Below are 72,089 nucleotides of genomic sequence, written 5' to 3' on the forward strand. Positions count from 1 at the left end.
GCATATTTATTTTCTATGTAAGGACTTTATCACACTAGCACATTCTAAACTTGGTTAATTTTTATTGTTTTCTTCTCCTAGAATACAACCTCAATAAGCACTCATAGACTGACTTGGTTTAAGTGCCAAGCTTAAGCTGAATCACCAGTTCAGGAGGCCCACAACAAATAACATCTATTACTTAAATAAATAGAGCTTCAATGTGGAAATAAGTTTTATATCTTTCAGGTCATTAGCATTCTTCCTCTGGGTCACTGGAGATCCAGTCTTAGTATGTCTAAGGGACACATGAACTCTGTAAAAGTTAGCATTCTAATTTGTGCTTGCATTGACTATTTTAAGAGTCAATATTTGAGACAGCCAGATGACCATTCTCATTCCCTACCTGACAGCTTGTGATAACTACAACCATACTTTTATGATCCCTTGTTGATAGAGTTACACTGTAGGACCTGGAGGTTATAACAGTTAGTGTAATCCAACTTCAGCTTCTTTAAAAGGCAAACAGAAAGTTGAGCCAAGGATCTTAAGACACCTCACAAAACTGGAACTTAGAAAATACCCAGACTTCTCGGAGCACTCAGCCATAGATCTAGAAGAGGATGAAGGCCCCACATGACCACATTGGGTTCTCTCTGTTCGCTGTCTATGCTTTAACTCTACATTTGCAAGCTATCTTTTTAGTGGACCAGCTTTCTTTGAACTCAAGTGGCACAGTGTCAACTTATGGTCAATTTTAGCTCTGAGGTTTACAATGTTTTGGCTCTAGAATCTTAAAATGATAATTTCGGAGTCATTAGCATTCTGATTGGTTCTACTGATCTAGGGCTCATCTCTGGTTGGTTCGTCTGAAGTCATAGGGGTAGGATCATGTTTCATAATCCTCACTTCCATTGGAAATAGGAAGACAAGAGAAGATCCTGGTGGCTTGAAAAGACACAGCTCAGTGTATTACACAGGCTTGCACAAATACTCCCATGGATCAGGTGAGTCACCAGAGGGATGTCAAGAGGTTAAGACTTCAGGAACACAGCTACTTCGTGCCTTGTCTGTTCCCACATCTTCCCCAGTGCTTATTAAACTTTACAAGGTAGTTCCTCTGCTCTATACAACCAGCCTATCAATCACCTATCACAGCAGATCCCTGAAGGAGACATCTATATCATCTGCTCAAAGGCCAAGGGAGCATGGCAGAAGTGGGAGAAGAAAGTAGGAAGTAGGACACCTACTGGTTATCCTTGCTGGTCATACAGTTGCCCGTGATCCTCACTAACCTTCCTTCTCATTGACAGAGTTTCGGGCTCTCCATCTTCTGGTGGAATAAATATGATAATTTCTTTCAGGTGAGGACACGGATTCAGACTTGCTAGTTAAAGGGCTTGAGCCCACACAGCGAGGTAGTGTTAAGCCCTGATTTAGAAGTCAGCTACTTGATTATAAACTCAGAACATTTGGCATTGAATTTAAATCTCATTATGTTTGAAATTCTGTGATATTAATACCTTGTAGTTGAGTAGTTCTATAGAGGTGGCACTTCAACCCCCAGGAGCTGTTGGAAGTAAACATGAAAATTCAGGTATCTTCTTGGTTAAGAGAATGGCCTGAGGCCACTCATTGAGAATGCTGGGAAAGTCCCTTCAGTGAAGATAATGGGAAACAAAAATAATGCGCATGATACTTCCATTCCTTTACAAATAAAGAGGAAGGTACAGGCTGAGGGACCAGTAAAGCTGTGCCTCCACCTATCCACCTCTCTGGAGGAGAGAGCTACAATTTTACACTGCTAAATAATACACCACCACAGAGGCCCCACAGTGCTCTTTCTGTAGTTTAGTGGAGAAATGTTGGTGACCAGCACAAGAAATCAGTTTACAGACCACATTTTCAGAAATCTACTATTGTGTGGGCAGCTCTCCCACAAATAAAATAGATAAACAAATCTAATAGCAATAATGAACAAACATAACCAAAAGATCTCCAAGATTAAAGGTTCCCTCCCCCACGCTCAAGAACAAAAACAAAACTGAGACCTAACCTGCCCCGTACTGCAGTGGAGTTGCAATAGAGGTGATTTATACAGTGAGGGGAATTGACTTTGTATATTGCATTCTTGTTTATTGCCCCACCTCCATCCCAAATTCATAGACTAATACATTAACTTTACTAGCTTTGATCCATTAAAATCACGTTCTTTCAAAACGTAGCAGTATTGGGCAGACCTAAAATTTATAATCCAGGAAGTAGAGATTTACAGTGTAGAATTTTAACTTAAACAAGACTGTAGGAGTCCAATTTATTTTGTTACAGAGATTATATTATGTGGACATTTTTAGAACTCTGTACATGTGTTAATGAGGCTGTTTTCACTCTAAATGCCCTATCTGGCAGAGATGCTAGAGTCTTTCAAAGCCTCAATTGAGACACTTTGCCGGTTGTTAATTTCTGTATTGTACTTGTAAGATGGAAGTAACATTAAAGCAAGCCATTAATTTGCTAACTCATTAACCTGAGTGTGGTCCATCAATAAGAACAAGAGTCATCTGTTAGGATCGGAGCTATCCCAAAGCAACTAGTCCTGAAGAGGAACTCCCTCTAAGCTGTCAGAAGGACCATCAAAGTCCTTCAGAGAAAGAGTGGCAAGCATGTGAGCAGGAAAAAGGAAATTCTCCAAGGCCAAGGATTCTGTGCTGTTCCTGAATCACCTAGAGAGATGGCCAGGGGCCAAGGACATGACCAAGGTTCAGCATTTGAGTCAGAGCTGCGGGGCTGGATGTTTTCAAATCTGAGTTTGGAGCCAGCTCCCAAGGTCTGATTGAAACCTTACCAAGCAGCCTTCTTCCTAATTATAAATTTGGCTTCCTTGAACGGTTTTACCCAATGGGGAGTTACTGCGCTGGCCAGATCATTTTTGGAGTCTTGGCAGATACATTTCTTTTATAAATAATTGGTTTGTAGGCTGCTTCATGCTATGAATAGGTTTTAATTTATACATCTCTGTTGGATCCATCTTCCTTCTCCAGCCCCTTAACATAGATAATTGTCACATAAGCTTTCTCAAAAGACAACTATCTTGTCACTGATGATGACCTCATAGCTTCCAGTTAGAATTGGATGGTTCCTTTAACTCACATTTTATAAATATTCATATATAAATGTGTGTGTATATATATATGTGTGTGTGTGTGTGTATATATATATATATATATGACATATCTCACAATTAACCAGGCTAGCTTGGAATTCATGATACTCATGCTACTACCTCCCAAGTGGTAGGATGATACCTGTGGCCCACTATGCCTATTTTACATTGTTCTTTTCATATATATATATATATATATATATATCTTTTATTGGATTTTTATTGACATTTCAAATGATATTTCCTTTCCCAGTTTCCCGTCCATAAGCCCCCTATCCAATTCCCCTTCCCTGTTCTTCTATGAGGGTCTTTTGGTACCCCAACCACCTACCCTTCACGCCCTGACATTCCCCTGCACTAGGACATTAAGCCTTGGCACGTCCAAGGGTTTCTCCTCCCATTGGTACCCAACAAGGTCATCCTCTGCAACATATGCAACTGGCGCCATGGGTCTGTCCATGTGTACTCTTTGGGTACTGATTTAGTCCCTGGGAGTTCTGGTTGGTTGGTATTGTTGTTCATATGAGGTTGCAAGCCCCTTTAGCTTCTTCAAACCTTTCTCTAACTCCTCCATCGGGGACTGCTTTCTAAGCTCAGTGGTTTGCTGCTAGCATTCACCTCGGAATTTGTCACACTCTGGCTGAGCCTCTCAGGGGACAGCTATACACAGCTCTTATCAGCCTGCACTTCTTGGCTTAATCAATATTGTCTAGGTTTGGTGGCTGTATATATATGTATGTATGTATTAATGTATGTATGTATGTACGTATGTATGTATGTATGTATGTATGTATGTATGTATGTATGTATATGTATATGTATATATGCTGGATCCCCAGGTGGAACAGGCTCTAAATGGCAATTCCTTCAGTCTCTGCTTCAAACTTTGTCTCCACATCTCCTCCTATGAATATATTGATTGTCCCTTTTAAGAAGGACTAGAGCATCTGCACATTGGTCATCCTTCTTCTTGAGCTTCATATGGCCTGTGGATTGTATCTTGGATAACTCAAGCTTATTTTATTGGGCTAATATCCACTTACCAGTGAGTGCATAACATCTGCAGTTTTTGTGATGGGGTTAATTCATTCAGGATGACATTTTCTAGTTCCACCCATTTGCCTATGAATTTCATGAGGTCATTGTTCTTGACAGCTGAGTAGTACTCCATTGTATAGATGTAAAACATTTTCTATATCCATTCCTCTGTTGAAGGACATCTGGGTTCTTTCCACCTTATGGCTATTATAAATAAGGTTGCTATGAACATAGTGGAGCAGGTGTCCTTGTTATATGTTGGAGCATCATTTGGGTTTATACCCAGGAGGTACCTCAGGTAGTAGTATATCCAATTCTCTGAGGAACCTCCACACTGACTTCCAGAGTGGTTGTACCAGCTTGCAATTCCACAACAATGGAGGAGTGTTCCTCTTTCTCCACATCCTTGCCAGCATCTGGTATCACCTGAGTTTTTGATCTTAACTATTCTGACTGGTGTTAGGTGGAATCTCAGGGTTATTTTGATTTGCATTTCCCTAATGACTAAGGATATTGAACATTTCTTTAGGTACTTCTCAGCCATTCAGTAGTCCTCAGCTGAAAATACTTTATTTAGCTCTGTACCCCATAGGGTTATTTGACTCTCTGGAGTCTAACTTCTTTTTTTTTTTAATTAGATATTTCTTTACTTACATTTGAAATGTTATTCCCTTTCCCAGTTTCTGGGTTCATAAATCCCCTATCCCTCCCACTCCTCTTCTTCTATAAGATTGTTCCACTCCCCATTCATCCCCCCTTAACACCTCCAACAATCCCCTACACTGGGGGTCCAACCTTGGCAGAACCAAAGGCTTCTCCTTCCATTGGTTTCCAGCAAGGCCATCCTCTATTACATATGCAGTTAGAGCCATGGGTCAGTCCATGTATAGTCTTTGGGTAGAGGTTTAGTCCCTGGAGGCTCTGGTTGGTTGGCATTGTTGTTCATATGGGGTCTCAAGCCCTTTCAGCTCTTTCAATCCTTTCTCTAATTTCCCCCAAGGGCATCCTGTTCTCAGTTCAGTAGTTTGCCACTGGCATTTACCTTTGTATTTGACATGCTCTGGATGTGTCTCTCAGAAGAGATCTATATCTGGTTCCTGTCAGCATGCACTTCTGAGCTTCATAAATCTTAACTAGTATTGGTGGTTTTATTTATATAGCTCACATGTGGGGCAGGCTCTGAATGGCCATTCCTTCAGTATCTGCTCTAAACTTTGCCTCCCTGTCCCCTCCTATGGATAATTTTGTTCCCCCTTTTAAGAAGGAGTGAAGTATCCACATTTTGGTCATCCTTCTTCTTGAGCTTCATGTGGTCCATGGTTTGCATCTTGCGTAATTTGAGCTTTTGGACCAATATCGACTGATCAGTGAGTGCATACCATGTGTGTTTTTCTGTGATTGGGACACCTCACTCAGGATATTTTCTAGTTCATTCTACTTGCCTATGAATTTCATGAAGTCATTGTTTTTGATTGCTGAGTAGTACTCCATTGTATAGATGTAAAACATTTTCTATATCCATTCCTCTGTTGAAGGGCATCTGGGATCTTTCCAGCTTCTGCCTATTATAAATAAGGCTGCTATGAACATAGTGGAGCATGTGTCTTTGTTGTATGTTGAAGCATTTTTTCAGTATACACCCAGGAGAGGTATAGCTGGGTCCTCAGGTAGTGCAATGTCCAATTTTCTGAGGCAACCTCCAGACTGATTTCCAGAGGGGTTGTACCAGTTTGCAATCCCACCAACAATGGAGGAGTGTTCCTTTTTCTCCACATCCTCACCAGTATCTACTGTGGCCTGAGTTTTTGATCTTAGCCATTCTGACTGGTATGAGTTGGTATCTCAGGGTTGTTTTGATTTGCACTTCCCTGATGACTAAGGATGTTGAACATTTTTTAGGTGCTTCTCAGCCATTCAATATCCCTCAGCTGAGAATTCTTTATCTCTGTACCCCATTTTTAATAAGGTTTTTTGGCTCTCTGAAGTCTTGAGTTCTTTGTATATTTTGGATATTAGCCCTCTCTCGGATGTAGGATTGGTAACAATATTTTACCAATCTGTTGGTTGCATTTTGTCCTAATAACAGTGTCTTTTGCCTTACAGAAGCTTTGCAGTTTTATGAGGTCCTATTTGTCAATTCTTGATCTTAGAGCATAAGCCCATGGTGTTTTGTTCAGGAAATTTTTCCCATTGTCAATGTGTTTGAGACTCTTCCCCCACTTTTTTCTTCTATTAGTTTGAGTGTATCTTGTTTGATGTGGAGGTCCCTGCTCCATATGGTCTTAAGCTTTGTACGGAGTGATAAGAATGGATCGATTTGCATTCTCCTACATGCTGACCTCCAGTTGAACCAGCACAATTTGTTGAAAATGCTATGCTTTTTCCACTGCATGGTTTTAGCTTCTTTGTCAAAGATCAAGTGCCCATACATGAATGGGATTATTTCTGGGTCTTCAATTCTATTCCATTGATCATCTGCCTGTCTCTGTACCAATACCATACAGTTTTTATGACTATTGCTCTATAATACTGCTTGAGGTCAAAGATGATGATTCCCCCAGAAGTTCTTTTACTGTTGAGTATAGTTTTCACTATCCTGGGTCATGTGTTATTCCAAATGATTGCAAATAGCTCTTTGTATCTCTGTGAAGAATTCAGTTGGAATTTTCATGGGGATTGCATTGCATCTGTAGATTGCTTTTGGTAAAATGTGGCCATTTTTACTATATTAATCCTGTCAATGCATGAGCATGGGAGATCTTTCATCTTCTGAGATCTTCTTCAATTTCTTCCTTCAGAGACTTGAAATTCTTGTCATACAATGAGGTACATTATGCTATTTGTGACTATTGTGAAAGGTGTCATTTTTCTAATCTCTTTCTTGACTTGTTTATCATTTGAGTAGAGGAAGGCCACTGATTTGTTTGAGTTAATTTTATACACGGCCACTTTACTTAAGTTGTTTATCAGGCTTAGTAGTTCTCTGGTGGAACTTTTGGGGTCACTTAAGTATACTATCCTATCATCCACAAATAGTGATATTTTGACTTCTTCCTTTCCAATTTGTATCCCTTTGACCTCCTTTTGTTGTCTGATTGCTCTGGCTAGAACTTCAAGAACTATATTGAATAAGTAGGGAGAAAGGAGTGGGCAGCCTTGTCTAGTCTCTGATTTTAGTGGGACTACTTCAAGTTTCTCTCCATTTAGTTTGATGTTGTCTACTGGTTTGCTGTACATTGCTTTTAGTACATTCAGGTATGGGCCTTGAATTTCTGATCTTTCTAGGACTTTTATCATGAAGGGGTGTTTAATTTTGTCAAATGCTTTCTCAGCATCTAATGAAATGATCATGTGGTTTTTATCTTTGAGTTTGTTTATATAGTGGATTGCATTGATGGATTTTTGTGTATTAAACCATCCCTGCATCCCTGGGATGAAGCCTACTTGATTATGTTGGATGATCATTTTGATGTGTTCTTGGATCGGTTTGCAAGAATTTCATTGAGTATTTTTGCATCAATCTTCATAAGGGAAATTGGTCTGAAGTTTTCTTTCTTTGTTGGGCCTTTGTGTGGTTTAGGTATGAGCATAATGCAGTTTCATAGAAGGAATTTGGTAGTGCTCTGTCTGTTTCTATTTTGTGGAATAGTTTGGACAGTAATGGTATGAGATCTTCTAGGAAGGTCTGACAGAATTCTGCACTAAACCCATCTGATTCTGGGCTCTTTTTGGTTGGGAGACTTTTAATAACTGCTTCTATTTCTTTAGGAGTTATGGGGTTGTTTAGATGGTTTACCTGTTCCTAATTTAACTTTGGTACCTGATATTTGTCTAGAAAACTATCCATTTCCTCCAGATTTTAAGTTTGGTTGAATATAGGCTTTTGTAGTAGGATCTGATGATTTTTTTGAACTTCCTCAGATTCTCTTGTTATGTTTCCCTTTTCATTTCTGATTTTGTTAACGTGGACATACTCACTGTGCCCTCTGGTTAGTCTGGCTAAGGGTTTATCTATATTGTTGATTTTTTCACAGAACCAGCTCCTGGTTTTGTTGATTCTTTGTATAGTCCTTTTTGTTTCTACTTGGTTAATTTCAGTTCAGTGTTTGATTATTTCCTGACTTCTACTCCTCTTGGTTGTATTTGCTTCTTTTTGTTCTAGAGCTTTTAGCTATGCTGTCAAGCTGCTGATGTATGCTCTCTCCTGTTTCTTTATGCAGGTACTCAGAGCTTTGAGTTTTCCTCTTAGCACAGCATTCATTCTGTCCCACAAATTTGTGTATGTTTTTCCTTCATTTTCATGAAATGCTAAGAAGTCTTTAATTTCTTTCTTTATTTCTTCCTTGACCAAGTTATCATTGAGAAGAGCATTGTTCAACTTCCATGTATATGTGGGCTTTCTGTCATTGTTGTTACTTAAGACCAGCCATTGTCCATGGTGATCTGATAGGAAGCATGGGATTATTTCTGTCTCACTGTATCTGTTGAAGCCTGTTTTGTGACTGATTATATGGTTAGTTTTGGAGAAGGTACCATGAGGTGCCGGGATAAGGTATATCCTTTTGTTTTAGGATGGAATGTTCTATAAATGTCTGTTAAATCCACTTGGTTCATACTCCTGTTAGTTTCTCTATGTCTCTTGGTGAGAACAGGGTGTTGAAATCTCCTACTATTATTGTGTGAGATGCACTGTGTGATTTGAGCTTTAGTAAGGTTTCTTTATGAATGTAGGTTCCCTCACATTGGAACATAGATATTTAGGATTGAGAGTTCATCTTGGTGAATTTTTCCTTTGATGAGTATAAAGTGTCCTTCCTTATCTTTTTTGATAATTTTTGGTTGAATGTTGACTTTATTCAATATTAGAATGGCTACTCCAGCTTGTTTCTTCAGACCATTTGCTTGGAAAGTTGTTTTCCAGCCTTTTATTCTGAGGTTGTGTCTGTCTTTGTCACTGAGGTGTGTTTCCTCCATGCAGCAAAATGCTGGGTCCTCTTTATGTATCCAGTCTGTTAGTCTATGTCTTTTATTGAGGAATTGAGTCCATTGATGTTTAGAGATATTAAGGAATAGTGATTGTTGCTTCCTGTTATTTTCATATTTGGAGGTGGAATTATGTTTGTGTGTCTCTCCTCTTTTGGTTTTGTTGCAATGAGATTACTTTCTTGCTTTTTCTTGGTGTAGATTCCCTCCTTGTGTTGGGCTTTTCAATCTATTATCCTTTGTAGGGCTGGATTTGTAGAAAGATATTTTATGCTTTTGTCATAGAATATCTTGGTTTCTCCATCTATGTTAATTGAGGGTTTTGCTGCATATAGTAGCTTGGCCTGTCATTTGTGTTTTTTTTAGGGTCTGTATGACATCTGCCCAGGATCTTCTGGCTTTCATAGTCTCTGGTCAGAAGTCTGTTGTAATTTTGATAGGTCTGCCTTTATAGTTACTTGATCTTTTTCCCTTACTGCTTTTAATATTCTTTCTGTGTTTTGTGCATTTGGTGTTTTGACTATTATGTGATGGGAAGAACTTCTTTTCTGGTCCGGTCTATTTGGAGTTCTGTAGGCTTCTTGTATGTTTATGGGAATGTCTTTCTTTAGGTTAGGGAAGTTTTCTTCTATAATTTTGTCGAAGATATTTATTGGCCCTTAAATTTGGGAGTCTTCCTTCTCTTCCATACCTCTTATCCTTAGGTTTGACCTTCTCATTTTGTTGTGGGTTTCCTACATGTTTTACGTTAGGAGCTTTTTGCATTTTACATTTTCTTTGATGATTGTGTCAGTGTTTTCTATGGTATCTTCTGCCCCTGAGATTCTTTCTTCTATCTCTTGTATTCTGTTGGTGATGCTGTATCTATGACTCCTGATCTCTTTCATAGGTTTTCTTTCTCCAGGGTTGTCTCCCTTTGTGCTTTCTTTATTGTTTCTATTTCCATTTTTAAGTCCTGGATGGTTTTGTTCAATTTCTTCACCTGTTTGGTTGTGTCTTCCTATAATTCTTTAAGGGATTTTTATGTTTCTTCTTTAAGGGCTTCTACTTGTTTACCTGTTTTGTCCTGTATTTCTTTAAGGGAGTTATTTATGTCCTTCTTAAAGTCCTCTATCATCATCATGTGATTTGATTTTAAATCCAAACCTTGCTTTGCCAGTGTGCTTGGATATCCAGTATTTGCTTTAGTGGGACAACTTGGCTCTGATTATTCCAGATAGTCTTGATTTCTCTTTCTTATGTTTCTGGAATTGCCTCTCACCATCAGGTTATCTCTGGTGCTACCATGTCTTGCTGTCTCCGACAGTGGCTTGACCCTCCTGTAAGCCTGTGTGTCAGCACTCCTGTAGACCTGTTTTCTTACAGCAGGATCTGGGTGCAGAGAGCTGTGGGACCAGTTCAGCTCCAGGCACAAGTAGAAAGCAGAAGGGTCCTGTCCCAGACTGCTCCTTTGTTTGTGTGTCCTAAAGCCTCCAGGCAGGTCGCTCAGAGCAGAAGACTTGGTCTGCTCTCAGGTTGTGTCAGAGTTCTTAACAGTGACTTTTAGGGTCCATTTTTACAACAGGGAAGCTGCTGTTACTAGCCCTTACAGGTGGGACACAGTGCCTTACTTGGGCCAAAGGCTGATGATCTCTGGCCTTTAACTCTCTCTTACTGTTCTAGGGATCAGAAGCTGGTGGATGGCTTCTCGCAATTTAATTGTTTCTGTTCTGGGTTCAAAAGTTAATGGCTACTGGAAATTTAACTCTCTTGCTATTCTGAGCCCAAAAGCACTTTTGGAAATTTCACAGAGAAAGAAAATGAAAACAAAAGAAAAGAGAAAGGAAAAGAAAGAAAGTCAGGCATACACAGACAGACAAATACACACAAATACATACATGCTCTAGTTGGACATGACCACCTGTTTTATCAGTTTCACAAGAGTACATCCATATTTGTATACATATACATATACCTACATATGTATGCATATATCCACATATATGGATGAAGTAGAGGCCCAACAGCCATACTTTGTTTTGTCTCTCAACCTGTTTAAACCTTATTAAACAAATATTCTTTATAAAATTACCTTACAGAAAAATATTATACAAGTGGAATGTTGATAGTAAGTTCAAAGCAATCTTTTATTCTATAAGCTCATTATAAGTTCAAAAGAACAGTTTCACATTGCCTTGCTTTATCATAGTGCTCACCTGTGGCCTCACCTAGAATGAATGTTTTTCCTTGATCATTATTTTGTTCTAAACCCATTTTTCTTCTTAGTGCAATTTATGAAAGCTCATTGTACTCTTTATTAAGCAGCCTTTACTTACTATTCTATGAGAAGTGAGCACATTATTCTTGATTCTAACTTCATTAAATCTATCTGGGAAAACAACTAAAACCATCTCCTTAAATTGCTTCCTCAAATTGTTTGAATCAGATCAGGAACTCTATAAAGTCATTACTTCATCTAAAAAGCATTAAATGATAAAAGATCATCTTCATGTTGATTTGCAGGAAGTTTGTCCAATCATGTGGGCTATCACCCAGGAAGTAATCACACCAGGCTAGAAACAGTGAGAGTCTCCTGGTGTCCACTCACACCAAGCCAAGTAAATGAGGATTATGGCAATGATATACACGAGAAAGCACATCAGTAGCAATCCTGGGACAAAGTCGCTGGGCCATGCCTCAGCACACTGTATCCACTGCAGCTGAGCAAGATGGTGGGCTGCCCCAGAGAGCTCATTTGCCCACTGCAACCCTTCTTGCATGGCTTCCACCAGGAAGCACATACTGTGTTTCAACTTCATTTACTCTTCATCATTTTGTAGGGAGCAATTTTGGGAAATGAAAAGTCTCCAAAGTCATTTATTTAAATGCTATGCTCACTCATAACCTCTTGTAGTCAGGTACTAGATAGCCAATTTATATTTCTTTCCTCAAATTCTCAAACTGCTTAAAGAAATTCTTATTTTTGGTATCACAATCCTGGCAAAGGCAAGTACCTCAGAGTGTCAGCCATGGTAATGTTCAGAGCCAGATAACAGTGGCTTCCTCATAATTTTGCTTATTTGAAGCTTAATTTTTTAAAAGATAGGCAGTTATCATTTTATGTAACTTAGGCTATCCTCTTGCTTCAGCTTCCTGAATGCTGTGATTACAATCTTGCACCATTATGTCTGATAATATTGTTTTGTTTGCTTTTCCAATTATTTGATTTAGTTTTGGCACCATTTACACTCATATATATATATATATATATATATATATATATATATATATATATATTAGTTCCATACTGGAACCAGCAAAAATTCTGCTGAACAAGCAAGCTTAGTATTTCTGATCAAGAACAATGAACACATATTTAGGCTGTCCTTTGCAATTTAGACAAAGGAATAGTTCAAAAGAAGGAAGAGACTATTATAACAGTATTTATACTATTAAAAACAAATCCTTTACACCACCAATAGCTCTCAAAACACAGCTAACTGAGTCTTGGCATTTTTCCTAGGCTATTATACAGCTATAAATTAATTATGAAAGTTATATAGCAACTTATAAATAAGAAAGATTATTTACTAAATATTCTTTTTAAAGTAGAAAATAGAGAAATCTTGTATGATTGTTATCCCAACTTGTGGGAAATCAACTTATAACCTTGAAGACATATTAACTATTCAGAATTGTGCAGAAACACTGTACTGCGGATGCTTGTGTTCCTCAGTAGCTTGTTTTTGCAAGTATGTGTTAATGGTGCACAAAGGCCAGTTTCATTTTGCAGTTTCTACCCAGGCATAAAGGAAATATGTCTGTGTCTCTCCCTCCTAGTCCATACCATACTTGCTCTCTCCTCTCTCACTAGTCATTTTCTTCTGTAGTAGTGCCCCCATTATGTTCAGGTCTGTTTTTTAAAAATAGATATCTTTTTGGTGAACATTTAGCATATATCAGTTAACATAATGACCTCTTGTTCATGTTATGATATATAATTATTGTGCTTTGCAATAAAAGCTTTCAAGTAAAAATTATAAGACAGTAAGAACACCACATTTTTCAGGTTAATTTTTTTTACATTATTTGGCTGTGACTATATTCTAAGACAAGTACCCATTTCCTACTACCTTCAAAATCATTACCACAGTATTCTACATATTAAGATTTGGTAAATTTGTGGTAAATCCATTCTTAATGCCTTCTTTTGGCTAAAGCATAGCACTGATTGTTGTGTAGGAGATTGAAGCCAGGATTCTAGCATCTCACCATCCTCTGCACTGACCAGGAGTTACAAAAAGACCATTAACTTCTGTGAGTGTCCTTGAGTGTCACGTGACCTCCTCAGACTAAGATATCTTAAAACCTTTTTAACACTGTATTAACATAGTGTATTATTAATAGTGTATTAATATTTGAACATAATTTTTAAATTTAGATTTATTTTCTAAATTCTACACATTATCTGAGAACATATTGGAAATTATAAAACTAATCTTGATTTTTCTAATTATGGGAAGATTTTCTCCAAATGCCAGGTTAAGGTTTATTTTTGACAATTTTTGTCTTATACCTGGTGCTGTGAAGGGATTTCATTTTTTTGGCATTCTACCATAGAATTTCTCACATTTAAACAGTTGCAGTTGCACTGTAGATCTAATCTCATGACTGTCAATATAGAGGGTACACCAAAATCTCCTTGAGGGCTTGCAGGGAAACAAGATGGCAGGCCCCTCCCAGAGATTCTCACTCTAGAAGTCAAGGATTGGGCCCGACATTCTGTACTCTAATCAGTTTCTGTTCATGGCAGTTGCCTCTTGGCTAGGGAATGCACTTTGAGAGTCACTGCTCCAGAGAAATGTGGATCGCAATGTAATAAGGGATATAAAAGAATGGAGGTGTGCTATATTTGCAACAGAACTAGAATTGTGAAGTGTTAGGAACCATTAGAATGACCCTAAGAGAATGGCCAATGTGGCAGGAGTCAGCCCAGAGAGAATTACAGAGCAGACAAGAAGAGAATCTGTAGAGTCTCGCTGTGCAGTGGACAAGGGTGGTCTCTCTTGAGCCATAAAATCTGCATGTGAAAACAGCTCTGAAACTTAGAGGAAATGAGAAAGCCACAATTATGACTTAAATTGAATATATTAGACAATTTTATTTTACTTACTAAGTAAGTTTTGAAAGAGAAGAATGCCCTTCAGCTATGATCCTTAAGTGGCCCTGCACTTGTTGAGTTAATTGGAGCAAGACAGTGAAGGCAGACTCCGTTAAGAATCTTCCTGAGGTCAGGAAAGATGGTGTCCCCAGTGAATTTCTGACAAACATTCATTTTTTTCCCCAACAAGAAATCATGATCTCAAGGTTATAAGTCAAAGTCTTTGTCTGCATAAACCTCTTGGCCTTTCATAAAGAGCAAGAATTTAAAATTTCATGCCATCAAGATGCAAAAACAATTATAGATTTATGTGACCTTTGTGATAACTAGAATTTAAATATTTACTGAGCTTCTCTTTTACCTATCAAAACAAAGACTAATTGTGAATGCATTGTGTTGCCTTTGAAAACCTCAAATGTCTTCCAAAGACTCCTATTATTAAAGTTGATAGCTCCCTGACTTAATTAAATAAGAAGCAACTTAAATTAATTATTTGGGGCTTATAATATTTAACTCTATATTGACTACAGGTGACTGACTGTGGGCCTATCTTCATTTCTCCTCTCTCTTTTATCCCCTTACTAGCTTTCTCATCCCTTCTGTCTGCCTCTTTTGTGTTGGAAATTGAACCCACAACCATATACATGCTTAAGGAAGCCCTCTGTTACTGGGCCCCATCTTTAGCCTGGAAACATGTTTCCTTACTTCTCCCAATACTTCAGATCTCTCTGGGAGATGATCATGATAGCATGCTCTTAATGGATTGTTATGGGGATCACCTTAGAGCATACACAGAATGGCAGAACCACATTGAACAGATGGCTATCACCACCACACCCAGAAGGATTTTATGGTTGGAGTGAGAGAAAATACAAATTATAAAGGTAAAAATACTCAACACTATTCTGAATATGTTTTGTGGTATATTAACTTTTCCAGAAGAGACCTGAGAACAAGTCCTTTCAGCATAGACAGGGCACCAGCCACAGACCTAAGCAGTGATTCTGTCTAAGTCTAGTTTTGTGAGCCAGTAGCCTTATCAGAGTTGCTTCTAGAATGTAGTCAAACGATTACTGAACAAGAGCTTATTTAACCCCAACTATCTGTATCCTCCAAAACCCCTACTACAGCATGGATGGCAACCACAACACTGCATAGGCAGAGTTCCTGCGTCAGTAAAGGTTTTGTCCTCTATGTCTTCTAGGCCCTGGCGAGACCATGGATAGCCATGGTAGTAGTATATGGCTGGGGTGCAAAGTAAGTGGCTGGACTCTTAAGGGAAGGTATTATTGCCTTCCCTTCCATCCTTTTGTCAGCAATATGAATAGTCCTAAGCTTGCTGAGTCTTCTTGTGGGTAACTACAGTGGATCTGATTGAGACAGAAATTGTCTTATGCTTAGAGGACAGTGTTTCACCATTCACAGTACTGTTAACCTATAACAGGACCAGGAAGAACATCCTGGTGTTAGTTCTTTCCCTGGAAAAGGAAGGGCTTAGCTAATTGGCCAAGCTTGGCTAATTGGACATGCTCAGTGGGGACTTCCCTCTGAATAGCACCATCATGTCTACTTTTACACAATTCAGTGCTACTTATGTGATTAATAGTTATGAGGACAACACATTTTGCTTTCCATGGAAGAGATCACCTAGTGAATTATATTTTTTTAAAAATAACAAAATAAGTAAATATTAAAATGAAAAATAAAAAAGATAAAAAATTGTCATATGTGAAAATATTCTTATTTTAAAACTGAAATTTGTTCATTATTATTTTGGACAAGAATTTAAATTCCTATTAATGTCTAATTATTGGTTTTAATTACCAACAGCAAACACTAATCTGACTTTAGCTTTATTCTAAGACCTTCGCCTGCTGTTCTTTTTTATAAAATGATTTTAAATTCTTGAGGGTTTTGATTTTGAGAAATACATGCTCCATTCCTTGGGCAAATTATCTATAATGACCAGTTTGGTAGAAGTTATATATCATTGTTGTACTATATTTATTCACAGAATTAATTCACAAAAACTCACAGCTATTTCATAATTAAAAGTCACTTATATATGTGGCACTTTGTTAAATTATGAAAAGTTCTTTTGACGTGGAGCTTGAAATTGGATGAGTAGGGAGAATGACACTTTTAGGAGTTAAAATACTCAAGGGTAGATTCTTACCTGGAACCTTCAGAGGAGAACGTAGGAATTATAACCCATCAGGATCCTTATCTAACCTTCTTTTCTAGTGGAAAAGTGTGCAAGAACAAACCTGCATTGTTTTAAGCCATAGGCCTCTGGTGACTTGTTACAGCAGTTACAGGAACCAGTCCTCTGAGGTGAGGCTTTGTGGAGTTACAAGAGGTGATCTAAAACAGTAGCTTTTTTTTTCAATAGGAATAAAAGTCTTCCTGGAAGACAAGCTTGGAGACACCCAGAGGTCCAAGAAACCCTAGCAATGTCTCTCAGATTCCATTGTCTATGCTAAGAATGTCTGTATAAAGATGTTTCCCAGGGTTCATAACTCCCCCCTTGTACATTATCTTCCATCCCCAGGTCCCCTGCTGGATCCTCACCACATCCCAACAGTCACTGTTCTGTTTGACTATGGTTCTCAGTCCCTTTTGCCTTACCCATGGCAGAAGCTCTCATTGCAGTGTTTCTGCAGTGGCATGACATTCAAAGTTCTGTGTCATTCCTTCCACCCAGGAATATCATAGGTTAAGTCCCCTGTTTTCCCCCTCCCCATCTCCATCGGGAATAAACAGAGTGGTATCTGAAAACCTCCATTTTACCTTTCTTGATTCCCAGGATAACTTTCTAGGTTCGGAGTTTGTTTAGGTTACTTAGAAAAGTAGGTTTTACATTTTTAGGCCTTGGGACATTTTTACAGATTGTGAAGTATTATTTCTAGATTTCGTTTCAAGAGATTTTATTTCAAGTCCAGCCCCTTTCTTCCTGGAGGCAGGCTCAAGCTACAGTAGCACTTCATCCTTGGCCTCCCTCTACTCTGTACCTCTTGTCCCTTCACAGGGGAACTGGATGCTAGTGGGTGTGTGGGAGGCTGCTGGTTTCTGTTATAAGTGGCTGATCTTGCCTGTGAACATTTGCTTCCCAGTTGACCTCTTTCACGCCCATGGTGTCTTCTCCTGAGAAGGGACCCCTGTTGAAGTAGGACGCCTGCTTACCAAAAGGGTGATTTCGTTTTATGTGATGAACACGGAATCTCCCCTAAGTTATACAGAGATGCACTTGCTCTGGGAAGCATAGCTATGTACTAAGGAGTTGGGACTGAAATTCCTGGACCTGGGAAAGTGGGTGTGAAGGCCACCATCCTTGGCACCTAGGCAGTTCTACATCAGTCCTTTGTGAACATTGAAGACTGACAGAAAGAAGCACACACAGGCAAGGTCAGATAGCCCATGTCCATGGGATGACACCAGGTTTTCTTTTGCCTTCTAGGAAGCTCTACCATGGAACCTGCTACAGGACATGTAGTACTTTTTCTGCAATGACTGTTCAGCTGTATGCCCTGCTGTGAAAAAAACAGTATTGCTGGACTGAAGATAGGCCGGAAGAGCTTTGAAGGACAGTTGAAGCCTGCCTGAGTGCTTGGTTCCATCTGTGACGATCAATATGCCCCCCCTCCATATCCCACCTCTCACCCCCAGGGCAATCAGAGGGAGAACCCACAAGTCATGTCAGTAGAGTGAAAGAAGCCAGGATCACCAGAGGAACTGAAAGAATGAATGCAACTTCAGCAAACATGATTGGGGGTTCAGGCTTGTTGCTCACCTGGGAAGAGGTCAGAACTTGTTCAGAGGACTCATCAAAAATGACGTAAAGGGAGGGGAAGGCTTAGAGTGAGTTCCTGTCTGTTTTGATATTGCTGTCTCTTTGGTTACCTTGGCCACTGTCATTCCCAGCAGCCTGGACAATGCTCTCTGTTCCTACTTTTACTTATCTAACAGGGAAGAGGCTCTGTTCTGTCTGTCTGTCTGTCCTTTCGACTTCTAGCATCCAGCCTATTGCAGATCTGATGCCCATTAAATATTTAGGGAGCAGGAGGATGAATGAGGCTTGGAACTGTTCACTACCAGAAGTCTCAGCTGCAAGGGAGGGAGGGCAGGGCAGAATAAGGTACAGAGAAAAGGGAGGAGCTTACAGTATTTCTCCTGGGAGACATCCCAGCATGGAAGTTTCCTTTGCACAAAGAACATGAAGGCGATTGCCAAGGTTCCTTATTGCTGTAATCAGTAACTTATGTAACAGGCCTCTCGCCCATCTGTGCTGATTTTTGCGGTTGTACACATTGAGGGTTATGCATAGGTCCAGGGAGTGTCTTCTACAGATCACAGGATAGAAGGTATCATGGAGGGGGCTAAAGGATCTAAGAAAAACATGTTCTATTTCTTAATTTAGGCTGCATATTCTTTCTTAGAGACCAACTTTAGCTTAGATCCCTCCCTCAGGATCAGCCAGAAAGGATCAAACTATAGACTTTTGAGGTGATGTTGTCCATTTGATTCTATCTGTATCCTGCCTTTCAACAAGTCACTAGAATTGCTCTCTTCTACTAGTCCTAGTTTGAGTCCATTCAATGTTTTTTCCTCACCACACAGAGATAGTTTGTCTTCTGTTTGGAGAATCTTGAAATGCAAGGATATAAATTTAAAAAAAAAAGTCAACGAAGTTTTAAAATTGCAGGTTAAAATATAGTTATGTGGAGTTCAGACATTGGCTTAAAGAGTGCAGAGTTGGAATTCCAGTTGTACAAACCTAAGCAAGTGGATCAAAACGCCAAGTCCCTTATCTGGTTATTCCATCAAAAAGATTTGTAAGCCACCTTTCCTCTTCTGGGAATTGGGTAGTTCAGGCCTCCACTTTCAAAGAACTTACATCTGAATAGAAACTCAACCTGGTCAGTGAGTGGCCATGAGTTAGAACACCATGAAGGACATCTACATGGACAATGGGAACAGATGCCCTTCTATGGCAAGGGGGGATGAGGCTTGAAGAAGGAAAAGGATGGAAATAGTCAAGAGAATAGGTGGAGACATTCAAGATGGAGTGAGGAATATGTGTCCTGGTCCTGGGGTGGGGGGCATTAAGACTGACTGAATACAAAGACCGACAGAGCAGGTTGGACATGAAGGCCACGATGGTAGGGAGCTGATAATGCTGAGAACTAAGAGTATAACAGCAATATACATACTCACGTCAAAGCACTGAAAGGTTTTAAGAAGTTCATATCAAATCAAGTCAAAGCAGTTTTCTTGTTTTCGAGTGATGGGAAGGGCTGATATAAAGAAGCTATACTAGACTGGAGAAATGTGTGGATAAGAAAAGGCTCAAGTCCTGTGACTTTCCCTTTGTCTCAAAGAGCAGACAGGTCATCTCTCTTCATGACTTGTTTACTCCCTGCCTCTGCTCTGTTCTCAGCCCCACAGCTTAGCCTGCCAGAGTTTTCTCTCTCCTCCTCCGGATGTCCTCACTGCTCTGCTGGGACTTGTATCTCCTGGCAAGTCCATGAATTATTAAAAATAATTTGTTTTCCAAGAGATCGTTTTTCATCTCTACAGACTGTTGTAGGGTACAAGAAACCAGGCAGCTTACTAAGTCCCTGGGTCTACATCAAGCAGCCTAAAACTTATCTCTCTCTGCCTTTGAGAAAGCAGACTAGGTTGAAGCTTGACTACCTGGCTAGAGACTCAGGAGCCAAAGCCTGCACTTGGGACTGGTGGTCAGCAGTCACTTTGATTCCTCTGGCAGCTACTATGAAAACTTTACACTGTACCCTTGCCCCAGTAGGCTGATGTGTCATTCCCAGGGATCTTGGTTATCTATGTATGCACTCAAGGTAGAACCACTGCAAGTGCTGAGGAGAGACTGTTTTTACTGTTAGGTGCAAGGGGACCATTGCCTTAATAATCAGCCTTATTTCTCCCACAAATATCTGCATCCATTCTTCTTGCTGTGAGTTTTCTGCCTACTGATGGGGAGAACAGATCAAATAATAAAGAAGAGACTAGGTACCTGTAGAGACCAGCACAATCCTGGAGAATTGCTTTATCTGTTGGTCTTGGATCCTTGACTACTTTCTAAGTGGGATGTTGGCAGGACAATCAAAGAACTATTGATTCTGCTGGGTTCATTATTCCTCCTAATTGAGCATCTTAAATTAAAATATAATTACATCATTTCCTTCTATTCCATTTCTCTACTCCAACTTCTCCACGATCCTCCATTAACTTCTTGGCTTCCTCTTAATTAATTATTATTATTATACACACACACACACACATTTATAAATATACAACTTGCTGAGTCTGTTCAGTATTTTTACATGTACATGATTTTAGAGCTCACCACATGGTATTAAATTGCCTATTAGGGAACTCCTGCCTGGGGAAAGATTACTTTTCTCCCCTTCCATGTTACCATATCTATTTGTATTACCAGTGTTCAGGTCTCTTTAGGCAATCATGATGCTAGAGGAAGTTTCCCTGTAATGTCTAAGAGATACAATCTCAGGGAAGATTTTCCCCTTCTTCTGTGATGTTCTCTGAGCCTTCACTGCAGAAGTTGGGTTGTAGATGTATCCACTGGGGCTGGAAACCCCAGGACCAGTTTTTCCTCTAATTTTGACTAGTTGTGGTTTTCTATAATGGTCTCTTGTGAGAAATTTCCTTGCTGAATGTTGGGAGTTATCCTTAGCTGGGGGTATAAAGTTAACTATTTATAATGCAGCTAGGAATTCTTCTGGCTTATTAACATGCCAGTAGCAGAATCTTTGCTCAGATATGTGACTTCACTAGTCCTGGGGGAGTGGACTACGTTTGCAGGGCCAGGCAGGACTCCTTTCCTGTTGAGGATTCCTTAAGGCTAATTAGAGAGCTGTTGGTTACCACCCAGATATGAGCACCACTGTTGTACATTTAGGGCTATCTTGCTGTGCTGGTCAATGTTGTGATTCATAGGTACCATGGCTATGTAGAATTATCGGCTGCTTCCCTGCTTTTGGCAGTTTGCATAGCGCCTGCTAGGGCTGTGAAGGTTCATTCTCAAGGAGGAGGTTTTGGGGTCAAATCCCAGTCAGAGTCTTTTGAGTTCTCCATCTAAAGGACATAGCGTCATCAGAAATAGAGACTTAGCTTCAACTCTGGCAGGCAACCAAAGACAACAGCAATATTATATGTAGCTTATGTCTTTTAGAGGTCTTGTGGACTTCCCTAACCTACAACTCAAAAGGGAGTTTCCCAAGCCTGATAATGGAGTTTTTATTAAGGAGTGTATGGTTTTGGGGGGGGGTGCATTATCAGTCTACATAGCTTAAATCCATTTAAACTATATATGTATATGCATACACATATATGTTATATGTAATATAAGGTAAATAAAATATTAGAATTCCTCATGGCTTGTTCATTAAAGCCCCACTCAGCATATTTTAAAAATAGGTATTCTTTTAAATTTATGTACATGTGTATGTGCCTGCATGCGTTTGTATGTTGTATGTGCATACAGGTGTTTGAGCAGACCAGAGGATGTAATATGCCCTAAAAACTGGAGTTAGAATTGGTTGTAAGCTACCTGATATGGCTTCCAGGAATGAGACCTGGGTCCTCTGAAACAGCAGAAAGTCACCCTAACTGCTGAGCCCTCTCTGTAGCCCCATAATTGAGCATTCATAAGAATTACTAGAAAAAAATTAACCGAGTAACAAGAAATAAAGTGGACTAGAAAAATTTAAAAATGTTTCTGATTGGATGCTTTTCAGTGAGGGAGCAAACGGGTCATTAGAAATGCCCCGCAAGACAGGATAGGCAGATACAAAGCCCTTTTGGTCATGGCCATTGGGTGAACCTTAAAGCCTCTCAAAGCATTGTTTTTACTACTCACCAGGGTCAGTTGTGCCCATGGCAAATATCTAAAGAGTATTCAGTGCAGTGTCACAACCTGGGAAGAAAAAGAAAAGAAGCCATTAGAAAGCCAGGATATAACTAATATTATATCTTCCTGAGAAGTAGGTATTGTGGCCATCCCCATCTCACTGATGAGGAAACAGAGGTAAACCAGCTAACTGTCCCTGGTAGATGGGATTTAGTACCCTCACCACACATCTGGCGGCCCCAGCTGCTCCCAGTAGAAGTCCCTGCTGCTTTTACCAAAATGAAGTCACAGCCCAGTTTGTTTAATAATTAGACACTACCTTGATTACTTCTTTGCCACTGTGTAAAAGGTTCATCATCAAGTTGAGTTAATGTTACTGTCAGGGGTAAAATGCCATGACCAGAACACAGAGCAAAGCATGTCTACCCCCAAGAAGTTCCTTTTCTGCCCCCTTCCTTTCCTTTTGTCCCTTTATAAAGCCTGTCTTTAATCTGGCCCCTGCCACATAGCTCCCATCTGCAAGACTGAACTCTGCCTTTGTTTCCTCTCACAAGATCTTGCAAAAGGCCCCCTGCCAATTGCCCCAAGCTGACTTAGCAATTCTAGCTGCAGCTTTTGTCTGTATCTCACTGGGATTAGACTCTGCAGGGAGTACCTGCCCTGTGTAAGTGGAGTGGATGACGTGATGTGGAGGACTTCGGCTGTTACCTGTGGCCTGGCTGTTTACTGATAATTTGTTTTTTTTTTTTTTTTATTCATCCAGATTTTCTGGATATTGAGTACTGAGGATCTACACACAGGGTGGAGTCTAAGCCACTGCTTTGTCAAAAGCCAATTTAATACTCTAAATAATATATACAGGAAGAAATAATCCATCAAGGTATGCTCTAATTTTATAAATTTGTTTTTCATCACTGAGCTTGAAATTATTATTATTTGCATGATAAGGAGTATGTGTGTCTGTGCACATGTGTACATGTATATAATGTGTGTGATTATGCACGTGTGTGTGTGTGTGTGTGTGTGTGTGTGTGTGTGTGTGCATTGTGCGTATGTGTATGTAGGCCAGTAGACCACTTTAGGTGTCATGCGCAGGAAGGTTATCCACCTTCTATGAAATAGTCTCTTATTGGCCAATGAGACTACGCTGGGTTATCAGAGCTCCAATAATCTGCTTTCACTTCTCCTGGTGCTGGGACTAAAGGCATACCCCACCACACCAAGCTTTTCCACATGAGTTCTGGGGAACTGAATTCAGCTTCTGGTATTTGCAAGGCATGTATTTTACTAACTGAGCTGTCTCCCCAGTTCAAATTTTTATCACTGATTTATTTACAATAACACGCTCCTGTTAGTGAGCAGTTACATGAAGTTTGACAAATTTATGAAGTCCAGTAGTGACCTCCACAGTGACAGGACAGAACAGTCTTATGGTTCCTTTTTCAGGTCTCTCCTGCTGCCTGGCTTTTTGTGTTAAGTTCCTACCTTCCCTCAGCCTCTGGGAACTGCCAGTTTGTTTTTCCTTCCTACTTTTCTAAAATCTTATACAAATGGAATCATGGAATATTTGATTCTGTCTTCTCCAGTATTAACAAGATGTTTGTGGTCTATCCATGCCACTGTATGTACCCATAAGTGATTCTGGTAGGTTGTGAAGCAAATATAAAGTTATATGACTGTTCACAACGTTTTTATCCATTGCCAACTGAAGGGTTGTCCTACTTTGAAACAAAGTCTTACTAAGTAGCTCAGTGTGGGCTCAAACCCTTCCCTCTCCTGCCTTAGACTCTTGAACGCTGGGATGACAGGCCTACGAGTCTATGCCTGGCTCCAATGGAAGGATACCTATATCATTTGTAAACTATGTGTTTATTAAACAGTCATGTAAAGATGACTTTCCATTTCATTTGGATAACCCAAGGGTGAGATTGCTGAGTGTATGTTAAGGTGCCAGCCTGATTCCCACAATGCCTTGCCATTTTACATTTCTGCAAGAGCACGTGAGACTGTCAATCCTCCGACATCCTCATCAACACTTTCTCCTGCCAATTTTGTCCCTAAACTTTTAGATATTTGAGTCATGTGCAGCAAAACATGTTTTTTCAAAAATTGAAATCTATTTACATGCCATAAACTCACCCTTTAAAGCACAGTATTCAGTGGCTTTTACTATATTCACAATACCACAATCTCAATTTGGAACATTTCATCACACTGGAAAGAAATCACAATAACTATCCCTCCCTATTCTTACCATCTGCAGATTCCTAATCTACAGATTCCCAGATCTTAGGCTTTCCTGAAATATTTTTAAATGTGACTGTACATGCTGTTTGGCTGACTGTTCACTGAGCATGTTGTTAACATTTGTTTCATTCATTTTTATGGCTGAATAACACAATAAAATCACATTTTTTATGTTCTATAAAATCGCAGCAAACACTGAGTTAGAAAACATAACATCATTAATTTTAGAGGAAATATGTCCATGTTGTGGCTTGAATATAAGATGCCCCACATAAATTTGTGCATTTAAAACTTGGTCCCTAATCAATGGAGCTATTTTGGAAGGTTTTAGGCAGGGCCTTTAGAAGACAGAGCCTCACTGAAAGAAGTGGGTCACCAGAAGTGGGCCTTGAGGTTTTATAGCCAACCCCACTTCCTGTTCATTTTCTATCTCCCAACCGCAGACTCACTGTCCATGTGACCAGTCTTTTCCTCTAGCCTGCCATACCTTCCCTCCCATAATGAAATGCATCTCACCAAACTGTAAAGTAGCCTCAAAGCCAAAAAAATCCTACCTCTCATCAGAAATGTAGTCACAGCAATAAGAAAAGTAATCAATACTGTAGATGAAAATCTATGCCTCACTAGATAACAATCTTAAATTCTGTAAATAACTCATCCTGGTAGAGTCTGTTTTATTTCTTTCTTTTCCATTTCTTTTCTCTTTTTTTGTTACTTTATTTATTTACATTTCAAATGTTGTCCCCCTTTATGCTTTCCCCTCTTCAACTCCCTAGCCCATCTCCCCTCTCCTTTGCCTCTATGAGGGTGCTCCTCCAACCACCCACATGCTCCTACCATACCACCTTAGCATTCCTCTATACTGGGATATCAAGCCAAATAAGGCCACCCCCTACTACATATGCAACTGGAGCCATAGGTCCCTCCATGGGAGTTCTGGGTGGCCCAGTTAGTCGATGTATTGTTCTTCCTATGGAGTTGCAATCCTTGTTAGCTCCTTCAGTCCTTCCCCTAATTCTTCTATTGTGGTCCCCAGGCTCAGTCCTATGGTTGGCTGTGAGTATCTGCATCTGTATTGGTCAGATGCTGGCAGAGCCACTCAAGGGACAGCCATACCAGGCTCCTGTCAGCAAACATTCATGGCATCAGCAGTAGTGTCTGAATTTGATGTCTGCAGATGGGATGGATCCCCAGGTGGGGCAGTCTCTGGATGACCTTTTTCTCAATCTGTGCTCCATTTTTTTGTCCCTGCATTACCACCTATGTATATTTTGTTCCACCTTCTAGGTGGGACTGAGGCATCCACATTTTGGTCTTCCTTCTTAAGCTTCTGTGAGTTGCATCATGTGTATTCTGAGCTTTTGGGCTAATATCCAATTATCAGTGAGTACATACCATGTGTGTTCTTTTGTCACCTCACTCAGGATGATATTTTCTAGTTCCATCCATTTGTCTGTGAATTTCATGAAGTCATTGTTTTTAATAGCTGAGTAGTACTTCACTGTCTGTTTTGTTTCTTATACAAAAGAGAAAGTGATACTCAGGGATATTACATGACTTGACTGTGATAACATTGCTAACAGATGCCAGAGATGGGGTTCAAGCCATCCATGTTCAGTTGACCTTTACAAGCAAAGTTTCTTGTGCTGTCTTGTGTTGTCCACTGGCCATTTCTGCTGGGATCCAGAAGACAAAGGTCATGCATTACCTTGTCCACTATTATTGGAAGTATGTATGTTGGGGACCCAGATTCTTCACTGCTCTGCACAAGTCCATGAATGACCAAGTAAGTAACATGAATATTGATAAATAAATTGTCAAAAGTAGGCAGGCACATTTGTAAATATGGAATCTTTGAATGATGATATCATCTGTATATCATCCTGCTCTTTTTCATTTTAATGCAAGGTCTCAGGTTGCCATGGAATTCATCATGTAGCTGAGAATGCCCTTGAGCTCCTGATCCTACTGTATCTACCTATCTAGCACTGGAATTATCGGGAGGTACGCTATGCCTGTATCTCACTATGATTTCACTTAATGTGTATGTGAGTGTGCATGTGCATGTGCATGTGCGTGTGTGTGTGTGTGCATGGTACATGTATGCACTAAATTTAGGAATATTTTGGACATTAAATCTATAAATATTTTCTGCACACGTCTGTTTTTCAGGAGCTCAAATGAAATGAAAATTGAAATTTATGATTGCACCATGGTCTGTAAGGCTCTTACATTTTTAACCAGTATTTGATTTACTCTTCAGATTAGAATTTTCTAGACATTTGTCTTTTAAGTTTATTGAGTTTTCCTTCTGTCATTTCTGATTTGGTGATGAGTCCACCACTGTGTTTTACATTTTCAGGAGTTGATATTATAATTTGAATCCCAAACTTTCTACTTAAAAAAAGTTCATTTCTCTGCTGAGAATATCTACCTTTGCATTCAGTCCACAATGCTCGTCTTTACCTCATGGGGGTAGTTGTACTAGCAAAGCAACCCTTCTGTCTTTATCTGGTAATCTCGACATCTGGATCATCACAGTATGCTATCTCATTGCTATCTTCTCCCTTAAGAACTGTCCATATTTTCATTACTCTTTTTATTTTGAGAAATGTTAATTCTGATTCAAAGTCTACCTATGTTCTTTAGGTCTATGTGCACCAACTAGATGGGTGTTGGGATAATAATTTATATCATTAAGAACTTGAAGATTTATTCTTCTCTATGAGTATTTCATATTTTATATTTATGTAAATGCTGCGTGGGAATGATCTTGGACCTTTGTTGTCCATAAATAGAATTTGGTGACCCCTTTCTCATGGCCTCTCTAACTTCTTCTCTCTTCACATTTTATCTTTATTTTCTCTTCTACTCTTATAGTACAGTTTATCATGACTGAGCAGAAAAATACACAAGGAGGAGGATTCCACTCAGAATTCTTGCATAACCTGGCTTTCTGATTTTAGTTCTGAGAGACAGACTTCCTCTTTGGGTTTTTGGAACTTCTAACAAGACCACCATCACTGCAGTAGTGCATTATGGGCTTTGTAAGAGAAAAGGGATGAAAAACTGTCATCCTCCCACACTCTGCATTCTTGCACATAACTTTTCTTGGTCCTCTGATCAGAAAAATGGATCTTTCTCAGAGCTTTTGCTGCCTGAAACTATTCCTCACCTTAGTCCAAATAAACACCCCCTCCCTTGGATTGTTCTTGTCTGCATATTTTACCAGAGCAACTTGAAGAGAAACTGAGGAATCATATAACATCCTCAGAAAATTTAAACCACTTTTACATTGATTAAGAGTCATTATTTTTTTCTGGATACATTCTCAAAAGCTCTGCTAATCAGAGGGCTGAGGCAGAAGGAACAGTGGAACCCAAAAGTACAGAACTAGACTAGGAACATGGTGAGCTATGCCCTCAAAAAGATAGAAAGCTGTGAAATCTTTTTTCTTCTTATTCTTTCCTGTGTTTTCTAATTTTCTGGGCTTGGAATATGAAGAATTGCAACAAAGCCTGCTCCTGGTTATAAATATCTCTGTCTTTCTCCATATTTTCAGCCTCTCTTGCAACTTTATGTTCCCATGACTTGATTCTGGCCAATGGAAGTGTTTTGGCAATAATTTTAACTGTTCCTTAAATGTATCAATGTGACCCTTTGCTTTTCAGCATATAAGACAGTTAAGCCCACCAATGCTATATGAGTTAGCTATATGATGGAGTAGAGGTACTCATTCTGTATTGTAGCATGCTACTGGTGTAAAATAAGCTACTACTGTACAGGGTTGTTTTAGCGACCAATAATAGCCACCCAGACTGACATAACAGTGTGACTAGAAATTCCCGAGGGACTGCAGTGGAAGCCATGATTCTATACACATATTGGAAGACCTTAGGAAAATGGTGGGCCATTAAGTAAACTTCCTTTGTCTCAAATGTCAGTGGGACAGAAAGAATTTGAAGAAATTTTAAACAATTATGCCAAACTGTTGCCTTTTAACTTAAGAGATTTCAACTTGTCAACTTACAGAAATAAACACAGTTTCCAAGTATCCCCATTATGGCTAGGAATTCTAACCCTTTGGGAATACCTCAAACAAAGTGAAGCTATCAATCAAAGGCTCCCTCGTTGATAATTCTTCACATCAGCAAAGCCATTTGGCTGGCTACTGTGCCAAGTTGGTATTAGCAGTGATATTCAGAACCTTGGGCCTGAGACATAGCCTCCACCATTTATCAGGTCTGAACATGTGGACTATGCATTTCTGTGAATTCTTTTTTTCTCACCCAGTAAAAGGTGGTGAAGAGGGCAGCTGCCTCTTAATCCTGATTTGTGTTACAGTGGAAACGCATTTGTTCTGCAGCTTTTTTTTTTCTGCTGAGACTCAAGTTAGAAATAGTAACGAAAGAGGCTGAGCTGTGGCCTGCCCAGCGATTCACAAAGTCGCAGCCTATTTCAGAGGCCTGGCCACCTGATCTGAGATGGTGTGCCGTGAAGGTTGCACGATGCTAATGATGACCCTGAGGTCACACAGCTGTGATCAGGAGGGAAATGCCAGCAGTGAGCAGGGAACACGATGAACACTGTTCTCTATTAGGAAACAAGAACTGTGAAAAGGAAATGCATTTTCAGGTTGGAGAGGCCTTGGCAGAGCTATCGGTAGGAAAAGCTGTCATTTCAATGTGAATAAATTACGGAGTTCACTTGTGTGTATGGAAGCTCTTTGACAAGAAGCTCTGCAGAAGTTGTTATGCACATCAAGGACCCCCACATAAAACCAGATACATTAAAACTAATAGAAGGAAAAGTGGGAAAGAGCCTCAACTACCTGGGCACTGGGGAAATTTTCCTGAACAGAACACCAATGGCTTATGCTCTAAGGCAGGTAGGTAGATCAGCGGAATAGAATTGAAGACCCAGAAATGAACCCACTCATGTATGGTCACTTGATCTTTGACAAAGGAGCTAAAACCATCCAGTGGAAAAATCATAGCATTTTCAACAAATGGTGCTGGTTCATCTGGAGGTCAGCATGTAGGAGAATGCAAATTGATCCATTTTTATCACTGTGTACAAAGCTTAAGTCCATGTGGATCAAGGACCTCCACATCAAACCAGATACACTCAAACTAATAGAAAAAAAAGTGGGGAAGAGTCTCAAACACATTGACAATGGGAAAAATTTCCTGAACAAAACACCAATGGTTTATGCTCTAAGATCAAGAATCAACAAATGAGACCTCATAAAACTGCAAAGCTTCTGTAAGGCAAAGGACACTGTCATTAGGACAAAACTGCAACCAACAGAATGGGAAAAAATCTTTACCAATCCTACATCTAATAGAGGACAAGAATCAAAATATACAAAAAAAAAAAAAAAAAAAAAAAAAACCTCAAAAGTTAAATTCCAGAGAGCCAAATAACCCTATTAAAAAATGGGGTACAGAGCTAAACAAAACATTCTCAACTGAGGAATACTGAATGACTGAGAAACACCTAAAGAAATGTTCAACATCCTTAGATATCAGGGAAATGCAAATCAAAACAACACTGAGATTCCAACTCACACCTGTCAGAAAGGCTAAGATCAAAAACGCAAGTGACAGCAAATGCTGGCGAGAATGTGGAGAAAGAGGAACACTCCTCCATTGCTGGTTGGATTGCAGACTGGTACAACCATTCTGGAAAACAGTCTGGAGGTTCCTCAGAAAATTGCACATTGAACTACCTGAGGACCCAGCTATACCTCTCTTGGGCATATACCCAAAAGATGCCCCAACATATAAAAAAGACACGTGCTCCACTATGTTCATCGCAGCCTTATTTATAATAGCCAGTAGCTGGAAAGAGCCCAGACATGCTTCAACAGAGGAATAGATACAGAAAATGTGGTACATCTACACAATGGAGTACTATTCAGCTATCGAAAACAATGACTTTATGAAATTCATAGGCAAATGGATTGAACTAGAAAACGTCATCCTAAATGAGGCAATCCAATCACAAAAAACACTCACGGATAAGTGAATATTTGCCCCAAAGCTCGAATTACTCAAGATACAATCCACAGACCACATGAAGCTCAAGAAGAAGGACAACCAAAGTGGGGATGCTTCAGTCTTCTTAAAAGGGGGAACAACAATATTCATAGGAGGGGAGATGGAGGCAAAGTTTGGAGTAGAGACTAAGGGAATGGCCATTTAGAGCCTGCTCCACATGATTATATATATATATATATATATATATATATATATATATATATCCACCCAAACTAGATATTGAAGAAGCTAAGAAGTGCATGCTGACAGGAGCCTGATATAGCTATCTCCTGAGAGGCACAGCCAGAGCATGCCAATGTAGAGGTGAATGCTAGCAGCAAACTATTGAACTGAGAACAGGGTCCCCGTTAGAGGAATTAGAGAAAGGATTGAAAGAGCTGAAGGGGCTAGCAACCCCATAAGAACAACAATGACAACCACCCCCGGCTCTGTAAAATGAAACTTTTTTGAAGTAGCATACTTTCTTACTCCAAGAGGGAAAAATCAAGGCATAGTCACAATCAAGGTGAAGCCAAAATTCAACAGTTTTGCTTGATGTCTGATACTCACTCACAACTCAATTTGTGTGGTCTATACAAGCTCAAGCAGTATCAGTTCTCTGGCTCTGCCACCTGCAGAACACTCAGCTTGTCTTGAAGGCTTAGACTGGCTCTACTCTACAGCTGTCTCTGTTCTTGGCACTCACCCCATGGCACTGGCATCTCCCATGTACTTGAGTCTCTACTGCAATTGAAACTGCACCTTCACCGATGGCTGGGGATATGGAGTAAGGGAAATGCTCATCTATTGCTGGTAGAAGTGTATGGGAATCAGTGTGGTGGTTCATCGAGAAACTGAGAATAGATCTACCTCAAGATCTAGCTATTACATTCTTGGGCATGTACCCAAAAGACTACAGAGACATTTTATCATCCACACTCATTGTTGCTCTAATCATAATTGCCAGAAATTGGAAACATCCTAGATACCCATTAACAGCTTAATGGATACTGAATATGTGGTACCTTTACACAATGGAAAAACTATTCAGCTGTTAAAAATGAAATTTGAAGGTAAATGGATGAAGCCATAAAATTACCGCCCTGAGTAAGATAAGCCAGACCCCAAAAAGACAAATATCACATGTATCTCAGCATATGTGGATGTTAGAGTTTAAGCCTTCCATATGTATGTACTGTATCATCACAGAGTATGGAGTATAGAGAAGTATGGAGAGAAAAGTATTTCCTCAGGAAGGGAAAATGAAATGTGTAGTTCTGGGGAGATAGGGCTGGGGAGTGACTGGAATAGAAGGATTAAAATAAATTGGGAGGGAAGAGAGTGTAAGAGGACTGCATAGAGGAATAGCTAAAATTAAGGGCCATCTGAGAGGTCATATGGGAACCTACTATAGTAGAAGCTTCTTAATATATATGTACAAATTAAAGAATCAAATAAATGGTGAGACAGACAGTCCAACTAAATATCTCTTACCACCAAATGAAACCTGCTTTCTGTGAATGTGTTACGTCTAATTGAGTTGGTGACCAAAGGAGTCATGAAAACTGTCAAACAACTTAGGCTATTGCCAAGGACATTGGTTGCTGTCTACAAAATGATAGCAAATCCTAATTATACCTACGTACATCATTGAATGCAGAGGAGTTGAGCCGGTGCCTATTTAAAGCCTTCACCCCTACTGACTAGGATCCATGGTACTGGAAGGTACTCTGCATACTACCAAAGGAGAACGGAAAACACCAACCCAATTACTACCCATCCCATCTAAAATGATGACTGGACTACATGATCTGTTGGTAAAATAGTGACATTAAAGTTGTTGGAGTAGCCAACCATGATCCAGTTGGGTTTAAACCCCTCTCCATGAGATAGAACCCATGTCTGATACTGTTTAGGTGACCAAGAACCTGAGAGTATATAGGACATGGACCTATGGGAAAACCTAATACTATAGTTCTACTAAAGAAATGTGGCAAGATAATGACACCTGGTGACTTTTTGCTTTTCCATAGTTCAGTTCCTCCTCTGTCAGCCCTCATCAAAGAAGGTTCCACCTGCTGTGGATGGACATCAACTCGACCCACAACTAGACAATGTGCAGAGAATGAGAGAACTTGAAATATCCTTTCTAAATGAGATGCCTCTATCAGACTCCTACCCTGAGGCTCAGAGAACTCTGCTGAAGAAAAAGTAGAAAGATTGTAAGAACCAGAGAGGACGGAGGACACCAAGGAAACAAAACCTTCTACATATAGCCAGACTGACACACGTAGGAACTCACAGAGGCAGTGGCAGCACGCTTAGGGTCTAGACATTTTCCAGCCAGTGGGATCCGATCACTGAGAGGGAAACCAGGCACAAGTAGTTATCCCTAATCAAGAAGTTATCTCCAACTGACAACTGCCCACAAAGAAAAACAATAGCATCTTCAACAGTCTCATTGGATATACAAACCACACATAAGGGCAGACCCCAGGTCCAGCAGTAAATGACCAACTGAAACTCAATGGCATTTTTGGAAATGTTTTCATCTCATAATGTTTTGTCTGTAGTTATTTTTATTAATTTTACCTTACCAGTCTTTTGGTTATACATTGTTTTCCAATTTTGTGTTTTTATGAGTTTTTGTATGTGTGTGTGTATGTCTGTGTGCATGTGTATCTCTTCATGTATGTGCTTCTGGTGGTTTTTTTTACTATTTGTTTTCTAAGAAGAGAGAGAAAGAAGATGTGGAAGTGAATAGGTGGTGAGATAGGGCATGTGTAGGAGAAGATGAGAGAGGGGAAACCATGATATTGTATAAAAGAACCTATTTTCAACCTTAAAAAAAGAGGTTGTGTTCAATTTAACAACCAAGATTTGCTATTACGGGAGATATTGCTAAGCCTGTCCTTTTATTCTGAAAACACAGCCTCACTGATACACAAACTCCACTGGAGCTGTTCATCTCCTCTTGCTGTGTTTGGGAAGGATGCTATAGCTATCATAAAATATTTAAAGCTCAAAGGGCTCCTGAAATTATTTTATCTGCCATCAGTTGGGGCAATCAGGAAAGCAAGAGTCTCACTACAGGGACTTTAGGATCAAACTAACAAGTTGAAAACTAAATTCATCCTAGAGTCAGGGCCTGGGAATAAGATTCATCTCATCTTAGGGAGTTCTACCTTGTCTTGCTGTTTGAATGATCCTGCCATGTTGTACCGCGGAGTTATTTCTCTTTTGTCTAGTTGTCATCCTGCGTTTTAAAGAGTTAGCAAGGAGCTGGAATGCTCTCAGTAAAAATGAGAAGTTTTGTAAGAAGGATTCTGATGCCACGCACTACAAAATGGGGGATTTCAGTTAGATGTTATTCAACCAGGGGAGCAAAATGTGCAGCTTAGAGTAGATGAGGTGAAGGGAGTGAATATATTTCTTATTAGAACCCCAAGAACTGGGACATGAGAAAAAGATTTTTTTCTGGCCTGTCAGAAGGGGTTCATTAAACTGCCTTAGCATCCACTAGGAGCCATTACTGGCATATGAGGGGAAGAAGAGCTGGGCTTTGGCACGGGACAGAATTGGAATTCTCCACTTCAGAATGCTTTACAGAGTCCTGGAAACACGTCCAGCTGGTCATTTGTTCTCCAGATTTATTCTACTGGCACTTCACTAGCTTGTGTTAACTACATTAAATCTCATGACATAAATATTCCCTTCTCAAGATGTTTATAGGCAGTATACTCTCATCTTGGAGTTTTTTATATGTTTTTAAGCATTATCTAAAAGTTAGGGAAAATACGCCTACCATAAAATTAGGTGGCATTTAGTGCACACTAAATATTGGATTGTGCTGTCACTTCCTCTGTCTAGTTCCACATTTTTATGTCTACAAAATAAAATCAGTGTCAATTGAGGAGCCATTCACCATCCCCTTCTTCCCTCAACTATAAGCAAACCATTTTCTGTCACTATATTTGCTTGTTCTGAACATTTTGTATTTTGTATTATGGAATCTTACAATATGGGACCTTTTAACTCTGTCTTCTTTGACTTAGCACAGTATATATAATATTCACCCTCATTGTTGTAACATGTATTACAGTGCTTGATTCCTGTTTTATGGATGAACAATATTTCATGAAACTCTGGAATAGAACTTTTGCCTGTTTATCTGTTGAACATTTTGATGTTTACATGATATATTAATCAGATAAATTAATATTAATTTCTACTGCTGTGTCAAATGCCTGAGAGGAACTATTAAAAAGGAAAAAAAAAAGGATCCATTTGATCTCCTCATTTTAAAATCTCAGTTCATGGTTGGTTGGTTCTTTTGCTTTGTACTAACCAAATAGAGGGAATATGGTGGAGAAAAGTGGATTATTTCACAACAGCCAGAGAACAAAGAGAGAAGGAAGGAGCGGGCCATGATGCACCTATTGAAGACACATTCCTGGTCACCGACTTCCTGCAACTAGGCTCTATTTTCAGAGTTCATCCACCAACTAATTGCTAATTCACACCTGTCAATAGAGTACATCATGAATGAAGGCCGAGACCTCATGGCCCAATCCCTTCCCTAGTAGCCGATCTCTGAATAGTGCTTGCATTGGGAGGCCAGCCTCTTTGGAAGATACTTCATGTCCAAAGTCCAGCACATGTTTTGCTTCTGATGAAGGGTGCTGGCGTGAATATTTGCACATGAGTATTTGTCTGAGGACCTGTTTCCAAGATTTCCAATACATGGACTGGGTGAATTCTGGGTGAATTCTGTGGCTAAGTTTTTGAGGTACCAGCATGTTGTTTGTGTCATTTTATCCCCTACTCCCAACCCCAGTAAGGTCTACACATCCTCAGCACCACTTGCTTTTGTTATTGTTTACAATTTCCTTCCTTCCTTCCTTCCTTCCTTCCTTCCTTCCTTCCTCTCTTTCTATCTTCTATCTTTTTTAGGATTTAAACTTAAAACTTTAATGATGTTGGAATGGTGCTGAGATCTAGTAGACTGACAGGAAGATGAGTATCTGGGACAGCATATCTAACCACAAGTAAACAGTAAATTTGCGACCAAAGGTAAAGGATGAATTCAATGCAAAGTTCGCCACAGGACAAAACACCACATCAAAGGTATGTGTCAGCTTCTACCATGGCCACACTGTAAGAGTGCTTACAAAAAAAAACACATATGCTATTAAAAATATTGAAAAAAATGACGTTATAAAGACCGGGGGCCGGAGAGATGCCTCAGATTATGAGCACTTGATATCCTTCCAGAGGACCCAAATTTGTATCCACATCAAACAGCTCATTTTCCTCATTTTGGATGTATCTATCCTAATGGGTATGAGCGAAGAACTATCATATGGTGGTTTTGATTGTATTTCTGTAATGACTAATAATGTCCACATTATTTGAACATAGTATGTAATGCACACTGGTAATGGTGCCAGGCCATCTGAAAGGCCTTACTACCTTTGTCCTCGGAGGCCCTGGGGCATGAGAACAAGGAACATAGGACTTGTGAATTGTAATAGCAGAAGTGTGAGGGGAAAGAAAAAACCAGGAGGAAGAGGGTGGAGGGAAGAGTAGGAGAAGGGAGAGGAAGATGAGGATGTACCCGGGAGCATTGAATGAGTTTGTAGTAAAGAAACAGTCATGTAGCCACATATGGGAGAGGGTAAAACCAAGCCATCAGGGAACAGAGTTTTACACATTGTGAAGTTGGAAGAGTGCACAATGCTTGAGAGAGAATTGTGAAGTCAGTACCTACCATCCCACCACACTATGTCTCTGTAAGCCACTTTGCGTTTGGGTGGAGTATAAATATGTATGGATCACAAAGGGGTCCGTATGTTTGGAAGCTTCCATGAACCACAGCCTTACCTGAGATGAGAGAAACAAGGGGTCTTTTGAAAAATCAAGAGTCCTTCCAGTCTATGAAGTGGTGAGAATCCGCTTAAAAACCACAATTTTAGGATATGTAGAATGAATTCAGCTTTATCGTGATCATTTTAGACTAAAGAATCCTTGGGTACAACTTCGGGAGACATGATGTTTTCTTTGTTTATCTGCTATATTTCACTTAGCAAAAACCCATTCTCACCAAGGTAATTACTTGGAAGTTAAGTTCCAAAAATAGGATTTAAGATTCCTTAAGGAATGCTTAGCCATAATGGATGACAAAATTGAGTACTGACCAGATAGTGTCTCAGGCTGGTCTTCTATTCCTTCCCTTCTGCCTCTGTGTAGAATAAGACCCTTGTATGCTAGGATGTTGCAGCACAATGGTCTTCATGAGTCAGCTGAACATACTCTGTAACTAAAACTGTTAAAAGTCCACTAAAGGTAATACATCACTAAAAATGCCCACAAGTGAAAATATTTTCCTAACTGCCAAATCTGATTTTTTTAACTAGACCTTACTTAACCCATTTAATGTGCTTGGTTACCAGTCACCTTCTAAAGATCTAGCATGTAGCTAAGCACTCAATAGGATGGTTGCAAATGTAATTCTCTCAGTAGCTTTCACAAATGAAGAAAAACACAATATATATTTTTTTTATTTTTGTCTCTAAGATGTCTGGCCTTCTGCCCAACCCTAAAGCACAGGGGGAAATTATTTAATTGTACGATCAAATTCTGAGATAATCCAATCTTATAAATAGCTCCCCTAGATCATACTGAGTCTATATTAAATAAAATCATTCAGTTTCTCAGACAGCTGTCAACTATGTCCCACTCTGTTTCTTTCCTGTGGTTTTACATGAGTCTAGAGAAAGGCAGAAGGAGCTGGGTCTTCAGGAATGATGTCTGGTGACTGCCTTCTGTCTACTGGTGGTGTTTGCTATGCTCAGCCAGATGCCTAAATTGACCCTAGTCTTGAATAGCAAAAGTTATTAATTCAATCTTTCTTTTACAAACTGCTACGATTTAGACAGTGACTGTCTTCTAAAGACCCACATGTTAAATACTTGGTACTCTAACATAGTACGTGAGAGTTAATGGACCTCTCAGAGGTGGGGCCTAATGGAAGGTCCCTAGATCATTGGGGGGTGAGTTCTTAAGTGGAATTGTGGGACTTTGTCTCCCTTTTCTTTCCTCCTTGGATCATGATGCAAGAAAGTTTTGCTTCATTATGAACTCCTGCTATATGTGCTGCCTTTCTATAGCTCTAAAGCAAGGCCAAGATATCACAGAGTGCAATCTCTAAGTTGGTGAGCCAAGGTAAGCCCTGTCTCTTTATAAATTAATCATTTTACATTTTGTTGCTATGATGGAAAGGTAGCTAACAGGCATATCTTCTGTTGCTAACACTTTGACCTAAGACTGTTAGGCTCTGTCTCTAATCTGTGGTTTATCTCTAGTCTTTGTAAGTATTCACGTCTCCTTAGATCCAAATACCTTTGTATTCTCCTAGAGTAAACATTCAGACATCTTTTGTTCTTTCCATGTATTGACTATGGCTGTAGGAATCAGAAACATGATTTTGCTGGGACTCCAAGATGGGCCTCCATTGAGAAGTAGAGAGGAAAAATAAGAGGTGAGAATTCTAATGGGTAATGTCCAGAAAAAGGAGTATGGCTTCTTTCTATTTGCCTACTGGATGGGATAGTGATTTTGCTCTTAATTCTAATTCAGGTGTCATTCTTTACTGTTTATTATTGATCTTCTTGGTTCATATCCTGCCTGGGACCTCAACTCCTAGGTAGTCCCAATCTCTGGGTCCAACCTCCTTTTTTCATATCCCTTTATCACTAAACTCCTTGAGCAACAGCCCAAGGATTCATTCTTTCATCATCATCATCATCATCATCATCATCATCATCATCATCATCATCATCTAATAATAATAATAATAATAATAATAATTTGAACTTGAGCTTGTATATTTCAATTATTATAACTTAAATTGACAATGTCTCCTGTTTTTTTCATTGCCAGTCTGAATTATGTAAAGTGATACTCATGACAACTGTAACATCTTCACCACTTACTTTAGAGATGTCAGTTCTGAATTGGTAAATGCCAAAACTCACGCCAGCTCTTTAACGTATTTGATGTCTGCCAAAGTAGATTGTCAGACTCACTCTCGGTATTTCCCAATATGGGTTCTTTTTAGGGTAGGCTGGTTTCCTCAGAGTTCTCTCAATATTCTAGGCAGGTGCCTGCCTGTTCATTGTAATTTATTCCTGAAATATTCCTCCACTTATTCACTATCCTAGTTAAGATTACCACAGCTGTGATGAAGCATTGTGTCCAAAGCAACTTGGGGAAGGAAGGGTTTATCAGACTTAGACCACATTGCTGCTCATCACCAAAGGAAATCTGGACAGGAACTGAAGCAGGACAGGAACCTTGAGGCAGGAACTGATGCAGAGACCATGTGCTGCTTACTGACTTGTTCTTCATGGCAGATGCAACCTGCTTTCTTATAGAACACAGGATCGCAGCTTAGAGGTAACACCACCCATAATGGCCTGGGCCCTCCACCATTAATCCCTTATTAATAAAATCCCTTACAGGGATGTCTGCAGTCCAATCTTTTGGGGGTCATTTTTAAATCGCAATTCCCTCCTTTCAGATGAATTTACCCTGAATCAAGTTGACATGGAACTATCTAGCACATTCACCTTTCCTTTCCCGTGAACCCTCCTTTAGCCACTCCACAGGATATATTAAAGATTTCTAGATATCAAGAGTCATATGACAGAACGCTCAAGCCATGATGTCTTCGCATATTGTAAAGAACTGTTGTGTGAGCTGTAAAATGTTTAGCATCATATCCAACCTCTACTCACTAGAAGCCAACCTCACACCCTTCTCCAGCTATAAAAACCAAAAATGAAAACTCAGATGTTTCCAAATGCTCCTATGATGGAATAGCTGAAGTAGCCGCAGGTTCGAGAACCTCTGGAATAATGTAAGGAGAGACAAACCAATGTAACTGTCAGCACTAGTTTTCTGGGACAAAGAGGTCATGTCACAAGACACCTTCAAGTCTGCTCAGAATATTTGATGCTTGATGGTTAATTTTTGTCTGTCTGTCTTCTAACTTGATATTCATTAAAGTCATTTTGATACAGAAAACCTTAAGGCATTTTCTCCATCAGATTGCCTGTGGGCAAGTCTTTCGGGGTCACTTACATGTTGAATGATTGGTATGGTAAGGCCTAGTTCTCTGTGGGCAGTGCCATCTGTGGGTGAGTGGTCCTCAATGGCATAAGAAAACAATCTGAGCAACTCATGTGAAGGGCAACCAGTAAGCAGCCCTTCTCCATGGTCTCTGCTTCAGTTTCTGTCTCTAGATCCCTTCTCTAAGTGCCTTCCCTAACTTCCCTCTACGAATTGCACGCTATCCGAGTTGTATTAGCCTGTGTTTTAGCGCAGCAACAGAGAGCATACTAACAGTGACTCATAAGCTCGCCTGTAAAAAGGGGTTGAAGCCACAGAGACTGAGTTTGCTACCAAAACAATCTGATCCATGCCTTCTTCTCACGTGTAAGTTGCACTATCGTATTAAATGAGCTCAACAAATGGTCCGTCTTTTCACATGTGCAATTACCAAGAGAAGGCAAAGCAAACATTAGCATCCCTTGGCATCTATAATTTGGTGGACTTGGTAAGGAAAGAAATGGGAGAAGGCTGAAACCCAGCTCTGCTGTCAGAGGGTTTGAAATTCAGAACAAAATGTAAACAATGAGCATGTAGGAATTGGGGAGATTTAGTGACCTTTCTTCCTCCAGTTTTCCAGCACAGTCTATGGAGAAGGACTTAGAGCTGGGGAGCCGTATGAAATGGTATAAGGTCCAAAAAAAACTAAGAGAATCTAGGACTTTCCTCGGCAGTGTCTGAACAACAGACTCATTGCTTCAGGGTCTTCCTTCTACATCACGTGTCAACACTTAGAAAGTCACAAAGAACCTGGAGGAATCTGGTCCATTTCCTGCACAGGGTTAGTATTTTAAACCAAAGCCAGGAGAATGTAAGACGATGATATAATGGCCATCTCAAAGACTGGCAATCTGTCATTACAAGTCTCCTTGGGAATGGGCTGGTAAGAACACACAGCCATCTTGCTTGAGACTGAGGCATGAAGGTCCCTTCATTGTCAGTGACCTTCTATCAGGACTGCAAGTGGCCCTTTATCTGAATTTTTAGAAATAAGAATGATGTAAACAGAAACTGAGGACAAATCCCTGGTGTCAAAACAGATTATCTCACCCTTCAATCAAAGTTATCCTATTCAGATTATTAAAGTAATTTAATTTATTTTCAAATTGAGACTTGAATTTATGTTCTGGATATGCTCAATGGCAGACAACTGGTACAATTTTCTTTTTCTTTTTTTCATTCTTTGTACATAATGCAATTTTAAAAGGAAGATTTTTAGCTTTAGCAGAGTATTGATTACACATACAACTCTCTACCCACTCCCCACTTTGGTTCTGCTTCATTTTGTCAATGCTTGGGCTAAGGCATCTGCATTGACTTCAGTAAAATGCCACCCAGTGACTTTTCACAATCAGGTGGCAAGAGTGCCAAGCAGGAAGGATATCATTTGCTGATCTTGTCTTGGCTGACTTACCTACTCAACTGATGGACATCGGCATTGTTCTCTTATATTCCTTTATATTCAATAAGAGATGTCCTATCCAAGAGGTAAAGTCTTTTCTAATGAGATAAGAAGGTTGAATGGCTATCCTTATTCACGACAACACAGCATCTATGCTTAGGAGGCCAGTACTGTAAGCAGTGAGCAGTCCAGCAATTCGTTCACTCTGAATGAGACATCAAGCTTGCTGTGCTAAAACCCAGAGGTAATTAGGAGAGACTTTTGCCTCCTCATGCTTCTGAGGTTGATTTCTGATCAGGAAAATTGAGATATGTTACTTTCCCATGGTAGTTGAGTTTCAAATTAGAGAAAAGGTGGAATGTGGTACGTAGCTTCTCTCTGATCTACACATGGGGGTTAGCTGCAAATCACAGTCTATTACTTGTAGGGCAAGTGTTCTAACTTACCCAAAACATTCCCAACTAGTGCCTCTTGCCTCTATGAATTATTAACGACACTCCATCATACACTGGCACCTCTGATTCCTTTGCTCACATAAAGTAGATGGTCATGATACAATACCTATATTTTTGTATATGTGGTTATGGAAGGATGTTAAAACTAAGACTGTAAATACAAATCATATCTCACAGTAGCAGTAGTCTGTAGTTGGAACATTTGGACATATTTTCTACATGTTACGGTTTGAAGCTGACCTCCCTCTTGGCGTCTCTTGAAATTGCAGCATTAATAAAGGTGGAAAAGAAGTAGAGACACTCTTTAGAGAGCAACAACTAGACGGTAAGAGAGTTTCCTCATAAAAATAGGGGAGACTTTAGGCTCAACTGAACAAAATTTCAACTCACAGACACCACTGAGCTCTATCAGCTGGATGTTAGAATCTCAAATCTCAAGTTAATGGGAACCTGAGGGGAAGTATTCTAAGGAGGACTCATTTTGTATAAAAGATACAAATGTTCTAGCAAAATCCATGAAATGGGACGATGAACTCTTTTAAGGAGTTTTAACCCAGACAATGACAAACATAAATAAGTAATTTGGTGATTTTGACCACTTCAAGCCCACAGTGAGATAGTCTGCTTTTGTGTTCTGTGAAGATAATCTTACCAATTCCAGAATGTTGGCTCCTACTTATAATCCTGTCTCTCAGGATGATGGGTCAGGAGGATTGCAAGGTCTAGGTCAGTATGAGGGCACATAATAAGAATCTATCTAGAAAATTCAACCAACCAACCAATCATCCAATGAATTTTTGTAAAAGTGTGGTTTTAAACCCCACCCATACCCACAGAGGGGCTGGGAGGGTTAATGCTGACTATACCCTAAGCTTGACTATTTTCTTGGGACATTTTCAATCTTTATTGGATTGTGCCTTGTGCCTTATCATCAAGTTATCACTGTATAAAGGATTAATGTTCTTTCTGCATAGTGTGCATGAGAGTTTCACATTGCTAATTGGAATTTCACAAGAAGCCAGCTGACCCTCACATCTGTACACGCCTTCCGAGAGTATCCACCCAGCACTTTGTCCCTATATCTCTCTTTTAGTTTTGATCTTGGTCACACAATAATTTTTTAAAAATAATTAGAGTTCCTCATTTAATGCTATAAATAGGAACAGATGAACTGATATGGAGCAAATTTCATGATTCAAACATTACAGGGATTTTAGGATCCTGCTTGTGGTTTTATAATAAAGACCTGGTGACATATATATTGTTTAAGACTATTGGCCTTCTTGCTGCAGCACTGTGTCAGCTCGCTTCTATCTTAACCTGATTTCTCTGCTGTTGCTGCTGCTGTATCCTGACACATGGCTCTCTGTCTCTACCTCCTAGCTTCATTCCCCACCAAGCTCTATCTTCCTTTGGTGTCTGAGTTTCTGTCTCCTTGTTCTTTCTGCCCCTGTTCCAGCTGCCAGCTCTTTATTTAACAAAAGCCACATTTCCTTTCTCATACGAAGAAGCTATTAGCATAGTGAGAGAGGTTCCGCAGCTTACTCATTCTGAGCCCAGCAATAGCAGGACTGTGCCCAGGCAATATTTTAGTATTCCTTTTGGCCAGATAGAGGGCAATGTGACCTTCCGTGACCTCCCCCACTGAAGCCTTCTTTTCCCTCCTTTTGGACAGATGAGAAAGAAGCAAACATTTACTTGACAATACCAAATATCCTGCCGACACTTGGTGTTGCAGTTAACAATTGATGCTGTATGTGTTTCCAAACACTCAAGTGTGATGATGTGTGGTGGGTGGATGGATAAAAGTGTTGGAAAGTTCTGTGTCAGTTGGACACCACCAACAAGGTGTACTAGGACCCCTGGGAGTCACGGAGATCTAAACTATGATTCTGGTAGAATATAAAGCCTCCATTCTATAGAAATTCAGCAAGTGTCTGCACTCCTTTCCCATCCTCTGTGAAATGAAGGAGGTGGAAAGATTACTCCCTGAGGTCTTTTTCAGATGGAATGTCCTCAATGATTTTGATACTTTAATTTTTTTTAACGATGTGGAAAAAAATCACACAAATAGTTTGCTGAACTTTATCAGTCTTAAAATTTTTTTCACTCTCGTTTCCATGTCAGAGCTCTCCCAAAGGATTAGCTATTTTGAATCTACTTCTTGTCTTTTCTTCAGTCTCACGCAACACAGTGTTAGTCTTGAAGCCTTAGCAGGTCAGGTGGTTTCCTTTTGAATGTGAGTTGAGGGCTGAGAGCAGTATGCAAATACTTTCTACACTGCACTGCCTCTGGAAGTCCATCCTCCTTGGACTTATCCTCCTTATCCTTGCAGATAAGGCACCTGAACTCTATTAATCGGCACATGGTCTGGTAAAGCTTCACAGAGCACATGAATCTGGAGTTCCTCACTGAGCTTCCTTCCTGACCACAGCATTCTGGAGCAGAAGAGAGAAAATGGCTAAGTTCTCACTGCAGAAATGACTGATTAGTCAAAGATCTGCAGGATTCCAATACCTCTACCCATAGAGATCACTCTCAGAGATTGCCAGCCACTGGCTAGAGATGGCTAGGAAATTAATGGACACTGTGTGGTAGGGAATGTTGCAGGGAAGCAAGGGACTCTGACAGTACCAAAACTGTTAAAGAACAACTTTCCCCCCTTCAATTCTCCTCAGCCTAGACACATTCACGGAAATCTTACAGACAATTCCCCTAGGCTCCTCTCAAAGGCACCCTAGCAACAGCTTGCGTCATCAAGGGTAACCATTACTACCTGCGCAGCTGCCAGGCGCCCATGGCCAGGGAGTGTCTGAGGACTGATCTCTAACCTCCTCCCCTTCTTCTCCTCCTCTTCCTCCTCATTCATCCCTGCGCCTTCTCCTCTTCCTCCTCATTCACCCCTGCGCCTTCTCCTCTTCCTCCTCATTCATCCCTGCGCCTTCTCCTCTTCCTCCTCATTCTCCCCCTGCTCCTCCTTCCTTCTTCTCCCCTCCTTCCCTCCTTCCCTCCCCATCCCTCCCTTCTCATTCTCTCTCACTTGCTTTCTTTCTGTTCTCAACAGACCTCTCCTTTTCTTTCTGTCCTTCTCTGTACACACCCCCTGCCTCCACTTTTTCTGCCTCTACCCCTTTTCCAAGTCCCCTTTCCCCACAAAAACTTTCCTTAGATCAGGTCTGTCAAATGGCACACTTTCTCAGGGGAACACATTGGAATGAGCCTGCGGGGTACCCCTTTACTCCTGCCACCGCCATACTATATTTCCTAACACTAGTGAACTTATGTCGGTCCCAGGAACTCTCTGGAACAAGGAGGAAGTTAGAGGTTCAAAGTGACTTTACTGGTTACACGTTCTGCTGGCTAGCCCAGAATCTTTTTGTTTTCATTTTGCTAGAATTTCCTATCTATTACTAGAATTGAGGAGAAAATGTTCTGTGCAGAGTTTCTGCTAGCACCACCATTTTGGAAGTTTCTGTAGAGAACAGGAGACTAGAGTAATTCTTCCCTTGCCCATCACAAAGTATGATTGGACCCTTCTCAAAGAAGAAGGGGAGGATCTGTGTGGAGAGGTACTGGGAGGAGAGGGGGACTCATATTGGCATGTATCATGAATAAATATTTTTTAAAAGTCTAATAGAGTTGAGTTTGTTGGAGGCTCTTGGAAAAAGAACTCATTTGTTTCCTATGTCCCATATCTGGTGTGTTACATATGGAACATATATAGGGTCAGAGGTACATTCTGAGAGATTATCTTTGTTGCTATGCTGGCTCAGGAGAGTTCTTCATTTATTGTCTGTTTCTGCTGTTCTGACATTTATGATATGTGGGTGTCTTCTGGAGGAAGTAGATTAGACAGTCTCTTCTCCTCTCTTCAATAATTCATGTTCTTAACCTTACAAGCAACTGTGGATGTTATAGCAGTGGAAGTGGCCAAGGAATGTGGTGCACGACAAACCTTTGCTTCTTAAAGAAGCGATCATAGGCGGAGCTTTGAAAGCTTGGATGCAAAAATGAGAAACACGCCCTAGCAGTTACAGATCTTAGAGTCAGAGCATCTTAAATGTCTCTGCTTCTGCTTGGTGATTCTGCCAGGCTCAGAGTCATATTTAAGATAAGAAGGAATATATTTTTATTCTCTTTTGATCTCACTGGTGATATTTTTTCCTCTTTGATTATTGGACAAGGAGAGTCTGCAGTCGTAGACCAATTCCCTTGGCATCCACAAGGGAGAGATTCAGAAAAGAAAAAAGAAGCTTGACTTCTAATCTTCTAACTCTTCATGTTGAGAATGGGAGAGGGTTGGGGTAAAAACTGGGGGAGGGAGTAGTGGGCAGAATATAAAGTGAATAAGTAAAATAATAATAAGAAGAAGAAGGAGGAGGAGGAGGAGGAGGAGGAGGAGGAGGAGAAGAAGAAGAAGAAGAAGAAGAAGAAGAAGAAGAAGAAGAAGAAGAAGAAGAAGAAGAAGAAATAAAACAGAATCTTCATGTTGCCTAAGTCAAAACCCACTACCCTTGAAGTTTCCCAACCATTTATACTTCGTAGTACTCATACTTCCATATTTTTCCTCTTGTAGGCTTGACTCTGTTTAGAGTCTTCCTCTCTGATGTTCTATTTTCGATTGTCTTATCATCCACAGCAAGTGACTTCATCTGCCTCCTCCATTCCGAAGCCGAAGATATCCAGCGAGCTTTCTATGGCAGCTACTGTATGTTTTTCCTTTCAAAACTTCTATTGGATTCTTTGAGTTTAAATACAACTATATTGTATGCTGATTACATGCTCCCCAATTGATTGTTTTATATTTTTCTTCATAAGGTTTTCTATTTTTCTTCATTCAATCAGGTTCATAATTGCTTGTTGAAGTGTGGCTATCACAGCTGCTTCTAAGTCTTTGTTACTTCTATTTTCACATCACGTTGGTGTTGACAGTTTGCATGTTTTCCATTTAGTTTGAGATATTTTATGTTCTCGATATGGCAGGTGATTTTTCTATTGAAACTGTAAGCGGAAACATTTTTAGATTATACTATGGGCCTGTGACTCCTACTGAATGTTGCTATTTTAACTGGAATTATTTACCATGTTGGCACAGAGGGCAAAGGGATGCAGTGTCGCATTACTTTCAGATGGTTTCAAAAGCTACATTTCTGGTTTCAACACCAGTTAACACCCATGAAAAGGAGTCTCCTTATTATTGTTAGGTGGAGCAGGGATTTTAACTGTAGTGGTGCTCACTGACACCTCTCTAATGGTGGCTATGTTATATCAGCATAAGTATCAAATAATGCCTCACATAAGCAACTAAGGTTTGCTTTACTTTGTGACTTGGAAGTGTCAGACCACAATCCTTGGCTTCATTAACTCTGAACTCACAGTGAGGTAGAGCATCATGATGATGAGAACACATACAGGAGAAATATATGAAAAGCAGGAGGCAAAGGACAAGGACCAAGGCAAGGACTTTAGGGCAAGGACCAAGGACCTTCCTACTTCTTCTAGCTAGGGTCTACCTTCTTGATGCCTCTCTTTCTTTCTTTTCCAAACTAGCACCACAAAGTGAACTAACCCATCAGCAGTGCACCTGTCAGGGACAGTTCATATTCAAGTCATAAATGTGACTCTTGGCACTGAGTGATGATGAGAGTTCCTACTCTTCACTAGTCTCCTTGTGGCACCATTCTGGTAGGAGGATTGTCTCCTTACTGCCCAGGCTGAGTAGATACACACATTCCCCAGAAGGTCTCCAGTAGCTGAGGCTGAGGAAAGGAGAGGGGTTACATGATGGTTGATCTTCATTGTCAGCCTGACTAGACCTAATAAAATAGAGAGATTGTTTAAAGTTTCCAGACCTAAAATAAGTATTGGGATCCATAATGAGAAAAATTAGAGCTAAATTAGATTTTATCAAATTGAAATAATCTGTTCAGGGAAGGATATTGTTAAAAAGATGAAAAGACAAGTTATGGATATGGAGGCGATATTTGTAAGCCACTTACCCATCAAAGGTATATACTCTGCAGTTTGGAAAAGGCTCAAATCTTAATATCTACAAACAGACAATTCATTCTGAAAGTGGGCAAATAACACAAGAAGATCTCCCATCCCAGAGGAGAGACGGGTGGCAAGAAAGATCTTCATCCTCCTTATCCACTACGAACTGTAAATTAAAACCACAATGAGCCATCCTTACCCACCTGTCAAAATTTCTAAAATAAAACAGCCTGGCAACACCGAATATCAGAAATGACATGAGAAGCTGTATCCCCTGGTTGGTAGAAAGGTACAAAGTTAGCGCTGTCTGTAAAAAACTAGCCATGTAGGGACCATACAGCCAAGCAGCTTCAATTCAGGGCACTCCTGTGAAGGAGACATTAGTGCACCTTACACAAAAGTCCATTCTCATATGTTTACAGCACATTTTCTTCTTACAGCTCCGAACTAGAAATGATCTAGCATGTCTGGTGATGAGTTATTAAAGTGTGAGTCATTTGAATCTTGGAAACCTATTCAGCCATGCAACTAACCATAGATGTGAATGGATAGCTAGAGGATTGGGCTATGCAAGATCTCATTTATGTTACATTCTTGAAATGAATGCAGAGTAGTGATTCCTATGGGTGAACGAAGAGGCAAAGATGGGGAAGAAGTGGGTTGGGTTATAAAAGGACACTACTCAAAGCTGTTTTGTAGTGGCAGAAACGTACTCTACTTTGAGTTTATCGAAGTCTGTTTTCTAGTTGGGAACGTGCACTACAGTTCTGTAAGACTCTATCCTTGGGGAAAACCAAGTGGACAGAGGGTCTCTCTGTCTTATTTATCTTACTTGTAAGTGAATATGCAAACATTTCAAAACGTATTTTAAATCAACACTACCAGACAGTTACTCTGACAAAGTGTGAATGTTTTCCTTAAGGCAACCTGAAAGAGATTTAGAGATCATGTGTTTCTAACCCCTGATATCTTACAGAACATCAACCAGGAGAGGCCTCAGGTATAGCCCAGATCCTTTGAGAAGTATGGAATTGTGCAACTGAGAACCTTTCTAAAGCCACAGGCTGACTGTTTTTGTAAAAATATATAAAATAGAAAAGAGTATACTTGTCTTTTTTACCCCACTAGGTCTGCACCGCGGTACCTATCTGCTAGATATATTGGCAGAAACACATCCCAGCCGCACACTTTCCTACACTCAAACTCTAACATAAAAGAACACACAACACAACAATCTTAGATCCAATTGATAAGATAGAATTGCCCACTTAAACATACAAAGCCTGGTACCATCCATCCCTTGAGAACATTAATAACAACCTGTAAATACACAGAGCAGAATCTTAACATCACCTGCCATGGCTTCTCCCCTCTCTCTTCCGCCCTGTCTTCTCCTCTCTCCCCTAGTCTCCTCCTCTTCCTTCAAACTTCTCCCCCACCCATCCTTCCTTCTCCTCCAATGACAGTCCTCCTTCTATCCTGTACCTGCCTCACCTGTGACATCATCCTACAGCTGACTCCTGAGGTAGGCATGGCGACCATCACTTCTAGACACCATCCACCCTTCCAGACAGTGTGTGCCTTCAGACTAAAAGAGGATAGCTTGCAGTGTGGCCCGGCTGTGATAGCACTGATCAGAGCTGGTAACGTAGGCTTGGTGGGTGCTGCTGCAGGGAGGCAGTCTATGCTTGGGGAAAGTCACATCTGCTGCACTACAAAGGCAGCCTTGGGTCAGTGGCTTTGGGGTGCTTCTTCCATTCTCAATTCTGGTCGCTCCAGATGCTTCTTTTCATCCTCTGAGCTTATGTCTCCTTTTAGCAACACATCTCATCTACTCAGCAGGACAGAAGTGACCATGGGGATGCCGCAGAATCACAGCAGGGCTTAACTACCCCTGCTTCAGGTGAGGAACAGCAACAGGGCACATATAATGAGGCTATCATTTGGAAACTCTGGAAATAAACCCATCCTTCAAAGTGTTGAAAATCCTTATTCAGAGAAACGCTTCATTGTTTGTCATTCTTTATAATATGAAAAGAATAGACAAATTAAAAGGCTAATCTGAGATCTGTGTGACAAGCAGACACTATTAACTCGAGAATTCTCAAATCATTCATCCCCTGCCAGCTCTCAATGAAAGCCCTCTAAACACTTACTCTTGCTCGTCTGTCTACCAACGTTGGAGGATGCTTTTCTGGGCTCCAAGAAAACCCACAAGATAGTGGAATAGGTAACAGAAGCAAGGGGGAGAAAGACATCACAGGGGAGGTGGTGAGAGCATCTGAGTAAGAGGACAGCAACTTGGCTGCCTTTTTACGTCTGCACAGATTTCAAAAACTGAGAGAGGGATTTGCACTGTTTGGCTGAAGCTTTCGGTTGCTAGAGGAGAGAAGTGCTCTATTTCCAAAAGCCAGGGATGCTTCTGAATAACCTGCCAAGCTAAGTACAATTCTGGATTAAGAGATCAGCAAGGTTCAGTCCACCTAACCCAGTAGGTGCCGGGAGGAATATGTGTGAGCAAAACAAATTTTCTCAAAAAAATAGCTGATGCGAAGGACCACCAGCCATTAGGCTGAGCATGGGAAACTTCTATTGCTATAAGGCAGGATGATGAAAATTGACAATAACATATGACTCAGCACCAGGTAAGATCTGTCTTACTCCCTTTCTAGAATGTGTTTGAGCGATTTTTGAACCTGGCAATATTAGAAAGAATAGACTTTGGAATCAAAAGGATATTTGAATCCCAGAGCTTTCTGACTATTAGTTTACCTTAGGCTTGTTTGATTCAATGTTTTCAAGTTGGTTTTCATATCTAAAAAATGGACGGACATGATGACAGCAGCGTAGTTCTTAGGAATGAGAAGGAAGATTATAAATAATAAAGTTTCCAGTCACACAGTAGGCACTCAAATATTAGTTTATCTACCACATCTGTATCAACAAAATATTTAGCTTCTGTTTTTTAGAAATTAGACATAAAGTTTCTTCTTTTTTTTATTAGATATGTTTCTTTACTAACATTTCAAATGTTATTCCCTTTCCTGACTTCCTGTCAATAAGCCCCTATCCCCACCCACTCCCTCATAAAGGTGTTCTCCTTATCCACCCCCTTACCGCCCCCGACATTCCCCTGCACTGGGGGGTCCAACCTTGGCAGGACCAAGGGCTTCCCCTTCCACTGGTGCCCCAACAAGGCTATTCTCTGCTACATATGCAGTTGGAACCCTGGGTGAGTCCATGTATAGTCTTTTGGTTGTGGTTTAGTCCCTGGAAGCTCTGGTTGGTGGGTATTGTTGTTCTTATGGGGTTGCAAACTCCTTCAACTCTTTCAATCCTTCCTCTAATTCCCCCAAAGTGAGTGCTATTCTCAGTTCAGTGGTTTGCTGTTAGCATTGACCTCTGTATTGGACATGCTCTGGATGTGTCTCTCAGGAGAGATCTATTTCCAGTCCCTTTCCGCATACATTTTTTAGCTTCATCAATCTTATCTAGTTTTGGTGGCTATATATATATGGGCCACATGTGGGGCAGGCACTGAATGGCCATTCCTTGAGGCACTGCTGCTCTAAACTTTGCTTCCATATCCCTTCCTATGGATACTTTTCCCCTATTAAGGAGTGGAAGCATCCGCATTTTGGTCATCCTTCTTCTTGAGCTTCCTGTGGTCTGTGGATTGCATCTTGAGTAATTGGAGCTTTATGGCTAATATCCATTTATCAATGAATGCATACCAAGTGTGTTTTTCTGTGATTGAGTTACCTCACTCAGGATATTTTCTAGTTCATTCCATTTGCCTATAAATTGCATGAAGTCATTGTTTTAGATAGCTGAGTAGTACTCCATTCCTCTGTTGAAGGGCATCTGGGATCTTTCCAGCTTCTGACTATTATAAATACGGCTGCTATGAACATAGTGGAGCATGTGTCTTTGTGGTATGTCGGAGCATCTTTTAGGTGTATGCCCAGGAGAGGTATAGCTGGGTCCTCAGATAGTGGAATGAGCAATTTTCTGAGGAACCTCCAGACTGATTTCCAGAGTGGTTACACCAGCCTGCAATCCCACTAACAATGGAGCAGTGTTCCTCTTTCTCCACGTCCTCACCAGCATCTGCTGTAGCCTGAGTATTTTTTATCTTAGGCATTCGAACTGGTGTGAGGTGGAATCTCAGGGTTGTTTTGATTTGCATTTCCCTAATGACTAAGGATGTTGAACATTTCTTTAGGTGCTTTTCAGCCATTCAATATTCCTCAGCTGAGAATGTTTTGTTTAGCTCTGTACCCCATTTTTAATAGGGTTATTTAACTCTCTGGAGTCTATCTTCTTGAGTTCTTTGTATATTTTGGATATTAGTCCTCTATCAGTTGTAGGATTGGTAAAGATCTTTTCCCAATCTGTTGGTTGCCATTTTGTCCTAATGCTAGTGTCTTTTGCCTTACGAAGGCTTTGCAGTTTTATGAGGTCCCATTTGTCAATTCTTGGTCTTAGAGCATAAGCCATTGGTGTTTTGTTCAGGAAATTTTCTCCAGTGTCCATGTGTTCGAGATTCTTCCCCACTTTTTCTTCTATTAGTTTGGGTGTATCTGGTTTGATGTAGAGGTCCTTGATCCACTTGGACTTAAGTTTTGTACATGGTGATCAGAATGGATTGATTTGCATTCTTCTACATGCTGACCTCCAGTTGAACCAGCACCATTTGTTGAAAATGCTATCTTTTTTCCATTGGATGATTTTAGCTCCTTTATCAAAGATCAAGTGACCATAGGTGTGTGGGTTCATTTCTGGGTCTTCATTTCTGTTCCACTGATCATCTGCCTGTCTCTGTACCGATACCATGCAGTTTTTATCACTATTTCTCTGAAATACTACTTGAGGTCAGGGATGGTGATTCCCCCAGAAGTTCTTTTATTGTTGAGTATAGTTTTCACTATCCTGGGTTTTGTATTATTCCAAATGAATTTGCAAATTGCTCTTTGTATCTTTATGAAGAATTCAGTTGGAATTTTGATGGGGATTGCATTGAATCTGTAGATTGCTTTTAGCAAAATGGCCATTTTTATTATATTAATCCTGCCAATCCATGAGCATGAGAGGTCTTTCCATCTTCTGAGATCTTCTCAATTTCTTTCTTCACAGACTTGACGTTCTTGTCATACAGATCTTTAACTTGCTTGGTTAAAGTCACACTGAGGTACATTACGTTATTTGTGACTACTGTGAAGGGTTTCATTTCCCTAATTTCTTTTCTACTTGGTTGATTTCATTCCCGAGTTTGATTATTTCCTGCCTTCTACTTCTCTTGGGTTTATTTATTTCTTTTTGTTCTTGAACTTTTAGGTGTGTTGTCAAGCTGCTGACACATGCGTTTGCAGGCACTCAGAGCTATAAGTTTTCCTCTTAGCACTGCTTTCATTGTGTCCCTTATGTTTGGGAATGTGTATCTTCATTTTCATTAAGTTCTAAGAAGTCTTTAATTTCTTTCTTTATTTCTTCCTTGACCAAGTTGTCATTGAGTAGAGTGTTGTTCAACTTCCATATATATGTGGGCTTTCTGTTGTTATTGTTGTTATTGAAGACCAGTCTTAGCCTGTGGTGATCTGACAGGATGCATGGGATTATTTCTATCTTCCTGTATCTGTTGAGGCCTGTTTGGTGACCGATTATATGGTCAATTTTGGAGAAGCTACCATGAGGTGCTGAGAAGAAGGATAAAGTTTCTTCTTGCTGCACTTTGCTTAGGCCCAGCACCAGATCTGTCAGCATAGAGGCAAAAGTGACCTGACAACTCATCTCTTTAATTTTATATTTCCTACACATGGAAATCAACATCCAGAGACTTTACTAAAGACACAAAACTAGATAATGTTGTAGTCTCTGCTTCCCAGGTCCAAGTTGCCCACACCAAAGACTTTATTACTTTTCTCTTTGTTCTCCTTCACTTAAGAGTCCCGAGGGCTTGGAGTGGTAGTGCAGAGAATTCTGAATCTCTGTAATTGTCTCAGCATCTCCTTCAGGCACTGACAATAATAGGTCTTGTGTAAAGGCCACATAATTTGCTCAGTAGAGGGAACTCAGACCTCTTCTAAGCCTTGGATGTACACAACAGGTTGAACTCCTGTCACCATCAACTATTAATAGCTATTTGTGGTGTTGAGAAGAATTATATATGTCATCTGAATAGTATGGAGTTCTGTGATTGGTTAATGATGCCTGCCACAGCTATGGAATAGGGAAAGTATTAATAGTAGCATAGGTTCATGGGTTATCTCAGATAGTTTCTGCTGATTTCTGTTCTATTTCAGGTGTGTGTTATTTAATCACCTTCCATAGATACACGCTTAATCAAGTTTGAGAATCTTTGAAGAAAATTCCCCTGGGTCTCCCATAAGCCTCCTCTGACATGGTCCAGAGGAAGTTATCCCACAGTGGAATCAGCTGAGTAGATGTGTTGATTCAGAATCAAAGGATATATATGTAGAGCTCAAGGAAGGTGCAATTTTAACATGCTAGAATGGAGTAGCAGTTTCTAAGAGTCTAGTATATCAAACTCCACGTGGAAAATTGGCAGTCATTAAAAACTATTTATTTTATCCAAGTCAATACATGAGTAAACAAGCATATCTTTTTTTCCAAACTTGTAATTATCTAGTGAAGAATTTTAAGATGGGGAAAAAGATGATAGGTATGGGGAACAGATAAACTATTGAGTGAATATGTGTTATTGACATGAACACAGCCATGTCAAGGGCCATAATATCTCACTCAGAACCACGGGAATGGCAAAGCTTTCTCTAGCTCAGAGATCTCATGGTTTGTGTGCTAATTTTAACAAAATGTTGATGTGACCTCCTCTTCCCAGATGTTTACAGCCTGAGACCGCTCCCTTACAGTGAGAGACCTCAGACTGAGATCTGTTGTAAGCGACGGGTGGGGGTACCTGGAAGAGAATGGGGGGACAAGGGACGCGAAGAAGGACGCCAAGACAAGCGTCTGATTAAGGTGACCATTTTATTTTTCCCCAAGGCTGAATTTATACCATAACATAGGTAACAGAGGGAGGGGGGAAGTTAGAAACATTTACGCCCGCAGGCCAAGAACACAATAGTCGTGTGGTCAGGGAATCAGCTGATGTTGACAGGATATCAGAAAGGTCACAGGTTTGTCATATCTATTAGTCAGCAGGATGACTTTATCGTATTATTATTTTTCTTGACCACCAGATTTGTATTAGTCTTCTGCCACTGGCTGGGGATTTTCCATGAACCCAGTCATACTTAATTCTAACCATAAGAATAACATCAACAATGGAGGGCTTCAAGGGCATTGCTCCCAACAATCTGTTAAGTCTGCCCCCTCATTCAGCAGTAAACTCACCTCCTAGTTCAGATGTATGAAACAAACATTCTGTGTTTCCAAGTTTTTGCTGCATGTCTTCATCAGAATACACAGCCCACCAGCCCAGCCAACCAGATCCCAGCTCCTCTCTCTCTCTCTCTCTCTCTCTCTCTCTCTCTCTCTCTCTCTCTCTCTCTCTCTCTCTGCGTGAGTGTGTGTGTGTATGTGTGTGTGTTATTGTTGTTGATGATGATGATGCTGTTGCTGTTGCTGCTGCTGCTTCTGCTTCTTCATTCCCCATCTCCCTAGTTAGATCAATCCTTACACCTTGCACATCTTAGCAGTAGAGAGGTGGGTAAGACAGGATTCCCTATCTGATGCTATAACACACATTGCCAAGTTTCTGAGAACATGGCTTAGATGTTGTGAAAGAGGCGTATTTGTGAATTCAAGGTCAGTTTGGACTACATGGTGAGTTTCAGGCTACCCTGGGCTACAAAACAAAACAGAATAAAAAGCAAAAAAAGGAAGGAAGGGAAGGAAGAAGAAGAGAAGATGAGAGGGAAAATATTTGATTCCAGCTTAACTTAAAGATAATTTTATAGCTGATGCAGAATGAACTTGAGTAAGATCATTCAAAGCAGGCTAAGTGTGTAAACCCAATAGTTCTTACCTTTGAGAATGCTGGCTGATGCCCCCATGATTTGTGTTCCATCATTTGTGTGCATGAATCTTGTTGGGAAGCAACTGTCCAATCACAAACTTATTTCCTAGTTCTGTTTGTGTCCAGGTGTAACCAGTTGGTTGGTTCTCACCAACAGAGTGTGAAAAGTGATGTGAGCCACTTCTAGAATGTTCTGTTAGCTGAAACTAGAAGATAGAGTAAAGGAACTTGTGCATCTGAATTTTTGGAATAAAGAAACATCATCTTGGAATACTGACAAGGAGAAGGAGAAAGTAGCCATTAAAAACTATGCCAGAGCATCCGGTTCTTTGTCTGAGTTGGGTCTTCTGAGGGAAAGAGGAATGGTCATCTCCAACCTGTAGTTTTCCTATGTACTACAACAGAAATAGCCATCTCTTAAGCCAATGACTGGAGGAAAATAATTCAAACATCATATCATATAAAAGACTGATATCCAGATACTCTAAGAACTCTTAAAGCTCAATAATGAGAAATTTAGCAGTCTGGTAAAAATAGATGACAGAAACAAAAGCTTTGTTTAAGAAGATACCTGGAGAGAAAGGAGGCAAATTGAAGGATGGTCATTGTTATGGTGGCTGTTCTTGTCAACTTGACTACGTCTGGAGTTAAGTAATGCTCAAGCAGCAGGACACACTTGTGAGAAACTTTTCCTGATTAGATCATTGGATGTGGGAAAACACATCCTAAATCTGACTCACACTGTCTAGTGACAGTGTGTGTAAAAGACTTGTAAGAAGAAAATTTTCAGTCTTTGCCTGCTTGCCTTCACTCTTGCTGGCAAGTTTATTCCTTCAGTGGTATTGAAGTCTACTTCTTCATGATTCTAATATAAATTGAAGGCCAACTGAGACTTCTAGCTTTGTCTACTGAACAACTAGTGGATTCATGGAGTTTCTGTTGGGAGACAACCATTGTTGCAATAGTCAAATCCCAGGCTATTAGCCACTCTAACAAATCCTGTATATATACCGATTCATTATATTATCTCTAGAGAACCCGAACTAATACAAATGAAATGTCATATGTTTTTAGTGAATTGGGAGTAAATCCCCAGCAGGTACCACTCTACTATAATGATCAAAGCCTAAAGCACACATAACATCACCCGCTATGGAGAAGACTGTTTGATGCTGCTTTACAGAACTAAAAAATATTCTCTTGGGTTGTTTTTTGTTCTTGAGTCAGTGTCCATGTAATCCAGGTTGATTTTTTACCTTGCAAAATCACTAATGCCTGAGAGATCACAGGCCAGCACCACTGAACTGAGCTGAAAATACTCATTCCAAAAACAATTCTGGTATTTGCTCAAACGAATCAAATACTTATCTCTATATAACATCTTTCTCCAAAAGGGTTAGAAAGGTGACTCAGGGGTTAAGAACACTTGTTTCTCTTGAAGAGGTTCCCCCATTGAGTTCCTGCAATGATATGGTGACTCATAACCATCTGCCATTCTGACTGCAGGGATGGATTCCAAGGCCCTCTTCTGGCCTCCATAGACACTTTATGCATGTGGTGTGTGTGCCAGCAAAACACGAAACAAATCCACACAGATATTTATACCAGCTTTATTTATCACCACCCAAATTTGACCCTCAGTCGATGAACAGAAAAGTGAACAGTAGTGCCTTCAGATATGGAATGTTCTTTAGCACCAAAAGTATTAACACCATTAAATAACAAACTCATGTTATTTTATAACAGTTATAAAATTTTCACAAAATTTCGATGTATTGGACTGGTGAGATGGCTCCATGGATAAAGTGCTTGCCATGCAAGAGTGAAGAACTGAGTTAGATTCCCAGAACGTGAATAAAGCTAGTCTTGGTGATATGTACCTTAATCCCAGCACTCTTATGCTGAGATGGGAGTTGGATACAGGTGAATTCCTGGCTAGCTAGTCTGGCATGTACAACTGCAAACAGATGGACACTATCTCAAAAAAGGTAAAAGGCAAGGCTATGTGAGAGGATGTTCTCTAACCTTTCCATATATAACATCATCATTCATTGAATGTGTACACACACATTCATGCATGCCTAATCATTACACACACACACACACACACACACACACACATACACACACAGAGAAAGAGAGGGGGGGAGGGGAGGGGAGAGGGGAGGGGGAGAGGGAGAGGGGGGGGGGGGGGAGGGAGGAGAGAGAGATATCAAGGAGCTGGGGGAATGAAGACCATGAGCTGAAGGGATTTTAGGGTAGGGAAGGGTGTTAGAAAAGCTAGGATGCTAGCATGGACTTTGAAACGTGTAACAGGTACTTGTAATAGTAAAGGAACCTGGAGGTTACCATGTGCTTTGATGTGCTGATAGGCCTCACATGTCCCTTCTGCCAAAGATAAGAAAAATGGCTCCTTTTGGTAGAGGGGAAATTAACTTCACACTTTCCTGAGGAATTCTGGCTTTTATCTAACTGCCAGCAATCTTCCTAGAGTCCAGGTTGAGACCCTTTTTGGATATTTGGACTGCCTTTTGGAGTTGGGAGAATTGGAGTTTCCTGTGGACCTAACAGAAACCACAATGAATACCATGCATACACTCCAACTTCTTGTATTACGGTTACATTATCTAAGGAAATGTTTATAAAATAAATGTACCAAATTCTATGTGGTAGCTTTTTTAGAAATTGAGCTCCCACTTTCTGCTTTTTTGTTACCTTTACTGTTTAGATTCTCAATACACATATTGCTTGTGCAATAGAAGTATCTTTGGTGGCTAATGAGATGACTCAGTAGATAAAAGTCACTTAGTCACACATTGTGGAAGAAGATAACTAACGTCTGCAAGTGGTCATCCAACCTCCATACAAGCTTGTACACAGAAACATACACACACATACACTTAACAACACATAATAAATAAATAATAGACAAAGACAATTTAAAAATATGCCGCATCGAGATTGGCTTCATTGTTGTGGCTGTAGCTCCCTCAGCCTGCAACGTTGGGTGTCCCCAGGGCCTTCTGTGCCATCATGCTATGTGGGATATACTGGTACAATTTCTTCCCAGCTCCCCATTCATGCCTCAGTCTGCAGGATCCAATGCTTTACTATATCCCTTTAAATGTTCTTTTGATTCTTTCTGTGTTCTTCCACCTGTACACAGAACTTCTGTGTTCTGCTCTCTGCTCTCTGTTTCACGCTGGCAGGGCCTTTTTCGGGATAACTTTTATCCCCTCTGAAATCTCCGTCTTCTAAAGGCAAATCTAACTGCTGCTGTTTTCTGTCATTGCCTACTCAGAATGGAGTCCGAAACTCTCTATGACCAGCATCAGCTGAGTTTCAGCTCGCTCGCTCTTCACCGCAGGCATTCATTCCAGCCACTAAAGCAAGTCTGAAGGACAGCTGTGTTTGAAGCACTGTTCTGGATGGAATGCATTCTGCTAACTACCAGAAGAATAACAGGACAGAGATTATAGGCTCCAAAGAAGGCCCCAGCCTTCTTTGACTTCGTGGTGCTCATATCTTTGTATAGCATGCTTTGTATAGCATGGTTGTATACCAAACCATGCTTGGCCTGTGTAACCAATAGCGTATATGAAATCTTAGGGCCAAAAGTCGAGCTACAGCTCTTAAAGTTAGTCCAATCTGTTCTCAGAGGACTTCAGTTTCTCTCCAGTGCTTGTCTTCCTAGGACTGATCGCATGTGCTCACAGCTTGACATCTTGTTTCTCTAGAAATTATGAAACAGAAATAAGCTATGATTCCTTCTGTGATTATACATGTAACACATATGGAGGAATACCTTTTAGTTATTAAACTTTAGCATCCTTATTTATAATAGCCAGAAGCTGGAAGAACCCAGATGCACTTCAACAGAGGAATGGATACAGAAAATGTGGTACACCTACACAATGCAGTACTACTCAGCTATTAAAAAAAATGACTTCATGAAATTCATAGACAAATGGATGGAACTAGAAAATATCATCCTGAGTGATGTAAACCAACCACAGAAAAACACACGCATGGTACGCACTCACTGATAAGTAGATAATAGCCCAAAAGCTCAGATTACCTAAGATACAATCCACAGACAACATGAAGCTCAGGAAGGATGACTAAAGTGCAGATGCTTCAGTCCTTCTTAGAAGGGGGAACAAAAATATTCATAGGAGGAGATAGGGAGACAAAGTTTGAAGCAGAGAGTGAAGGAATGGGCATTTAGACCCTGCCCCGCCTGAGAATTCATCCCATATACATACAGCCACCAAACCCAGACAATATTGTTGATGCCAAGTGCATCCTGACAGGAGCCTGATATAGCTGTCTCCTGAGAGGCTCTGCCAGAGCATGACAAATACAGAGGTGAATGCTAGCATCCAACCATTGAACTGAGAACAGGGCCACCATTGGAGGAGTTAGAGAAAGGATTGAAGGAGATGAAGGGGCTTGCAACCCATAGGAAGAACAACAACACCAACCAATCAGAGCTCCCAGGGACTAAATCACCATTCAAAGAGTACACATGGACAGACCCATGGCTCCAGCTGCATATGTAACCAAGGATGGCCTTGTTGGACACCAATGGGAGGAAAAGCCCTTGGTCCTGCCAAGGCTGGACCTCCCAGGGTAGGGGAATGTCAAGGTGGGGAGGCAGAAATGGGTGGGTGGTTGGGTGGGGAAACACCCTCATAGCAGAAGGGGAAGGGGGGTGGAATATGGGGTTTATGGACAGGAAACCGGGAAAGGGGATAACATTTGAAATGTAAATTTTAAATATCCAATAACTTTTTTTATTTTTATGTAGCTTCTGACATTCCTATGAGACACAGTCTCACAGAAAACTCCCAGATCATCTGGATCATAAAATACGCCCACCACTTCTTCCTCAATGGTTCCTGAGCCTGACCTGTGGAAGTGTTTTTGTTGTTGTTGTTGTTGTTGTTGTTGGTTGGTTGGTTGGTTTTTGTTTGTTTTTGGTTTTTTTGTTTTTTGGGTTTTTTTTTTTTTATGTAACCAATGGGAACTGGGCTCAACAACTCTGTCTTTTGATTGGATGTAATTTTCTGCATTGGTCTCCGTCTGTTACAAAAAGAGGATTCCTTGATTTAGGGTAAGTATTACACTTACCTGTGGGTATAAAAGGACAAATATTTAGGATGTCATTAAGGATCATAATGGTTTGGTAAAGTGATGGTTGTGGGCTCTATGGCTTCATGAGTCCTGGGAGGTTGGCTACTTGGTTAAGTTTCCAGTACCAAGAATGATTTCCCTCTTTCTGAGCAGGTCTTCAGTCTGATTAAAGAACTGTTGGTTCCCCTCAAGGTATCAGTGCCACCACTGACTGAAATTTTCTAAATGGACTGAGCATGCTCCTCTAGTCCAGAGTATGAGAGAGATACAAAGCAATTTTGGTTACTTTTTTCTCCTACTACAAATGAACATTAGTGGAACTTTACCACCAACAGATACGCCTTCCAGAGAAGGCACAGTAATGATGAAATAAATAATTCAGCTTGTGTAAAGCTCATTCCAAGATAAATGGTTAATGGGTCTGCCAGTGAGACACATTAGTGTGGAGTTGCATCAGGATATAAAACTCCTAAATATTTATATCTATTCTTTATTCAGTTACCAAGTCTCTCCACATTCCTAAGCTAATAACTAGAACTATAATGGCAGCAGTGTTTTTCTCCGCTGAATATCCTTCAATCTCCAACTAGTTAATCATGTTGTTCAGGGAAAGACCTTGTAAACTTCCCATCATAGAATCACAGTGTGGTGCTTTTAATAAAAATAGCTTCCATAGGCCATTAGGGATCGGCACTATTAGGATGTGTGGTCTGGTTGAAGTAGATGTGGCCTTTTTGGAGAAAGTGTGTCACTGGAAAGAGGCTTGGAGATTTCAGGTGGTCAAGTCAGGCCCAGTGTCACTCTCTTCTTGGTGTCTGAAGATACAGGTACAGAACTCTAAGCTACCTTTCCAGCACCGTGTCTGCCTATGTACCACCATGCTTTACGTCATGATAATGAACTAAACCGTTGAACTCTAAGCCAGTCCCAACTAAACATTTTCCTTTTGAAGAGTTGCTGTGGTCATGGTGTCTCTTTTCACAGCAATAACCCCAACTAAGACTCCCAATATTTATGGAAATAACATATTCAGGAAGATGTATTGCTGGGAATGGGAGATATGTGACCTATGTTTCTAATGTCCTCACACTGTGAACCAAGACTTGAACTCATAGAACTCTGCTGCCTCTAACGACATGTGCCACCATGCCCAGCTTTACAGAGGTTTATGAGTGCACTCTAAACCATTCTTGTAAATCTTGTCTTGTGGCAGTGAACTGACATTTAAATTAAATATTAATTTGATTATACTAAGTGTTCATTGTGCACAGAATTTAATGCTTCCAAGAGAAAATTAACTTTTAATAGATATGTGGCAGAAAGGTTAACTATTTAGACAAATTCCCTCTGTAAAAATCAGAGTCCAGTTAGACTCTGCATAAGTAGTAATTTTATGTAAATGGGTAAATACACAAAAGTCTGTGAATTCGAATTACATATATCTGATTATAAGACTGCATCATTGGTGTATATACAACTTTTTTAATTGGGATTTTTTTTAACTTAACTGCTTATGGAGGTTCAGGAACCATGGGGGTATATAAACTAGAGACTTCATTTGTTCAACTGTGGGAGGTAGCCAAGCAGTCTCCATAGGACTGCTGTCTGTCTTTGATGATATTTTTTGAAGTCTGTGGGGACAGAAAGTTAGATGGGGAAGGTGGATGCTCACCTTCTCTCCTTCATTTAACTCTCTTCTGGTTATTTTGAAATCCTTTCTCATTTAGATCTAGGCATCATCTGTAATTGTTTTTGCTGTATTCATCATAGTTTGAAAAAGCTTTAGTACTAGTGAAGTTGTCCACAGTTGTCAGAGAGTTTCACACAGTGGCTGGTTATTGCTTTCTCCCCAAAGCTCTGGGAAACCCTCTTCTACCAGGTGGTCTAATATAATTTCAAAGGTGAAGCACCTGACACCATTTATGGTGGTATCTAGCAAAGTCAACACTCAGGTTAGACATTCCACTTCCTTTTATGGTACCAGTATGAGATAGAGATATGATAGATAGATAGATAGATAGATAGATAGATAGATAGATAGATAGATAGACAGACAGACAGACAGACAGACAGATAGACGCTGGCACCCTATCCAGATAGGGTCTAGTCTGGCATCTAGTTCCCTGAGAAAGGCAGTGAGAGGGAATATAGAGTTGGTAATCAGGGTTAAAAGCTGCTTACTTTTTGCAATTTAACTCTTTCTTTAACTCTGCTATTCTGTGGGCAAAAAGCTACTGGTTTCTGGCAATTTAACTCCTGCTGATAGCAGCAGAGTATAAAGAAAAAAGCTTAGTTACTTGGTTTTTTTTTCTTGCTGGCTCAAGAGCCCCACAATGGCCAGGTAATAATCCCAGGGCTCATTAGCTCTTCATGAGCCAGAGAAAAAAGAAAAGGAAGAAAGGAAGATAGGGACACACACACACACACACACACACACACACACACACACACACACACACTAGTCAGGCCCAATCACCTGTTTCATCTATTTCACAAGGGCACATGTATACTTTATACTTATATACATATACATATGCCTACATATGAACATACATATAGATAGACATATATACATATATTCATTAGTGAATGGAGTAGAGCCCCAAAAGCCACACTCTATTTCTTTTCTCTGGCAAATTACACCTTCTTAGACAATTTTTTTTTATAAAATTACCTCATAGATAAAACATTACACAAAATGCAACCTACAGAAGGATGTCAATACTAAGTACAAAGCAGTATTTCATTCTATAAGCTCACTATAAGTTCAAAATGACAGACATGGTCTTGCTTTATCATAGTGCACACTTCTGGCTTCATCTTTGAACCTGACCTAGAATGAATGATTTTCCTTGATGACAAATCTGTCCCAAGTGTTTCTCTTCTTAGTGCAATTTCTGAAAGCTCATTGTATTCCTTATTATGCAGTCTTTACTTACTATTCTATGAGAAGTGGGCACATTCTATTCTTGATTCTAGCTTTATTACATCTTTCCAGCAAAACAACTAAAACCAACTCCATAAACTTTCTTCCTAAAACTATTTGAATCAAATCAGGAATGCTATACAGTCATTAATTCATCTAAACAGCATTAACTTATGAAACTTCATCTTAATGTTGATAAGGAGAAAATGTGCCCAATAAGGTGGGGTGATACCCAGGAATCATTAGGCTTTGTAGTAGTTGCAGGGAAGACACATCAGCAGTAAGTAGCAATCCTGGGACAAAATCCATGGGCCATGCTCTCTGGAATGCACTTATTGCAGCCACACAGAATGGTGGGCCATCTCCCAGAAACTTATTTGCCATAACTTTTCCTAGATGGCTTCTGTCAGATAGATAGATAGATAGATAGATAGATAGATAGATAGATAGATAGATGGATGGATGGATGGATGGATGGATGGATGGATGGATGGATGGATGGATAGATAGATAGATAGATAGATAGATAATAAATGATAAAATGAATATATTTATAATGAATATATATAATGAATATGTACATAAAATGCAAATATATGGGATTTATTACAGTGACTTATAGATTATGGTCTGACTATTCCAGTATTGGCTGTTTCCCAATGAAAAATTCCAAGAATCCAGTAGATGTTCAGTCTATGAGACTGGATACTGTTTTTGGTCTTCAGTATATGCAGGAATCTTAATGTAGTCTCTAACACCATGAAGAACTGAAGAATATAGGAACTTGCTAATCAGAGTGACAACAAGCAGGCAAAGAACAAAAGCCTTCTTCTTCCTTTTTCCAAGTCTTTTATATAGGTTGCCAGCAGAAGGTATGGCCCAGATTTAAGAAAGATATCTTCACCTCAAAAGACTCATATTTAGGGTGGGTATTCCAACCTCAGATGATTAAATTAAGAAAAAATACTCTGCTTCCGGTTTCCTCCTGTGCCTTGGGCTGACCCAGTCACACAGCTCTCTGTACCCAAATCTCATGGGAGAGAGAGCTGGACTCTCAGAAGTGCAGACAATCCTGAGAGCTCAGGGGAAACCACCACTTCTGTTCACATTCCTGGCCCAAGAGGAACACGCCTGGTGCCCTCTGGACATAGGAACCAAGGAGCAATCAGGGACAGGATCCTTCTGGTCTCTGACTGAGCTCAGAGCTGAAAACCAGTTGCCAGCAGCACTGACCTACCTGAGAGCAGAGGTAAGGCAACCACTTCTGCTCACAGGGACCTGGCCTGGAGACCTTGGAACACAGGAACCCAGGAGCAGTCTGGGAGAGGTTCCTGCTGATTTCTGCCTGTGCCTGGAGCTGACCCTGTTCCACAGGTCTTATACACAGATCCTGTAGGGAGAAAGCCAGTCTCCCAGAGTGCTGACACACAGGCTTACAGGAAGATCAAGCCACTGTCAGAGACAGCAAGACCAGCTAACACCAGAGACAACCAGACGGTGAGAGGCAAGCGCAGGAACTGAAGCAACAGAAACCAAGACTACTTAGTATCATCAGAGTCAAGTTCTCCCACAAAAGCAAATAATGGATATCCCAACACACTGGAAGAGCAAGATTTGGAATTAAAATCACATCTCATGATGATGACAGAGGACTTTAAGAAGGACATAAATAACTCTCTTAAAGAAATACAAGACAACACAGGTAAACAAGTAAATCACAAAGGGAGAGAACCCTGGAAATAGGAAACTTAACACAAGCATCAGAAACAGAGTACAAGAGAGTGAGGAGAGAATCTCAGGGGCAGAATATACCATAGAAAACACTGACACAATCATCAAAAATGTAAATGCAAAAGCTCCTAACCCAAAATATCCAGGAAATCCAGGACAGAATGAGAAGATCAAACCTAAGGATAGCCCGTATAGTAGAGAAAAAGGTTCCCAACTTAAAGGACCAGAAAATCTTCAACAAGATTATAGAAGAAAACTTTCCTAACCTAAAGAAAGAGATGCCCGTAAAACTACAAGAAGCCTACAGAACTCAAAATAGACTGGACCAGAAAAGAAATTCCTCCCATCACATAATAGTCAAAACGCCAAATGCAAAAAACAAAGAATATTAAAAGCAGCAAGGGAAAAGGGTCAAGTAACAAATAAAGGCAGACCTAACAGAATTACACCAGACTTCTCACCAGAGACTATAAAAGCCAGAAGATCCTGGGCAGATGTCATACAGAACTTAAGAGAACACAAATGCCAGCCCAGGCTACCATATCCACCAAAACTCTCGATTAACATAAATTGAGAAACCAAGATATTCCATGACAAACCTAATTTACACAATATTTTTCCACAAATCCACCTCAACAAAGAATAATAGATGGAAAACTCCAACACAGGAGGGGAATTATAACCTAGAAAAAGCAAGAAAGTAATCTTCTTGCAACAAACTCAGAAGAAGAGAGCCACACAAACATAATTCCACCTCTAACAACAAAAATAACAGGAAGAAACAATCACTATTCCCTAATACCTCTTAAAATCAATGGATTCAATTCCCCAATAAAAAGACAGAGACTAAGAGACTGGATAGGAAAAGAGGACCCAGCTTTGCTGCATACAAGAAACAGACCTCAGTTACAAAGACAGACACTACCTTGGAATTAAAGGCTGGAAAACAATTTTCCAAGCAAATGGCACCAAGAAACAGCTGGAGTAGCCATTCTAATATCAAATAAAATTGACTTTCAACCAAAAGTTATCAAAAAAAAAAAAAGATAAGGAAGGACACTTCATATTCACCAAAGGAAAAATCCACCAAGATGAACTCTCAATCCTGAATATCTATGCTCCACATACAAGGGCACCTACATACATAAAAGAAACCTTACTGAAGCTCAAAGCACACATTGAACCTCACACAATAATAGTGAGAGATTTCAACACCCCACTCTCATAATGGACCCATCATGGAAACAGAAACTAAACAGAGACATAGAGAAAATTAATAAGAGTCAAAAAACCCTAATAAAAATTGGGGGTACAGAGCTAAACAAAGAATTCTCAGCTGAGGAATATCTAATGGCTGAGAAGCAGCTAAAGAAATGTTCAATATCCTAAGTCATCAGGGAAATGCAAATCAAAACAACCCTGAGATTCCACCTTATACCAGTCAGAATGTCTAAGATCAAAAACTCAGGTGACAGTAGATGCTGGAGAGGATGTGGAGAAAGAGGAACACTCCTCCATTGTTGGTGGAATTGCAAGCTGGTACAACCACTCTGGAAATCAGTCTGGAGGATCTTCAGAGAATTGGACATAGTACTCCCCGAAGACCCAGCTATACTACTTTTAGGCATATACCCAAAAGGTTCTCCAACATATAACCAGTATACATGCTCCACTATATGCAAACAGCCTTATTTATAATAGCCAAAAGTTGGAAACAACACAGATGTCCTTCAACAGAGGAATGGATACAGAAAATGTATACATCTACACAATGGAGTAATACTCCGCTATTAAAAACAATGACTTCATGAAATTCATAGGCAAATGGAATGAACTAGAAAATATAATCCTGAGTGAGGTAAATCAATCACAAAAAAACACATATGGTATGCACTCACTGATATTAAGTGGATATTAGCCCACAAGCTCAAATTACCCAAAATACAACCCACAGACCACATGAAGCTCAAGAAGAAAGATGACCAAAGAGCAGATGCTTCAGTCCTTCTTAAAAGAGGGAACAAGAATATCCATAGGAGGAGATATGGAGACAAAGTTTGGAGCAAAGACTGAAGGAATGGTCATTCAGAGTCTGCCCCACCTGGGGATCTAGTTCATGTACATACAGCCACCAAACCTAGACAATATTGCTGATGCCAAGAAATGCATGCTGACAGGAGCCCCTAATATAGCTGTCTCGTGAGAGGCTCTGCCAGAGCATGACAAATACAGAGGCTAATCCTCATAGCCAACCATTGAACTGAGAACAAGGTCCCCACTGGAGGAGTTAGATAAAAGATTGAAGGAGCTGAAGGGGTTTGAAACCCCATAAGAACAACAATACCAACCAACCAGAGCTCCCAAGGACTAAACCAGTATCCAAAGAGTACACATGGACAGATCCATTGCTCCAGCTGCTTATGTAGCAGAGGATAACCATGTTGGGCATCAAAGGGAGAAGTCCTTGTTCCTGCCAAGGCCTTCCCAGAACTAGGGGAATGTCATGTGTTGGAGGTGGTAACGGTGGATGGTTGGGTAGGGGAAAGTGGATAACATTTGAAATGTAAATTAAAAAACCCAATAAAAAAAGACAAGAAAAATCCTTCCACAAGTATATCTAGTTGCTCAAGTTTTCATTAATTCCAGATGTAGTTAAGTTGGTGACCAGGAATAGCCAGCACACTTGTTAAGGAACAAAATGATACAACCCATGAAAATATTCTTTTTTTTTAATTTGGAAACATTCTTCACACCTAGCTAATGTGGACTAGGCATTCTCCATCATTATCTCACTGATAAGATGCACATTGTTTTCATTTGACATATTTTAGAACTCTGTCTCTCTTCTTTGAGTAAGACATTTTCCTCCTTTCTACCCGATCCATGAGTTCAAGGTGTTATATGGAAAGTATATTCAATGCTGGGTTCTGAAGTGTACTGTAGCATATGACCAATGCCTGCAGCAATCAGCATATGATTCTGTTCAGGATAAAGATTATGTAGGATGTTGACTAGAGCATACTGGAAGATGGCCATGTAATTTCTACTGGTGTATGAAAAGAATGAATGTCCTGCAACCTTGAGGAAGAAAACAAGCGAATCCCATCTTAACAGACTAAAATGGAACCCAGAGAGTGGCAGAGGAAATCCTACAGTGGTGAACCCTCAAGTACAACTCTCCTCTACTTAGCCTCCACTGGACTGTTCCATGGGATAGTATATCCATTCTGTTAAAGCCAGTTTCAGAGGCTGTCACTTGAGGCCAAATGATTTTGGAATCATGCAAAGCTTTAGCAGAAAAGGAGGCTACTGCATCACTGAGTTTAATAGGCCCAGTTTTGTTGTTGAGATGATTCCATTAATACTCTGTTACCACCAGACTTGGTTCAACTATCAAGTAAATAAGACCCTATACATGCTAATTATTATTGACTAGTTATTATCTCTAGGGTAACCAAGTCTTCTGGTTTTTTCTTTGCAAGCAAGATATAAATAGAGATTGCTTACTAATTCCTTCCACTAATCCCACTACACCTGAAGAAGGTATATTTAAAGTGTTTTGCCTTTCTAACATTGTTTGTAGCCACTACTTTATATCACCAGTTAATATTGGTTTTTAATATTGTCTCATCATCACCTGGAAGCCGAAGTGAGACTCACTGAAACTCATTTCAACCCCCCAACATACAGAAACCAATTGCTTTCACCCTGTTTCCAGACTGGGTCATATGTTGAGGCCAAATTTAAGAACAGGATGACCAGGCATTGACTAGTCAGCTGTTGAGATAACTTGCAGGTGAAGTCAGTAACCAAATTATATTTTCATTTCAAATCTGTCTCCTTTTTACTTTTATAAGCAAAAGGGTTGAGCAGGCTAACTAGCTATCGGAACACTATCTTTGTATGAAGAGCTCAACATGCATTTTCACTGAACTCCAAGGGGACTGGGTAAAGGCAGAGATGGATTCACTAAATGGCACACTACTGTCAACGAGCTGCACTTCAGGGCTGAGGGCTGACTGTCCTATCTGCCTTCTGCTTAGACCTGGGTGTCAATACCCCAGTCTCTTAATTCTTTCCTTGCAAGGGGGAACTTTTATCATAAAGGATGGTTTGTGCATTTGGCCTAAGTCCTTATTAGATCTCCATGTTTTATGGCCATAGCATTTCACCGTGGAGCTGCCCCTGCCCCTGTGCCTGCTCTCTACCATTTATCATGCTGACAGCTTAATAGAGCTGTAGCTCTGGCAGATGGAGCAAAGATGTGTTCTCCGACAAAACGGTAAGGAGCTTTAACCCTATCATGGAGTCTCTTGACATACCAAGACAACGTCTCCTGCTAACATTTCCAAAGTGACAAGAGTGGCTGGAAAGAGAGCACTTTAAGGGCATATAAATGTGCATCCTTAAGGATAATGCCCAGATCAGGTTAGAGAAATTTTCTAACATTACTGCTTTCCAGTTAATATTCTCCTGAGGAAACCATTATTCTGACTTCTTAGCAGCAAAATTGTTCTTATCTGTAACTGAGTAAGAAAATGAAAACATATTTTATATTGATAGAACCATGTGTCATATCGTCATGTCTCTGAGATTCATTTCTGGCATAGCATACTTCATTGTTTTTTTTCACTGCTCTACAGTTTTCTATGATATGGAGGTACGTACATATATATCAACTGTTTATCTACCCATAGTCATACAGTCTTCAAGTTAGCGAGCAAGGTGTCTGTTTGATCTTTGAGCATTTTCAGTTGTCTTCCTATGTTTTCGTCATTGTATATTCAAAAGAATTTACTCTGTGCTTTCTAAGGGGCATAATTACTGAATCTAACAAGAACTATTTTGACCTGTCTAAATTGTATTTTAGGCTAAATAAAGTTCAGTTTGACAATGTCAATTTAATAAATAAGTATTTTGCATCCAGGATATGAAACCTGCTCTTGAAGGCATGCATGGGAAGACAGTTGCATAAACTCAAGAATGCCATTGAGAATGGTTGGTTTAGAACACCAGAACAGGAGAACACAAAAACCATAAAATCCTCAATATTCCCTTCCTTAGCTTTGCGGCCACTCACTGGCAAGTCTAATCACTGGTTGACTTCGATGCACTGTGCATGCAGGAAGTGGCTCTCAAACAAGGCAGAAATAGTCAAGTAAATTATTGTTAAAATGGTACCTGAGGCCCCCAGGATGGCAGGCTGATAGGTCATGTTCCTGACCAGTCCAAGTCCATCCAGGAGACTTGGGCCAGGTCTCTGTCCACTGACGGAAGTGTGGGTTGTACATTAGAATGCAGAGAAGGTTTCCTAGTACTTTTCCCTACTGTGTGACTTTGCTGAGTACTTAGGGAGCCTCCCATTCAGACACCTACCTACAAATAGTTTCAGCCGTCATCAACACTGTGTGAGTTAGGCACTCACTACACACTCCTCTGCTTGCACTGTTGGGGGTGGGGCTATGAGAAAAGGCTTGCACGCTGACTTAGGATAAATGTTGAAGAAAAGAAAATTTGTCAGCTCTTTAGTTACATAGTTTTTTTAGCAGCCAATTTCAAGTAACTCTGTCTATACTCGAAACTCCCAAGTGTCTTTACCTTCATGGTTTGTGAAGATACATGATACAGTAAGTTTACACACAAGAGGAGTATGAGAAAATGACTGGCATTATTTAACGTTTGTTGTTTTTTTTTAATTTTCTGTATTGACTTCTGTATTTTTTGTTTATTTGGTTGGGTTTTTTTGGTTATTTTATTTATTTACATTTCAAATATTATCCCCCTTCCCAGTTTTTCCTCTACAAGCCCCATATCCCCCCTCTCCCTCTGCTTCTATGAGGGTGCTTCCCTCACTCACCCACCCACTCCTGCCTCAACACCCTAGCATTCCCCTACCCTAGGTCATCGAGCTTCCAGAGAACCAAGGGCTCCTCTCCCAGTTATGCCAGATAAGGCCATCCTCTGCTATATATCTAGCTGGAGCCATGAGTGCCCCCATGTGTACTCTTTGGTTGGTGGTTTAGTCCCTGAGAGCTCTGGGAGTTCTGGTTAGTTGATATTGTTGTTCTTCTTATAGGGTTGCAAACCCTTTCAGCTCCTTCAGTCCTTTCTGTAACTCCTCCATTGGGATCCCCACGCTCAGTCTTATGTTTGGCTACATGTATCCACATCTGTATTGGTTAGAGTATGGCAGAGCCTCTCAGCGGACAAGTATACCATGCTCCTGATAGCAAGTGCTTCTTGGCGTCAGCAATAGTGTCTGGGTTTGGTGTCTGCAGTGGGATGGAACCCTAAGGGGGCAGTCTCTGGATGGCCTTTCCTTCAGTCTTTGCTCCACTCTTTGTCCCTGCATTTCTTTTAATGAGAGGAATTCTGGATTGATATTTTTGAGTTGGGGATGGATGGCCCCATCCCTGAAGTGGAGGCCATGCCTATCCACTGAATATGGTCTCTAGAGGTTCTGTCTTCCCTTGGCTGGGCATTTTGGCTAATATCCTACCTGTTTTAGGTGAGTAAAAGTTCTTTATTTCAATAAATAATTTTGCATTGCAATGTGGTAAAAACTCATTAACACGTGTTCTAAATTCAGTGAAATACAGAGAGGTACATAAATACACAGCTCAGCGAATCACCACAGGGGAATGCCATTGACACAGCTGTGTGAGTGTGTGTGTCTGTGTGTGTGTGTGTGTGTACATAAGTATATATACATACATATGTATATGTGTGTATTATTTATATTTTATGAAACATTATTATTATTTTGTTATTTTTACCACTTAGTGCTATCTTATCT

The sequence above is a fragment of the Rattus rattus genome, chromosome 12 (genome assembly GCF_011064425.1).
Source record: "Rattus rattus isolate New Zealand chromosome 12, Rrattus_CSIRO_v1, whole genome shotgun sequence".
Classification (NCBI taxonomy): Eukaryota; Metazoa; Chordata; class Mammalia; order Rodentia; family Muridae; genus Rattus; species Rattus rattus.